Here is a 70592-nt window from a genome sequence, read left to right as displayed (position 1 = left end):
GGTCTCGTTGTTCTTTCTATCCTCTAGCATTAGCTCCAAGATCTTTTGGATGCCAGCCTCATATTTGTCTTCCTTGGTAGGTGGCTCCACTCCTTTCTCTTTGCCTAGATTGAACCCTGCATGAGATTGGACAAAATTATGATTATTAGCATGAGATACATGTGGATGTGGGTGATTTCCATTATAATTATTAAAATTACCACCCCCTGATTAGGGCGATAATTATTATTATAAAGCCTGTTGGGATCACCCCCATTTTGGACATAGTTGACATCTTTGATGACATTCCCCTCTTTGCCTGGAGCTTCTAATTTTTCAAGTCTTGCTCTGATGAATGCCAATTCTTGGGATGTCTCATTCCCACATGGTTTCTTCACTGCATCTAGCCTTTCAGCTCTGTGTTTTTCCTTGGACCAACCTCGACTGTTTGTGGCTAATTCCTCTATTACCTCCATAGCAGCAATTCCTCCTTTCCTCAAGAATCCCCCATTCGCCCCTGAATCCAACAAACTAGAGATTTTTTCGTTAAACCCATTATAAAGGATTCCTACCTGATGGTCTATTCCAAAACCATGGTTCGGGCATTTGCGGAGAAGAGCTTTGAAACGTGCGAGAGCTTCATATAGAGGCTCATCGGATCCTTGCATGAATTGAAAGATCTCACACTTAAGCTTTAGGATGGTGCCAGGCGGGTAGTACTTGTCGAGGAAGAGGACCACTAGATCCTTCCAATTTGTGGTTTTATCTGCAGGCAGACAATCATACCATTCTTTAGCAGCATCAGTTAAGGAAAAGGGAAAAAGTCTTACCCTCACAATATCATCATCAACACCATTGATCTTGATTGTATTAGCTATTTCCACGAACTTAGTGAGATGTCGATTTGCGTCCTCGGTGTCTCTTCCTGCGAAGGCATTTTGTTCAACCCTATTGATTAAGGGTATCCCCAACTTGAAGTTGTTGGCCTCTATCTGCGGACCTGCAGGAATGTCCACAATGTTACCATGACTAAACATATTCAAGACTGGAACTACCTCCCTTGCTCGTTTTTCTTTTTCAGCTTTTGCCCGAGCTCTCTCTTCTCGCATCTCTTCCACCTCCTTTCGGAGAGCGACGATAAGATCGTGGTTGGTAGGCTCCGCCATCTTATTTTCTCCACAACACAAAGTGTCTATCCTCTACTAAGACTCAATTACTATCTGGAGAAACATTTGGGTTTTGAAAACTTTTGAAAAACTAAAAGCAATAAAAAGCATAGATCAACTAAAAGCAAATAAATCAGGAGAAAGACAATAGAGATAAGGGAATTCCAGGGATGTGTGTTCACAGTTATGGTTATACAAAATTCCAACTACAATACCCTAGTACAGTTATTACTTTGATAGAACGAGTCACCTAGCTTATGCTCATGCGATACAAACGTTGATTACAATATTAGGGTTGTCAATCCTAACACGTAACTCCAAAAAGCTCCTAAGACCCTTGAAAAGTCTTCACTCTCAATTAACAGTGCCGTTTTAAGGGAAGCTAACTGTAGTGTCTACTAAGTGGATCTAACTCGCTAGAACTCTCTGTCACAGTTATGAAGCAAATTATATTAAATCATACACGATTGTGTCACTCAATCATGAAGCATCAAGATTAACTTAGGGAAGAAACAAAGTAAAAACAAAACGGATATCAAATAGAAAACGGAACTTGTATAACCAAAGTCGTTACTAACACATCCGGACGAGACTTCTCTTCCAAGCACATTTTTCCGAGGCGGACCGCTGCGTTGATCTGCCCACCGGGCGCCGGCGGTCGCTGCACACATCCGCGGCGGTCGCCGGTCGCCGTCTTACTCCAGATTTCCAAACTTGGCATCTTGGCTCCCTTTTTCGGCTCAATTGTGCACATTTCTCACAAAACACGTCAAAATACCAAAATAGACAAAATATGCAAATAATGGACGTGTAGAGTGACTTTGACATAAAAAAACGGACCAAATAATGGCTTTAAAACAGTGCAAAATCCGAGCGTATCAGTGTTCCACCTCGACCGGGATATGACACATCTTTCCAAACACGATTCTGAAGGGAGACATACCGATGGGTGTCATGTACGCAGTCCTATAAGCCCATAGAGCATCGTCTAAGCGCTTGCTCCAATCTTTCCTCGAGGGATTTACTGTCTTTTCTAGAATTGTTTTTATCTCCCTGTTTGAGATTTCTGCCTGCCCATTTGCCTGGGGTGGTAAGGAGTAGAAATTCGATGGTGTACCTCGTACTTTCTCATCAAGGCCTCTATCGTCCTGTTACATAAATGTGTTCCTTGATCTGAGATAACGGCTCTAGGAACTTCATACCGGTTAAATATGTTGGCCTTCAGAAATTTGGCTACCTCCTTTGAGTCACAGGTGTTAGTAGCCTTGGCCTCAATCCACTTTGAAACATAGTCAACGGCAACCAATATATACGCATTCCCATAAGAAGATGGGAATGAGCCCATGAAGTCCATCCCCCACACATCGAAAATTTCACACACAATAATAGGTACCTGTGGCATTTCGTCCCTCATAGATATTCCCCCGGTCTGTTGACATCTGACGCAATTCTGGCAGAATTCATATGCATCTTTGTTCAGTGTGGGCCAGTAGAATCCGCTATCTAGAACCTTCCTTGTTGTCTTTCTGGCACCAAAATGACCTCCACATGCCAAAGAGTGGCACCAAAATGACCTCCACATGACCTTCCTTTGTCTTTCCTTGTGTTAACTTGCACTTGATATTTCAACTCGAAAATTACATATCAAGTTTTGGCGCCGTTGCCGGGGAAGGCAATAGGTTGTTTAACTTCTAGTTTGTTTATTTGTGTTTTATTTTATTTGATCTTTCTTTTTATTTTGTAGGTACGTACTTCGTATTCTTGGGGGTGATAGCCATCTACCACGTCTGGACTTGAAGACGAAGGAGTGTTTATATTAGGTGATATCTTTTTAATTCTTAGTTTAGTGATTAGGATTTTTTAGTTTTCACTAAAGCACACATGTTTTATAGGAACTTACCCCGAAGTTGTCGAGAGGTCTCGCTTTCGGTAGTAATGAAATATATTTTGTGTATGTGCTTAGTTTCTTTTGTGTTGTGCAGGTTTAGGTAATAATAATAAATAAAAAAAAATTTGTGAATGCACACAAGCTCACATGGTACACCACCGTTTGGATTACTCTGTTATCAAAGTAAGAGAGGGCCGAGAGGTTCAGAGATTGAGATTTATCCGGACTATCAGAGTCCAGTTAGAAGTAACCCATTCTTTGGGTGAAGTTCAGAAAGTAGTTGTGGGACAGAGTCAGATGCCGAATCAATGGCTGACAACAATAACAATCCACCACCCATGGGAAGGTTTGGCGACAACCTTAGATCGGGAGTTGATCACCCGGGGGAGTTTTCCTATGCACATGACAATGTCAACATCCCACCTCACTACATTAGTTTGGTGAATGGTGGAAATCCTTTCCATGGTTGAGATGAAGAAGATCTGATGAGTCATTTGAATGTCTTTTATGAATTGACGAACTCTCATAGACCTCCAAATGTAGAGCATCATCGGATTAAGAGAGCCTTATTTCCTTTCTCATTGAGAGAGAAAGCAAGAGAATGGTACGACTCACTACCGGGCTACAACATAGCAACATTTGAGGAGTTGAAGTCGAAGTTTCTCTTAGAGTACAATTCTCCAATGAAGATAGAGAAGTTGAGAGATGAGATCACTTCATTCCGGCAAAAGTATGATGAGTCATTTGCCGAAGCTTGGAAGAGATTCACAGACTTGCTAAGGAAATGCCGAAGTCATGGTCTAGCTCCGGGGCATGATCTTTTGAAGTTCTACAAGGGACTCAATCATGAAGGCACATGCTTGGTTACTGCAGGTTCAAGTGGGAACTTGGACGATTTGACCCATGATGAGGTGAGGGCACTATTTTAGAGATTGGCAAACAATCAAAGGAACTGGCATAATCCAAGAAAGGGGGGCGCAGGAGATACATTTGGTGCTACTAAGGAGTCGGAAAGAGTATCAGCTATAGAGGCTCAAATGGCTGATTTTAGTACTCAAATATCTTCAATGAAGAAAGCTGTCAAATCCTTGCAATTGACTCCCCAACCTCAAGCTGCGCCTGTGATGAAGTGTGGAGTGTGCCAAGGAGGACATAATACGGACCAATGTCCTAGTTTGCAATGAGCACCAGTGGAGGATGTAAATTATATTGGTAACCGTTAAGGTTTCAACCAAGGTAATCAGTATGGGAATCAACAAAACTGGAGGCTTCAACAAGGAAATTGGAATCAAGCTGGTTCTAGCAACACTGCAGGAAATCAATGGAGGAGCAATGCCCAACCTCCGGGTTTTGAGAAGAAGTTATCACATGAAGATCAATTGGGACAGATTTTCTCTTTTATGACTAAGAGTCAAAAGGAGAATGAGAATTTCAGAGATAAAACTGTGGAGAAGTTTGGACAGCTCGAGGCTACTATGAGGACTCTTGAGACTCAAATTGGGCAGCTTGCTACAGCATCTCATACAAGAATTCCTGCAACCATTCCAAGTGATATTATGCCCAATCCCAAAGGCAACGAACAATGCAAGGTAGTTACATTGAGAAATGGTCGTGAGTTGGGTTCGACACCATTAATGGACGGCCAAGGTACTTCTGGCATCTCACACGCAGGGGCGGATGAGATGTTAGGCTTGCATTCCTCGCATGCATGGGCAGACGAGGCATGTAAGGGAAGTCCTGAGTTGGTGCATGGGGCCCAACATGGTCAAGAGCAGGCTGCATTCGGCAGCAAAGAACATGGTGAGGAATCCGATTCTAGTGGAAAGTTTTCAGCAGAAGAGAAAGGAAAGAAGATAGTAGAAATGGAATCAAAGAGAAAGATGATGACAAGTCCGGCACAAGATCCTAAGAGCAAGTTTAACTTCTCAGATCATATTCCTCCTCCACCATATCCGCCCAAGAGGAAGAAAAGAGTCCCAAAAGAGAAAAGTTTTGAGTGGATGATGAATGTAATCCGAAAAGTGAATGTGGATGTTTCATTAGTGGACCTCTTCACTAATTTTCCCAAGTTCTCCAAGTTTTTCAAGGATATGATGGCAAACAAAGAGAAACTACAAGATGAGGGGATAGTGGCTTTGAGCATGAATTGCTCACAATTGATATCAGGAATGATGCCAATGAAGAAGAGGGACCCTGGAAGTTGTGTGATTCCTTATGAGATCGGCAATACAATCTTCACAAAATGCTTATTGGATCAAGGCTCGGGGATCTCACTTATGGCATTGAAAACTGCACGTGCCATTGGACGAGAGGATAGGATTGAGCCTATAGACATTGCTCTACAATTGGCCGATCACTCGATAGTGAAGCCCACTGGAATAGTAGAGGATGTCTTGGTCAAAGTTGATAAATTCATCATCCTTGTTGACTTCATAGTCTTGGATATGCCCGAGGACAAAGAGGTACCAATTCTATTTGGTAGACCATTTCTTGCCACAGGAGATGTGTTGCTTGGAGCAAAACACAACTCTGTCACATTCAGAATTAATGGTGAGCAAGTGACCATTAATGTAGAGAAGGCAATGAAGCACCCTAGTGATGCCAATGCGTGTTTTAGAGTTGATATCCTCGATAAATGCATATTTGACAAGATGTGTTGCTCATCAAGAATTGAAGGAAGTGTATATGAGAAAGGGAGCTTGGAGAGAGATTTTGGTTCGACAATAAAAGTAAATTTTGATAAAACAGAAGATTATTAAGTCGATCAACCAAATCTGGAAAATGAATGTGTGATGGATACTTTTGTGGCAGATGTGAAACCTTCAGTTGAAGTACCACCAAAGCTAGAACAGAAGCCCCTCCTGAAAAATTTGAAATATGCCTTCCTTGGTGATGACGAAACTTTACCGGCTGTGGTATTGGCTGACTTGAATAATGAAGAGGAATCCAAGTTAATAGAGCTACTTAAGTTGCACAAGCAAGCTCTAGGATGGTCTATAACTGATATCAAAGGAATTAGCCCGGCAATATGCATGCATAAAATTTTGATGGAAGATGGAGCTAAACCGGTAAGAGAAAGACAAAGAAGGTTGAACCCACTTATGCAAGAAGAGGTGGAAAAAGAAGTGAAGAAATTGTTGAAATTTGGGATGATTTATCCCATATCCGATAGTGAATGGGTTAGCGTGCAATGTGTACCCAAGAAATGAGGAATAACCGTGACAGTAAATGAAAAGAATGAGGTCTTAGCAACTCGATTGGTGAACTCATGGAGAATTTGTATGGACTACAGAAGATTGAATAAGGCGACAAGAAAAGATCATTTTCCGTTGCCATTTTTGGATCAGTTGCTTGATAGGATTGCGGGTTATTCTCATTATTGTCTCTTGGATGGATGTTCGGGGTATAATCAGATTGCAACTGCCTGGGAAGATCAAGAAAAGATGACATTCACTTACCCTTTTGGTACTTATGCCTTCCGCCGGATGCCATTTGGTTTGTGCAATGCCTCGGCTACATTTCAAAGTTGTATGATGGCAATATTCTCCGACGTGAATGACGACATTATGGAGATCTTCATGGATGATTTCTCCATGTTTGGCTCATCTTTTGACTGTTGATTACACAACTTGGGTCGTGTGCTACAAAGATGTGAAGAGTCGAACCTAGTGCTTAATTGGGAGAAATGTCAATTTATGGTGAAGGAAGGTATTGTTTTCGGACACAAGGTGTCGGAGTTGGGGTTGGAGATGGTGAAGGAAGGTATTATTTTGGGACAAGGTGTCGGAGTTGGGGTTGGAGATGGATAAAGCTAAGATAGAAGTGATCTCTAAGTTACCTCCTCCAATAAATGTGAAGGGCATCTGTAGTTTCCTTGGTCATGCGGGATTCTGCCGAAGATTCATAAAAGATTTTTCAGAAATTGCAAAACCTCTTTGCAATCTACTTGAGAAGGATGTCAAGTTCGTCTTTGATGATAAATGCCTTGAGGCATTTGATTTGCTCAAGAAAAAGCTAGTCGAAGCTCCTATTATTATCACACCTGATTGGTCGAAACCATTTGAGTTGATGTGTGATGCTTCGGAATACGCCGTGGGAGCCGTTTTAGGCCAAAGAAGAGAGAAAGTCCTACATGCCATCTACTATGCTAGCAAAATACTCAATGATGCCCAATTGAACTACACCACGATGGAGAAGGAAATGCTAGCAGTTGTATATGCTTTTGAGAAGTTTCATGCATATTTACTTGGCACCAAGGTGGTAGTGTTCACGTACCATTCAGCTATCAAATATTTGATGAACATGAAAGATGCAAAACCTTGTTTGGTGAGATGGGTCCTATTATTACAAGAATTTGATGTGGAAATCAAAGATAAAAAGGGGATCGAGAATTTGGTAGCTGATCATCTTTCTAGATTAGAAGGCGTGGAAGAGACGGAAGATGAGAAAAAGAAAAGGATCAATGAAAAATTTCCCGATGAGCAAGTGTTGCAAGTGGAAGCTTGGGAAACATATGTGCCGTGGTTTGCTAACTTGGCAAACTACCTTGTCACGGGAATTATACCTGAAGGGTTGTCTTCTAACCAAAAGAAGAAATTTTTTAGTGACACCCGTATGTATGTTTGGGAAGATCCATTTCTCTTTCGTATTTGTAGTGATGGAGTCATTCGAAGGTGTGTTGGAGAGCATGAGCACTTTCAGATTTTGTCTGCTTGCCATGATTCTGAGTATGGCGGCCATTTTGGAGCACGTCGAACTGGATTTAAAGTGCTTCAGTCCGGATTCTTTTGGCCATCTATCTTCAAGGATGAAAAAGCCTATGTAGAGAGATGTGACAGTTGCCAAAGAACCGGCAATATCTTGTGGAGAAATGAAATGCCAATGAATTATATTCACGAGGTAGAACTCTTTGATGTTTGGGGAATAGACTTCATGGGACCGTTTCCCAAGTCTAATGGGTAGCAATACATACTTGTCGCTGTTGATTATGTCTCTAAGTGGGTAGAGGCAGTGGCCTCGGCAACCAATGATGCCAAAGTTGTGTTGAAGTTCATCAAGAATCATATCTTTAACCGCTTTGGGACACCACGAGCTATAATCAGTGATGGAGGAACTCATTTTTGCAACAAGCTGTTCGAAAACCTCCAAGGAAAATATGGTGTCCAACACAAGGTTGCTACCCCTTATCATCCCCAAACTAGTGGCCAAATTGAAGTCTCCAATCGAGAGATAAAGCGGGTGCTTGAGAAAGTTGTAAAGCCGTCTCGGAAGGATTGGGCTCAAAAGCTAGATGATGCTTTGTGGGCATATCGAACGGCATATAAGACCCCAATTGGAACTTCGCCATACAAGTTGGTGTTTGGAAAAGCTTGTCATTTGCCGGTGGAACTTGAGCATAAAGCTTATTGGGCATTGCAAAAGCTTAATTTGGACTATGATGCTGCAGCAGAGAAGAGAATGTTTGACATGAATGAAATGGATGAGTTTAGGCTTCGTGCATATGAGAGTGTTGATCTCTACAAGGAGCGCGCTAAAAAGATACATGACGCAGCCGTTAAGCCTCGTCATTTCCATGAAGGACAGTTGGTCCTATTGTACAACTCTCGGCTGAAACTCTTTCCGGGCAAGCTTAAGTCAAGATGGTGGGGCCCTTATGTGGTGCACAAGGTGTACCCCTATGATGTTGTTGATATTCGAGATCAGAAAAATGACAATTTATGGAAGGTGAATGGCCAACGCTTGAAGGCGTATGTTGGAGGTGAAAGTGGTATGGAAGCAAAAGAAGTGGTTGTACTAGTTGAACCAAAAGTGTAGATCAAGGATGAAGAAAGTCGAGTCAACGACTATAAACAAAGGCGTTGATTGGGAGGCAACCCAAGGTTTTTATTTATCTTTTATTTTTATTTTCATATGTTGGAGGTTTTGGTTGCTCAATTCTTTCCTCTAACATTTATTTTGAATTGAGTGTTTCTTTATGTGTGTTTTATTTTTTTTGTTTCTTGTGTGTAGGAGCAACATGGAGATAGAACTCACATTGGAGCTTGTTAGGAAGCACACCTGCAAAGGAATATACATCCACCCTCCCACCCGAATGCACTATGGACATCATGCCAAGTTTGGGGGAGTCTTCTTTTCCCTTTACTTTTTATGTTCTTTTTAATTGCATTGAGGACAATGAAGCATTCAAGTTTGGGGGGGTTGAATAATGAGTTTCAATGAGTTTCTATGCATGAAGCATGTTTGTGGGGTGTAATCTTTGCCAAATGTGTTTTTGAATCAATGTAATTGACGGGTGTATGCTTTATATTCGGCTTTCTGGTTGGGAAATCTTGCTTGATTTTACTTGATCTTTGAAGCTTAGGTTGGATGGAATTTGTGCATTGATTTATTTGAAAGAGCATTTTGTGACTACAACCGATTTCTTGAGTTGAGGAGAGTATGAAAGTCACATGTCTTGTGGAAATTATCTTGGATCGATTTGCTTTATTGAGTTGCGTGCTTGCATTCATGTGTGTCAATGATAGGGGAAGATAAGGCACTAGGATGAACTCCATGGACAAATGATCTCATGCCTAGTCCCACAAATGATCCCCTAGAAGCCACTTTGAGCTTAATCCCTATTGTTTTGTGCAAACACTTAGCCAATCACTTAGCTACTAAAATAAGCCTCATTTTATCCTCGTCATTGATCCTTGTGACTTTTTGAGTGCTAAATACAAATCTTGAGCTTTGTTGTTTGAGTTATGATTGTTGGGTGGTGTTCTATAAAAGTGTAAAGATTTTGAGACTTGATGAAATGTATAATTGTTGACAATGACGTTCGTAGTAGAAATGAAAAAGACGGCCTCCAAAATTACAAAAGTCGAGGTCTTTTGGCAAAAAAAAGAGAAAAAAATAAAAAAAGAAGAAAAAAAAAGTTTGATGAAATAAAGATTGAGCTTCTATTTTTAAGATGTAATCTTGTCTTGAATGATCTCAAGTTTGGGGGAGTGAATTTTGGTTGTAAAGTCTTGTTGTTTGATTCTTTGGAAGGAAGTTGTAGGAGGAAAGAATTTGGCACTCAAATGTATAGTTTTTGAGCTCACTATCTATATTTATCCTACCTCATCCTTAGCCCCATTACAACCTATAATTAAGACCTTGGACCTTATTGTTGACACATTTTGGATGTTTTGTAAATAGCTTGGTAGAGTTTTAAATAAGTTTGATTTGAAATCTGCAAGTCTATGTGATAAGTAATGATTGACGAGTCAACGACGACGGTTTGAGTTGTAAGATCTTATGCTTGAACTTACTTTGAAGTGCACATTGACTTGAAGTTCTAGGTGTATGGGTGATAGTTCTTAACAGCGGGAAATCTTGATTGGAAAATATTGGGGGTTTAGTATTTGTCATTCATGTCTTTACTTGATTCGTTGTGATGAAAAATTATGAATTTTGGTTGCAAGTTGTGTGTAGGTGTTGATTTGAAAAGTAAAACTATCGTGCTTATAGTATATCTTGCTCGAGACGAGCAATAACTTAAGTTTGGGGGTATTTGATGCAAATCAAATATTCAATGTTTATATCCTCAAATTTTGTGTGGTTTTACTTAGTTCATCATAAGAAAACTCCTTTGAAGCACTTTATCAAACACTTTGTGAGCATAAGTTGTCTTTCAATGGTTATAACTCTCAAAGCTTCACTTTCACTGCACTTTACTTCATGTTGGTAATGTAGAAGCACGGAGAGCAGCTCGAGTTGGCAGGATGAAAGGTTACTTCTTATGTTCGTGTTTCAAGTGTGTTCAAAAGGAAATAACAGGTTCCCTAGGTCCAGCAAATCCACTAGATCACGCGGTCTAGGAAATCGTTGGTCGCAGAAAATCCCGGTCGTCGGACACACAGAGCACTTCTTTCAAAAACCTTCAACCACTTTACTAAACCTAGTATAGGGAAGTAGGGATCGATCCCACATAGAAGGATGCGTAATACTCATGTTCAAGGATTTGGGTGTGTTTTTGGTGTTGGCTGCTGCCACGCATTTTTTGGGTTGAGGAAAACAAATTAAACTTGACTTGGGAATCTTTTTAAACTCCTAAGCTAACAGCTAGACCTAGGCGAAATTATAAGAGAACGTTGCAAAGGAAATTAACTGCTCAACACTTGATCTAAGAAAACTACTTTACTTACTAGACCTAGGAAACAAACTGACTGTGGGGACCATGACTGAAAAAGCAAAGTACGAACGAAAAGCTGGCAAAATAACTAACTCTCGTACCAACTAACAGCGACATCATCTTCTACAACCAAATTGCGTAAAACTCATAAGAAAATCAACATGAACGAAATCAAAACAGAGCAACTAATTCTAAGTCAAATCAATGCATAATCAACGAAGAACTGAACAGATCTGCAGACGCTAGACGAAGCAAAACAGAAAACAAGAAGAAAACTCAAATCCATCTAACAACTTTCTTTTCTCACTTCGAATCCAACCTCAGACGCTAAATCCACTCCGGATCCAAGCGTCCAACACGAACTCCAACCAACAGAAACACTTCATCACTTCAGATTCGAACAACAACCGCTAAACAGTCAATAAACCACAGATCTATCACCAAATTCCCATATCAAACACCACAATATCAAAATAAAACAGAGATCGACATAATACTTGTAAAAATAAACTACCAGCAGTGAGATCTACGTAAATCAACTTGAAATTCAACTACTAAACGCAAATCAACCAAAGCGAAAAGAAAATAAGTATCATCAACAACCAAGTTGACTCCCAAAAGTGAAGTTCGACAGCAAAACGAGCAAACAACTGAAATTAAGAGAAATTGTATCTTCATCCACACTCGGACGGTGTTGCGAACGCGGAACTTCTAAAGAAAAGTAACCCTTCGTACTCGACTACCCCAGATCTCCCATTCCCAAGTGTGTGTAATGTGTGTGAGCTAAGAAGAGAGTGAAAAAGTGATATGATGTGCGTTGCATGCTCTTCTATATATAGGCGTTGGAGTGGGGCCCAGCGAGGTATAGATAAGACTTTGTTGCCCTCAACTATTGACTCCCTCTGTCACGCCTTCTTTTCTTTTAAATCCTGCTCACTTCGTTCCTTTCCTTCGCTAGACCATCTCCTTCAACACTTCCTCGATCTAGCGATTTTCTTCACACACCTGGCTTAGGAAACGTGTTAGACCCAGCAAATTATAACGTTTTTCACATATAACCGAACAGGACCAGAGACATGGATGCAAAATCAGCACAGCAGCAGCTTAGAGGCAGAATCTCGCCGGAGACTCGCCGGAAGTGCACGCCCAATGCTCCGAACAGCTGCCGTTTCACGCCACAGCAGCAAACACCCGCCCGGGTGATTTTTACACTAAAAAACATTACACCCGCCCAGGTTGCTTCGTCAAGGCATGGAGACTCCATAATGGGTAGAATTTCCGTCACCCGGCCGGGTGATTTTTTAGCTTCAAAATACCCGGCCAGGCAGAGCAATTGTAACTGCAACTTTGCAGTTTTCTTTCGGCAATTTCATATCTGAGAGGAGGGGTTGGCTGGAGGAGGGGGGCGAAATTGGGCAGAGAATTGAGAGAGGGAGACGGATCTGGAGGGAATTCAAGTTTATCAAAATTGAGAGGAGTGATCGGTAGGAGTAATTTTGGAGAATTGGAGAAGATAAGTGAAGGGGAAAGTGACGTGTACTTTGGGTCAAGAGTTTGGGATAAGAAATTGAGAAAATATTCCAAGTCAAAGCTTCATTCTCTTCCAAGCTTTATGGTTCAAAGGGTTTTCTTTCCATTTGTAATTGCTCCTAGTATGATTATGATTGGCTAAAAATCTTAGTGTTGCTCCAAACATGTAGACGGATAAATTGTTCGTGTGATATATTCAATGTTCTTCTTTATCTTATGATCGTCTTTACCACAATTTAATTGCTTGAATCTCTATTACTTTTAGTGCATCATTAGTAGTAGTTCCATAGTCTTATTCAAATGTCTCTTTAACTTTGAATAAGATGGATTTTTGTGGTAATTAATTGTCAATTAGAATTGTTTAGATGATAATTTGATAATGGATTTCATGTGCTAATAGTAATTGATCTTTCAGTCTCGCGCATCCGTAGGATTCGCAGATTAATGAAAGTTAGTTTATAGAATGTGTGTTCAGCTATTCTTAAACTATTATATGTGAAGCATGTTCAATGCTAGCATCGTGAATTGATTTGTATAGTCTCATAATTCATAAGATAGAATTGAATATTAGAATAAATCACTATTTTATCCATGGATGTTTGGAGTAACAATATCTTCTCTTGATTCGTCTTGCTCGTTTTATTTCTTTTAATTATTTTTGCATGATCTTGAAATCAAAATCTTCAAACCAAAATATTTTTATTATGTGTTTTATTTGCTTTAGAGTTAAATAATCTTTACCTTCCATGTGGATCGACACTCGAAGTACTGCAATCGACGCTATACTCTTGTAGTATCGTTGTAATATTAGAGTTATTTTAATTAAACTTGTGTGAACTTGCACTTGATATTTGAACTCGAAAATTACACATCAACGTCTCTATGTTCCCATTCAGGAATGCATCTCCTTATCACCTGATCTGAGCCCATCCTCCAGAGGTAAGGATCGTCCCAAAAATAGTACTTGGCTAAACTTTTAATCTTCATTCTCTGGGCTCGAGTGATTTCGGAGGTAGTGGGTAACTCTCCTGTGACCAGATAATTTGTCATGTCTGTGAACCACGATTCTTCATTTATCTTGCATTTTCCCTTATCTAATTCCCCGGGGCCGGTTATCGCTAACACTGCTGCCTAGCTGATTGGTTTAGCATGTTTCAACACAAGATACAAGTGCTCTTCTGGGAATTCATATGGTACCTCCTCATCATTTCTCTCTTGGTGAATTCTACTGAGGTGATCTGTCACCCTATTCTCAGTTTCCTTCTTGTCTCTGACTTCCCAATCAAATTCTTGAAGAAGCAAAACCCAGCGGATGAGCCTTGGTTTGGATTCTTTCTTAGCCAACAGGTATTTGATTGCCGCGTGATCTGTGAACACTATGGCCCTCGACCCCAACAAATATGGTCGGAATTTCTCAAATGAGTACACCACCGCCAGCATCTCTTTCTCCGTGGTGTCGTATTTTTTCTGGGCCTGGTTCAAGGTCTTGGATGCGTAGAAAATTACGTAGCACTTCCCCTTAATTTTCTGGCCCAAAACAGCTCCTACCGCGAAGTCACTTGCGTCGCACATCACTTCAAACGGATAATCCCAATCTGGTGCACGAATGATCGGTGTTGATACAAGTTTGTCTTTCAGTAATTGGAATGCCTCTTGACATGCGTCATCAAAAGAAAACTCGACCTCATTTTGTAGTAAACGGGTCAGGGGTTGTGCAATTCTTGCAAAATCTTTAATGAACCTCCTATAGAAACCTGCATGACCCAGGAATCCTCTTACCTCCTTCTGATTAGTCGGGTGCGGTAGCTTTGAGATAATCTCCACCTTTGATTTGTCCACGTGAATTCCTCTTTCAGACACTACGCGACCCAGGACAATCCCTTCGGGTACCATGAAGTGGCACTTTTTGAAATTAAGGACGAGACTCTTTTCTTCACATCTTCTCAATATGACATCTAAGTGCCTTGAGCATGATTCAAACGAGTCCCCATACACTGTGAAGTCGTTCATGAATATCTCGATGCACTCTTCCAACAAGTCTGAGAAGATACTCATCATGCATTGCTGAGACGTCCCCGGGGCGTTGCAGAGCCCAAAGGGCATTCTCCGGTAGGCATATGTACCAAAGGGGCACGTAAAAGTGGTCTTATCTTGGTCCTTAGGGTTGACATATATCTGAAAGTAGCCACCATACCCGTCAAGGAAACAAAAGTACTACTTTCCTGGTAGCCTCTCCGGCATATGGTCAATAAATGGTAAAGGGAAATGATCTTTTCTTGTGGCTGCATTTAACTTCCTATAGTCGATGCACATACGCCATCCTGTAATGAGTCTCGTGGGCACCAACTCATTCTTCTCGTTCTGCATCACTTGTATCCCTATCTTCTTTGGCACCATATGTACCGGGCTAACCCATTCGCTATCCGGGACCGAATATATGATTCCTAGGGCCACCAATTTCAACACCTCCTTTAAGACTTCCTCTCTCATGTTTGGATTCAACTTCCTTTGTGGGTCTTGATGAGACTTTGCACCTTCTTCTAACCGGATGTGATGCATGCATAGATCCGGACTGATCCCCACTAGGTCGGATAAGGTCCAGCCTATAGCTTTCTTGTTCTTCCTTAGCACTTCCAACAATTCTTCTTCCTGCTTCTCAGTCAGCTGACTATTGATTATAACTGGAAAGGTTTCATCTTCCCCAAGGTAAGCGTACTTCAGACTATCAGGTAATTTCTTCAATTCCTTCTTCGGTGTGATGGCTTCCTAGGGCAGGGGATTTTTCTCCATGATTTTGGTTGCCATTTCCCCGAAGTCAGTTGCCTTCTCCGATCCTTTTACTTGAGTAGAGCATGCCGATGCGGTTGATATTGGTTTGTGGCAGAATATCATGATCGCTTCATTTATCTGCTCATCCGTCATATCCCAAGTTAGTAGAGTCTCACACCACCCTGCAACTTCTCTCTCCACAACTTGACTCATTTCTAAATTCTCAATCTGCTCCTACATTAATTCAGTCTCAAGATATTCCTGGACCATGGGGTTAATAACATCCACTGCATGCAAATTTTCCATATCCAATGGCTGTTTCATAGCATTATTGAATGTGTATTTCTCCCCATTATAATCCAGACATATGGTTCCATCAAACACATCAATTATTGTTTTAACGGTGAGCAGGAATGGCCTTCCTAAAAGCACACCACTAGACCCAGTAGACTCATATTCATTCATCTTGATTACATAGAAATCAGCTGGGTAAAGAAAATCATGCACCTTCACTATTTTTTATAACACCCTCAGGATGAATGCAAGATCTATTAGCCAGTAGGATCACAACTTTTGTCTCAGCTAATTTTACCCCCATAAAGTTTTTATAAAGCGAAAGAGGTAAAACATTTATAGAGGCACCAAGGTCACACATAGCATATTCCACCTTCAAATTACCTATCTCAACAGGCAGTGCGAACATACCTGGATCGGTCTTCTTCGATGGTAGCCTCCTCTTTTGGATTACTGCTGAAACATTTTCGCCGATCACAATTTTTCCTTCTAGCTTGGTTTTCGCTGCAATAAACTCCTTGATAAATTTGCTGGAGGTGGGTAGCTTCAATGCTTGGAGAAAAGGTAAGTTTATCTCCAGCCTCCCGAAGATTTCCATGAATCCATAGGATCATCTTTCTTCTTCTTCGTCTCCCCTCGGTGAGTGAATGGCTTCACAGCTTTACTCGGTTCTCCTTGGAGGTTGTCTCCAGTCTCCTTGATGGCTCCTTCATTGCTTTTTTCAACCCCTAGGTTGAGGAAAAACGGGGTAGTGTCCTGAGGCAATGGTTTCTCTAAATCACTTTCCTGGAGATCATCCTCTCTTTCCCCTGTTTCCTCTGTTCTGGCCCTTTTCTTTTGATGGTTCAAATCACCAGCTATCACTGGCACTCCTTCATCAACTTCCATGGTAGGTCTCTTATATTCCCGTCTTGATCTCAAAGTAACTTGACTAACATTTGCCCGATCAGGTGGTTTTATCGAGGCTGGTATCCTTCCTTCATTCCTCGCATCTCACTCAACGAAGTAGCGATCTGGGACATCTGTTTAGTCAACATGTCCATTGCAACCTTCTGTTCCTGCTGTGCATCTTGCAACTTGTGAACTAACTCATTATTGGCTTGGATATTGTTCTGAAAATGTTGTTGAGATGTTATCATATCTCCAATCATGTCATCAGTGGTCCTACGTTGTTTCGAGTATGGCTGACTGGATTGAGCCCCTTGGTTCTGATTTCCCAGACCTGGTTGCAGTCTTTGGTTCCCCTGATTCCTCTGGTGAAGTGGAACATAGTTGTGATGGGGTTTGGTGCCCCTTGCACAGCGGAAAACTTGTACAAAACAAATAAATCAGATACGGATCTATTTGACCGATTATGCGATTAATCAATTCACATGTTAAACAGATAATTGCATGCTAGAACGCAAATAATTCGTGCTCAAAGAAAGTAAATCCTAAAATATGAATTCTACGATTTAGTGTTACCGATATTGATTCTCCAAAGAATCTTCGATTGCTCGCGCCTTCTCCACGTGATGATCTTCAATACTAGACCACGGATCTTCTCTCTGGTTCCCGAACTGTATCTCGATATCAGGGTGGGCTGATCTTATCAAAATACTAGGACTCGAATAAAAGAGACAGAAAAAATCTTTCTCCAATTAGGAGAGAAATTCAAACTCCTCTAGGTAGAGGGGGACGAAAATTATGAGTAATAATAATTATGATTTATGTCTCCTTTATTCTCCTATTTATATTAAGTTCCTTTTGGGCCCAGACAGGGATCTATGGAAGGTTTTGGATATGGGCTCCCCCAATTAGCTTTTTACTAATTAAATTGAACCCACAATTTAATACAAGCTTATATTGGAATATTACGAGCAGCCACTACAGAAGTAATATTGAACTCTCCCCATCCAAATCCGAAATTACAAGTAATCCGGGTTTCCGTTATTTATATTATTTATTTCCCGCGCTTAAGATATAAATGTCCATTAATTAATTAATGTCTACTATGTACTTAATTAATTAATATCTTATTAATTCCAAGAGTGGACTTAGCAAGAAACATTTATTTATTATTCATAGAGTAATAAAACTCCAACTGGCCAGTTTTCTGAATAATAAAACTTTGTTCGAGCTCCTCTTGAGGATATTATCAAACGAGACTCACCTTGCGCACGATTCAACATAATAGCAATCCTAGCACCACTAGATATTAATCACCACTACCCAATATATCGGGATTATTGGGTTGCGAAAAACCCGCACCATTTGATAAGTCAAAGTAGTGCATAATCAATACCGTATGCTCAATGCTAACATATGTAGATTAAGAAATAGTGTTTTATCAAGACCTAGTCTTTCAGTAGATAGCATAAAGACACGTCTTGCTGTTAGATCCGTTCAGTGTTATACCACACCAATGTCATCTTATTTCAGTAAGGCTTAGAAATATGCGGACTGACATTGCAACCTTTCACGATAGGTAGTTTAAGCCTATCTAGGTTGTGAAATTCTTCTTTTTCTTTTGCAAAGCATTGCATAGATCTGACCGTGTTACCTTAAAGTGGACGCCGCCCACAACCGGTCTACTAAGCAAAAGACTTAGACTTTGTTTGCTTCTCATTTAAATGTTTATAAAACATCTTATAAATGCACAAGCAAACACAATGTAATAATAATAGTGATTCTATTCGTGCGGAGACTGCTCGAATAATACTGAATCGGGTTAAAAGTGGATTGTAGAGTTTTACGTATACAAGCAAGATTCTATTCTGCGCGAAACTGCTCGAAACATGCTTTTCAGTATACCAAACCTAACAATCTCCCACTTATACTCAAAACATGCTTTCGAGTATACCCACTGCCAAAAACTCTCCCACTTATACTCAAAGCAGGTCTTGGTACTAGATATATCGAACTACAATTCATTTCACTAAGTGAAAGAAAAATCTGCTTGGTTGTTCTCTGATTATATCTTTGTCACCATAATGTCTTTGCTACGTACTTGATCTTTAATTAATTTCATCCTCATATGTGATTGCTTAGCTTAATAAACTCGTGTGTCCTTTGAGTTAGCCTTCACTAGAGTAATTAAATATAATACTTATAGTGTAACAGCCCGCCCTCCTAGGGTACAATAAATGTGGCGGCTGCTACCCGAAACCGACTCCAAAGAAGTAAACACAGACTAGGGTTTCATTTAAAGAGTACTGACCAAAAGAATTGGAAGAAATATCAGAGTATTTAATGCAACAACTTAACCTAGAAGTTCAAAGGAAGATGGATATCATAAATGAGGGTCAAAACCTTAAGAGTACGACATAGTATCCCAGACAAAATCACGAGAAAAGGGCTAAGGCCACAACCGAAAGTAAGATGCAAATATTCCAAAAGAAATTCTAAAGAGTATCAAAAATTCAGCGGAAAACGACCAAGAGAAAAGTATAGCTATGTATGGTGACACAACTACACTTAGAGTTCCACATATCCATATTAATTAGTTAAGCTGCTCAACACCCGCCACCGCTCGTCATCATTCAACCTGCACATAAGGAAAACACATGCAGGGCTGAGTATTTTGAAATACTCAGTGAGCTCGTTGCCAAAACATTTTATAAGTTATGCCACCCTTACCAAGTGAACTCGAGTTTTAAGCAGTTATAAAAGAATATCACGAGTATCACAAAATATATTTTCATAGACTGGCCAGTCAAAATAACCTCCCATTTTCTCATCAAATTAACAATCACAAACATTCCATGGTGCGACGAAAGTGTGGCCACACTTTTCGCCCACGAGACCGGCCGACTAGCAAGGACGGCTCTCGATCCCATTGTGTACACAGCCTGGTAGGGCTTGCGGCCCATACTCAGACCCGAATTCGTATAAGCATATCCAACAATCACATTTAAACAAACATAGGCATGGCATAACAGTTAAACCACCCTTATAACCCCGAACAACATTTTGATAAAATAAAAGAGAGTTTTTAGAGTAAAGCCCACCTCGATTGCTTAGTTTTCAAGTAGTTTCGCTTTTCCGTTATCCGGCTTCGCAACCAAAGTTTCACCTTTTAATCACATAGGCACATATCACAAATTAGGTTCAATACTACTCTTACTCATGCATGTCTCATTACTTTTCCCCCTTCCCAACGATTCATCTTATCATTACTAATTAACCAAGATCATGCTTATCACACAAGATTATTTAGCCATCAAACACACACTACACAACACAACAACACACACACACACGCCACACACACACACGCCACACACACACTCGGCACACACACACACATACATATGTTCCCACACCCTTTTTATCCTTCTTTCACTCAACCAAGATGCATGAGGGTTCAAGAAGACCGATTAATCGGTTAAAAGAAGAAAAAGAAGAAGTAGAAGAAGAACAAGCATAACTCTTAAGCAAAATACCTTTTTGAGAAAAACGATCGGTAGAAAACAAGTATTAGCCTTGATTCTTCAAAGTTCTTGGATTAAACTTCAATTCTTCTCCAAAATATAGCAAAATTATTGGAGAGTAGAAGAAGAAAATTTGAGAGAGTGTATGGGAGGGTGGGGGCCGAAAATTATGGGGTTTAGGGTTGGGGTGTTCTCCTATTTATAGTGCCCAACAAGATCTTTAGGTAATTAGAAGAGAATATTTGGTAAGATCTCATTCTCCCAATCAAATAAAATAAAATAATACTGTGAAGTAGGGAAGAAGAATTAACAAAAATAGGCTAGGCATCAAGCATGGTATTTTCGAAAATTAGGCCTTCCAAAAAGCCAAGATTTTGTTTTGGTATTTTTCCATATAGAATAAAATATCATGGAGCAAAATAAAATAAGGAAAATCCTCCATGAAGCAAGGTAGGGGGCGATTTCTATGCCTTTTAAATAAGGCATGGATTTTTGAATATTGACTAAAATAAAGTAAGGCAAGATCTCTTGAAGTATGTAAAGATTTGGTAGAATATTTAAATTCTAGGTATGGAAGGAAATCAAGTAGGGAGTCAAATAAAATAAAATAATTCCTTCCTTCCCAAAAATAGTGATTTTCGAAAATCACTAGAAAAATAAGGGGGCTCGATTTTTCCATCTCTAAACAAGGAAATAATTGGCTCTTGGAATTAATTTGGATAAATATCCCAAGGATTAAATAAATTCCGGAAGAAATAGAATTTCTCTTCAAAGGGGTCTAGGGTTCGAAAATCACAAGAATTAGGGTGACAAGTATTTATGGAAATTTTCTCTAATATTCTCACTCACCCTTAAACAATTAATTTACCACATAAATCACACAAATAAATAAATCACATGCCACATCATAAAGTCAATAAGTTTGACTTTTCAAACTTTCAACGCAAACCCTAAACTCAACTCGGCCATAGCATCACATGAAATAAATGCATTCACGACTCCACGTCATCAATAATAAATTCTAGGGCTCTAAAATTAGGGTTCTAAATTCGGGATGTTACATATAGGCATACTCAAACTTACGATTAAAGCTATTAGGAAGATATTCCTAAGGTAAACACATATTCAGAGGATAACTTACTCGATCACTGATTAGTAATAAAACTAAGACAGTGTAACCTCAAGGACATTACATGAATGACTGGTAAACTAGAATATAGTTACTAGTCTTTCTCAAGCACTAGGGTATATTCATTACCTCAATCAAAATCCTTTGCCATGGTTATTATGATATATACTTGCTATGCAAAAGCACAACTAATATCAAACTTAGTACACATTATAGCATACATGAGACAACTATCTCCGAAACTAGTCTCATAATTCTTGATCTCACTAAGCGTCAAACGACACTTGACTAGAGACAAGACAATTCCATCTTGAAAGGTATAAACCTTTTCATGGAATTTCTAATGCTAAAATGTTCCAAGCAATGTGTAGATATATGATTCCTAAGAAAATCTCAACATTCTTTCTAGCAATCGTAAAAGGACTTAGATGCTAAGAATGTAATTAGTTTCTCTTAAATCATTTATCTTAAACTGGGTAGACAACCAGTTTCCTACGCCAGATGCCAATCTTAGTTGTTTGCAACTTTTGTAGATTTCATCATCGTAGAGTACCAATAATACCATATTTAATGCACTTTCAACTTCCTTGTGCTTACAGCACTGTTAAGGACACAAGTCAAATTCCAAATATTTGACAATTTTGATAAAACACATATACTCTGATTTAGATGCTTGCCTAAGACCACGAAGGTCTATATAAGCTTCCAATCATGCGTTTCTTGCCCTTAATTACATATCCCATTAGAATGTTCTAGTAGATGATTTCCTCAAGACTTCTATTTATAGAAGGCTGTCTTGACAATCATAATACATACATTCTAATTTATGTAAGTTCTAATAGACAATATGATCGAATAAATCCTGGCACAACGATAGCGAGAAGATCATTCTCTTTGGGCATAACCCATTGTCATTGTCTAGCCATTTGAGATCCACATTTACACTTGCAAAGATACTTGATCCCACTGACTGACACAGTTTGTAGGTAGTATTGCAAGTCTTGTAAAACATGTTGTCTATCTTAGATTGTAATATGGAATCTATCACCTTTTCAAAGATGATTATCCAAATTAACCAATACTACATTGTAGTTAAAGGGATTATGTTCAAGTTAATCTAAGACCGAGTCTTACGACACTCTTAGACCCATGAACTTGTTGTGTTCCAGTGGAACGCTCCCACTACGATATGGTTCTTACAATCTTAGGTACTGAAGTTGATTTTATTAGTGCAAAAGTTTCTAATGGTATGAGTTCTTGGTAATGTGGAAAATCTGATATCTCTCTCTTTATTTTGAGAGTTATCACGCTGTTAGGCTTGTAGTTCATCTCTTGATCTTCATACAAGAATTATATCTTTGAAGATTACAGAACTTATAACCATACATCATTTGGGACAAACCTTAAAACATGCCTCAGTACTCAACTCCAATTTCTTGGACACTTTTCCAACACGTGTTGGAACAACATTACACCTTGAGATGTGCTAGACTAGAGACGCTCTAGTCCACAACTCGTGTTTTGTAGAAGGTACTGATGTTAGTAGTTTATTTAATGTTTATCCCATCAATGATAAGATTTTAATGAGTACAACTCATCACATAATCAAACTTGTCTTAGAAAGACTTCGATTCCTTCTTACATAACTATCTCATTCATTAGATGAATGCTTGGATTCGTTAATGGAGATTAGACTCCCACTACTGATCATAACCCTTTGCTCGTCTCCTTATGGTGTAAACCATTAAGACTTGCTAGTCTTTCTATGTTGCACTTCTATAAGTATTCTGAATCTCTTGAAAAATCAAATGATTCTAACTCATAGTGCATCAAATAAACTTTCTCAACTCTCAAACTATTTAACGATATGTTAAAATCTTGATAGTCTAGATAAGTTCGAACAATTTCTAAGTATTTTCTTGGCCTTAAGGCTAAGAGCCATAAATACTTTATCATTCAATGATTTAAGAAGTTGATGTGTTGTTGAATACTCAACCTTGTCGCACTTATATTATTTTAATACTATGATGCCTTAAGCATCAACCATAAAACAATAGTTGAGTATTAATAGCTCCCACTGCAACAAAAACCTAACTGGATCAAGATCTCTTACTTAGAAGTTGCATTGTCATGTAAGTCATTGTCCTTCTATAAAATAGGTCAATCCAACTCACAAAGCATCTTTTCTCGCTTTAAACAAACTTCGATGACAATCCAGGCTCTCACATTTCCATATCTAGTCTTTTGTTCAAATGAACTAGGACTTAAAAAAAATGCAGCCTTTATGAATTCGTCATCTATCATGTTACTTTCCTCTAATAGTAACACAACGACTATTATTTTGAAGATTTTCTACTTTTCAGTTAAACCTTCTTATAGTCATTTCTTGTTACTTTAGGCGATGACTTGTGTCAGAAACTATTTGAGTGATCAAAAGATCCTCAAAACATTCTGTCACTCTAGGATATTCCAATCGAATCATCTTGACAGATTCTATTGATATCCATCTTTCATCGTCATTAACCAAGACTTGTCAAGGTACTTAAAGGAAAATAGCTTGACCTTATTCCTCAAAGAACTTGTCAAGTACATGCATAATGCATTCTCGAACATTCTTCGTGTAATTATGCCGAGGAAATGGAGGACATGAATCATTGAGTATAAACTCCAAGCTTTCAGCGATGAGAATTTTCCATTTTCGTTTCCGGTCTACATAATTTAGGCATTCGAGTTTTCTTTCTTTAAGGATCGCAGACAAATATTAAATGACATAATGAAGATTTGGCAAAGAAACTTATTATCACATACTTATGCTCAATACATAATCACAAATAACCACAAAACAATTATGTATCTTACAATTGCAAAATTAATAAATTGTATCCTCCTCTGGAGGTTAATACGCATTAAAATTTTGACAATTTTACTGGTCACAACACCGACGCATCAATTGCTTCCTCCTCTGGAGGTTGATACGCCTAATGCTGCCTAAGCACGGCCATCAGATTTAGAATTATAGAATTTTATTTCTAAAACACACTATCATAACAATGTTCATGTGCTGACAACAAAACCAAGCTATCTCATAAATTCTGATTGAACCCTGAAACTCGCAGTTCCTTAGGATTATTGTCCCCACTCTGCAGGTGGCAATAATATTGGGAACCACTTTCTAGTTCATTCTATTTATTATGTGAGAAGTCCGCCCTTATGAACTTGCTGTTTTCGTAGGATTATTGTCCCTACTCTGTAGGTGGTGATAATATTAGAAAATCAGCTTCACAAAATTTGGCAGTCCAACCGATGGAGACCATATACAACGCACTTGTTGTGATCATCACTTAGATATTTTGTATGGTTTTTGCATAATTATCACATAAGCAGATAAAGCAGATAATCCACTTAAAATAGATAAACACCAAATAAACAGATAAATCCATTTAATGCATGGCATTTAAAAACACATGATAATTATCGACAATTATTTAATCTAGTCAAAGGAGAATCAATTAAATAATTAAGTTTTATATTGGATAATAATTATCCAAATTTATTTAGGATTTATCAAGATAGAGTTAACTTATCTAAATCCACTTAGGATTATTCTAGATTTTATTTTCATAAAATCAAATCCTACAATTCAAGATAGAAACACTTCCATCATAATCCATAAGATAAAAATAAAATCCAATCAATAAAGATTTGTACAGATCTTAATTCTATTTAGAATAGACATTTAGAATATATCAAACATTATTTAGGATTTCTTAGATAAATAAATTTATCTAAATCCAATTAATTAAGGATTTCTTATATATCATCTTTATCCTAATCTATCTAGGATATAAATCCAAAAGATAAGGATAAATTGGATTAATACTAATTTTAATCCATCTAAGATTTGTCTTAATAGAATAAAATCTATTCAAATCCATAGGATAAAATAAATTAATATAAATGCTTATCCTAATTCATCTAGGATTTATCTTAGAGTAAATCCATAGAATAAGATAATATTATATTATAATTATTCAAATCTATCCAAGATTTATCTAGGAACAAATCCATATAAATCTATAAGATAAGAATAAGATATTACATTATCACTATCCAAATCCATCTAGATTTATCTATGAATAAATTCATATAAACTCATAGAATAAGAATAAAATAATATTATCATTATCTAAATCCAACTAGGATTTATCTAGGATATATCCACATTAATCCATAGGATATAAATAAAAATTAAATTGTCATTATCCAAATTTAACTAGGATTCATCTAGGAATTAAATCCCTACAAATCCATAAAATAAGGATAAAATCTATAAATAATCCATGATTTAATACAAAATCAAATCATATATAATATATAAAATCCACAAGATATATTCAAATCTAATTTCCAAAATAATCTTGAATTATTTCCAAAATTAATTCCAAGGGTTAAGAAACCCTAATTTAATTTTGGAAAGTGATGTCACGAGACGAGACAAAACGACGTTACGCATAGGAAAACCCTAATCTTGAGTTGTCGTACTCCCACTGAACCGCAGCCGCTGCTGGGCTCCCACTCGTCTCGCGAGCTCGACGAGCCTGACGCCTCCGACGCTGATGCATCGTCGTCGCTCTGCCGGTGCTGCACTGCACGATGCCGACGCTGCGTCGTCGCACCCGCTGCACACCGCTGCTGCTTCCTCTCCGGCGCTACTGCGTTTCTGCTCGTCGCTGCTGCGACGTCGCCTTCGCAGCTGCTGTGACAACAGCTTCCTCCAAGCCCGGAAACTGCCCATGAAGGGCTCCCACTCGTAAAACTGTCGCCGCCGGAAACCTGTTGTCTAGCAATTCACATAACATGAAATTAATCCACATAATCAGAGCCAAAAATTGGCTCTGATACCAATTGATGGGGTTTGGTGCCCCTTGCACAGCGGAAGACTTGTACAAAACAAATAAATCAGATACGGATCTATTTGACCGATTATGCGATTAATCAATTCACATGTTAAACAGATAATTGCATGCTAGAACGCAAATAATTCATGCTCAAAGAAAGTAAATCCTAAAACATGAATTCTACGGTTTAGTGTTACCGATATTGATTCTCCAAAGAATCGTCGATTGCTCGCGCCTTCTCCACGTGATGATCTTCAATACTAGACCACGGATCTTCTCTCTGGTTCCCGAACTATATCTCGATATCAAGGTGGGCTGATCTTATCAAAATACTAGGACTCGAATAAAAGAGACAGAAAAAATCTTTCTCCAATTAGGAGAGAAATTCGAACTCCTCTAGGTAGAGGGGGACGAAAATTATGAGTAATAATAATTATGATTTATGTCTCCTTTATTCTCCTATTTATATTAAGTTCCTTTTGGGCCCAGACAGGGATCTATGGAAGGTTTTGGATATGGGCTCCCCCAATTAGCTTTTTACTAATTAAATTGAACCCACAATTTAATACAAGCTTATATTGGAATATTACGAGCAGCCACTACAGAAGTAATATTGAACTCTCCCCATCCAAATCCGAAATTACAAGTAATCCGGGTTTCCGTTATTTATATTATTTATTTCCCGCGCTTAAGATATAAATGTCCATTAATTAATTAATGTCTACTATGTACTTAATTAATTAATATCTTATTAATTCCAAGAGTGGACTTAGCAAGAAACATTTATTTATTATTCATAGAGTAATAAAACTCCAACTGGCCAGTTTTCCGAATAATAAAACCTTGTTCGAGCTCCTCTTGAGGACATTATCAAACGAGACTCACCTCGCGCACGATTCAACATAATAGCAATCCTAGCACCACTAAATATTAATCACCACTACCTAATATATCAGGATTATTGGGTTGCGAAAAACCCGCACCATTTGATAAGTCAAAGTAGTGCATAATCAATACCGTATGCTCAATGCTAACATATATAGATTAAGAAATAGTGTTTTATCAAGACCTAGTCTTTCAGTAGATAGCATAAAGACATGTCTTGCTGTTAGATCCGTTCAGTGCTATACCACACCAATGTCATCTTATTTCAGTAAGGCTTAGAAATATGCGGACCGACATTGCAACCTTTCACGATAGGTAGTCTAAGCCTATATAGGTTGTGAAATTCTCCTTTTTCTTTTGCAAAGCATTGCATAGATCTGACCGTGTTACCTTAAAGTGGACGCCGCCCACAACCGGTCTACTAAGCAAAAGACTTAGACTTTGTTTGCTTCTTATACATTTAAATGTTTATAAAACATCTTATAAATGCACAAGCAAACACAATGTAATAATAATAGTGATTCTATTCGTGCGAGAACTGCTCGAATAATACTGAATCGGGTTAAAAGTGGATTGTAGAGTTTTACGTATACAAGCAAGATTCTATTCGCGCGAAACTGCTCGAAACATGCTTTTCAGTATACCAAACCTAACAAGTTGTTCGGTGGTTGACTCTGATTCCTATTGACCCAGTTTCCTTGGTATCTATTCCCCCAGTTGTTCGGTCCTTCCTGATTTCTGCTAGGCCAGTTCTGCTGGAAGCTTGATCCTTCTTGATTCCTTCCGATCTAGTGAGGGTGGTTGTTTGGCCCTTCCTGATTTCTGTCGGGCCAATTCTGTTGATTTTCCACTGGATTAGGATGCTGGGGTGGAGGTTGCTGATTTCCATCACTCCATCTGAAGCAGGGGTTGTCCTTCCATGGTGCATCCTTGTTCCTCCATTGGTTCCAACTCGGGTTATGATTATTTTGAATCCAATTTTCCATAGCGTTCACCTGGGCTTGGTATTTTCCATCCCCTGACGGACCATAATAGAGTTGGAGCTGATTTTCTTCTTGACCTGGCGACTTCTCCTTTTCCTATGGTACAGGGGAATTTTTCTTTTCGATTGTGCTGAGAAGTGCCCTTTCCAGTCGATCTATTATGTCACTCACTCATTCTCCTTCCTGCTCTTGCACTGCATTCGCTGATCCCCATCTCAGAATAGCTCGCGGCTGATCGTATGCCTTTTTTGCGTCAATTAGTCGTTCTAGGATCTCTCTGGCCTCACTTACCTTTTTCTTAGTGAAATTCCCTCCACTTGAGGTGTTCATCAAATCTTTACAATCAGGATTCGCTCCCTCATAGGTAGCAAATTTCGGCTTCTATCATCCGATGGTTGGGGCAAGCGTCAAGCAGTGCCTTAAAACGCCCCCAGTATTGACTCATAGATTCATCGTAATCTTGTTTACACTCCAGGATCTCCTTCTTTAGGGCTTTGGTTTTGTTGGAAGGGAAGAAGTAGTTCAAGCAGACTAACTTAAAATCCCCCCATGTGCGGATAGAATCAGGTGGTAGCCTCAATAGCACGTAAAAGGTATTGCACGTAGGCGAAAGTCCTCCTTTGTTGCGTCGTTTGGTCTCTTCTAGATGCTACACAACTTGTTGAATTCCTTCAGGAACTCGTATGGGCACTCATTCCTTCGCCTAGAGAAATTTGGCAGGACACTGAGCACATTGGTTTTGATATCAATCGCCTTCTGATGCTGGGTCGTGACGATAGCCTAGAGATGCCCAAGGTTTTCGGTTCCGGCGGTTAACCGCAGAACCGTAACCGGCGGTTCTGAACCGGAACCGTGACTTTTTTCTTGAACCGGAACCGCCATATTTTGAACCGTGGGCCGGTTCCGGTTTCAAATTTTATGAACCGAAACCGTGCCGGAACCGTCGGTTCCAAACCGAAACCGTGAAAAACCGTCAAAAAACCGTGAAACGGAGCCGGAACCGCGAAAAACCGCCGGAAACCGGCGGTTCGGAACCGTGAAAACCCGTAAAAAATTACCGGAAAACCGCCGCCAATTTTCGAACCGAAATCGGAACCGTGAAATAGCCTCACGGTTTGGTTTTGGTTCCACATTTCCCGAAACCGAAACCGAAACCGAAATCGGCGGTTCCGAACTGGAACCGCCGGTTTATGAACCGTGGGCATGTCTACGATAGCCTGGACAGGTTCACCATTTAAGTGAGCCGTTAGTGAACCGATCTCCGGATCGTCATCTACTGCGTTGGCTATGTCTCCAACAGTTCCTTCCTCTGCTTCTACGGTCTGCTCGGGTTCTTTCTTGTCTATCGAGGTTGAGTCCTCGTCACTGTCTAAAGTCAAATTAGATGGGCCTCCTGTTGTTAGGCCTGATCTGGTGGTCACAGGGGCGAGAGTTTCCTTCGGCTGCCAGATGAGTTTTGATTCTTTCCACTCGGGCTCTTGATTCCAGCTGCCAAACTTAAAACTCCTGCTCATAAACTGAAAAGAAAAAGGAAAAAACAAACAATCAAAAATTATATACGCCAAATCACTCTAAACTCGAATGAAAAATACACCATTCCTCCCCGGCAACAGCGCCATTTGATGGTCAGGCTGAGAGCACAGTACATATCAATTAATTCATAATCCTCAGGTCAAGGGAATTCTCTAGATTGCAAAGTCTAGGAACTCAATAACCAAGATGACTACAGTCGTCGGACTAACCTTCAGCCTGCTGTCAAAGAAAATAATACCTCAACCCACTGCACTGTAACTAGCATAGAGAAGCATAGGTTGAACCCACATAGAGGAATAGGACGCGAGTGAGAGTTAAGATGACTTGGAACAGTTTGGCTGCTGCCACGCAAACTTGGGTTGAAAACTTAACTACTAGATTGGGGAAATGCAAATGATCTACTCTAACAGCTAGACCTAGGAAAAGAAAACATAATGAAAACATGCATAATGAAAACAGAGATCAAAACAGAGTAACACTTGAATAACGAAATTTACCAGACCTAGTGAACCATTTTTCTAAAAATAGCTAGACCGACGAAGAACAGACTGTGGAGACCATTATCCTAAAACAGAAATAGTACGAAATAAAGCTGCAAATCAGGTTCTAACTAACAACTAACTTCATCCTCTCCAACGATCCATGATCACATATGCAGAAAACAGAGTAAAACATCAAATCGGAACAGAGCATGTTGAATCAAACGATCAAATTACGATTAAACTATCTACTATCACTAGACGAGGTAAATGAGAAAACAGTAACTAAACTTCAAAATCCATGCAAATTTTCAACAGATCTAAAAATCGGATGCTTCATCCGCTCCGGATCCAAGCAATCCCCAACAAACTACAGAAAATTCCATCTTCAATCACTCCGATCTAACCAAATTCCTCTGATCAACTACAATTCCAGCCCAATTCAACTTCAACACAATAGATCAAGTGCGAAAAGCATCCTAAGTAAACATAAAATAGAGATCAACATGAATCAGAAACAAAACATAAACTTCCATAGCAAAATAATCCAGAATTCAACGGTGAAACGATCGTCGAGCTTCGAACAGCGAAGACTCGACTCAAGAGTAGCAAAAACAGAAATTAAAAGCAATTGTTTCTTCGCCTCGCATAGAGACGGTGGTACACAGACTAACTATCGATCAAGATTCGAACCTCCCCGAATTATCCCATGTGCAGTGTGTGTGTAGAGAAAATTGAAGCAGTGAGCTAAGAACTACAAGCTCGAGCGTGAAAAAAATCCTCCTTCATTTTGTATGCGCCTCCAGTATTTATAGACAGACGGCTTCTAGATCCTTCTTTGTATTCTCCATTTTGCCCCTTTGTCTTCGAAGCTCCCTTCGTCTTGTAAATTGTTGCTCTTTTGCTCCTTTTTCGCCCTTTCCTTCGCCCGGCAAATTTCTTCTCTTGTCCCTCGGGCTGGCGATTTTCTCTACACATCCTGACTTAAAACATTTATTAGACCCAGGAAATCATTGAATTTACCCTCATAACCAATGCATGAAATTGGCCTTATCAAGTACTTCCTCCGTTCCATAATAGTGGAGTCATTTTACTATTATAGTACGTTTTAAAGTAGTGGAGTCAATTTAATGGTATTAAAACATGCCATGTAATATATAAATAGCAGCAAGTATACAGAGTAGGAATAGTATAGCTAAAGGTCAGTACTGGATATCGATTACAGGAAAAACATTCACAAATTGGCTATCCTCTACTAAAACTCAATTACTATTTAGAAAACCGAAAGATTTTTGGATTTTAGAAAACAAAGAACAATTTGAAAGAAATAAACAACTGATTGCAAACAAATCACGGAGATAAAAGTATAGAGATAAGGGAATTCTAGGGATGTTCGTTCACAGTTATGGTTATACAAGTTCCAACTACAATACCCTAACACAGTGATTACTTTGATAGGACGAGTCACATAATGTTACATATTTAGGATTGACAACCCTAATGTTAGTAATCAACGTTTGTTTCGCATGAGCATAAACTAGGTGACTCGTCCTATCAAAGTAAGAACTGTGCTAGGGTATTGTAGTTGGAACTTGTATAACCATAACTGTGAACGCACATCCCTGGAATTCCTTTATCTCTATACTCTTATCTCCGTGATTTATTTGCAATCAGTTGTTTATTGCTTTCAAATTGTTCTTTGTTTTCTAAAATCCAAAAATCTTTCGGTTTTCCAAATAGTAATTGAGTTTTAGTAGAGGATAGTCAATTTGTGATTGTTTTCCCCGTGATCGATATCCGGTACTGACCTTTAGCTATACTATTCCTACTTTGTATACTTGCAGGTATTTATAGTGCTAATAAAAAGTGCATCACCTGTGAATTTAATTACACATGATAGAATAATCTAAAAATATAGTTTGTAGCCTTGTAGGGAAGTCATAAAGAACATAAGAACTAAAGCAAATAAAACTCAAATGTTGAATCCTTGTAGCCTTGATCTTCTCTTAATTTCTTCTTCAAAGCCTTGCACTATGAAGAACTCTCAAATTTATGCTTCGGAATTATGCAGCAAAAAGAAGATCCTTGTTGAAGAGGTTTGAGGGGGTATTTATAGCTGTTAAATCGCCCCTCAGTAATTAAGGAAAAAAGTGGCTAAGTTTGGTAAATCTTGGGAAGAAAGTAGGTAAAATATGTGCGCCGCGTTTTCCCAGCGGGCCGCTGCGGGTTGATCTGTAGCCTCTGTCTCTTGGATAGCGGTCACTACACTATGTTGCAGCAGTCGCTGTGAATAATCTCGTAGCTTCTGGATCTGTTGGAGCAGTCGCTGCGTACACCCCAGCGGTCGCTGGGCGTATTCTTTATTTCAGCACAACTTTCTCCGGAGCGGACCGCTACTGGCTCAGCAGTCGGTGGTCGCCAGCGGCCGTTGTATGGGTTGCAGCGGACCGCTGAGCGTCTCGAATGCTCCAAATTTTCAACTTCGACTTTTAGCTATCTTTTTAGGCTCAAATATGCACATTTCTCACAAAACACGTAAAAATACTAAAACAGATAAAATATGCAAATAATGGACGTGTAATGCAACTTTGACACTCAAAACGAATCAAATAATGGCATTTAAACAGTGCAAAATCCGAGCGTATCAGTGATAAGGGCAGAACATAGCAGGCTGAAAGAGAATCACCAGCAATGCTTGAAATCTTTGAAACGCCCTTCTAGTCATAAATTAAATAGTAAAATATATTAAAATTTCAAATGATAGTACTAGAAAATACTTCATCCATCTAAGGAGTGTCGAAACGGGTACCCGTGGATACCCGCACCCAACTTGCCGGGTACCCGTACCCAATATAACCCAAAAACGTAGTCCCGATACCCGACCCGCTACATATTGATTAATCCCGATACCCAAGTCGGGTATCCCGCACCCGAAGTTGCGGGTACCCGACCCCGACATGCCTATTTGTTTTTTATTTGTATGGAGTATTTTTAATGTTTATTTAATTGACACACTTCGAAAATCTAAATTGCAATGCAATGTTTATTTGTATATGTATAAGATATATGTGAGTACAGTGTACTACTGGCAGTATACAAATAATGGGTGTGTACTACTGCTGTATGCATAGTAATAGTATGCATTAACTATGAAAAACGCAAGAAATAGAATGGATAAAGGAAAATATACACTCATGACTCATTTGAACTCCGGCGCCGGCAGGTGAAGGGCGTTGCGGCGGCAGGTGGAAGGAGGAGGCGGGTAGAAATAGAATAAAAGAGAGGAGAGGAGTTTTAGAAAATAAACCATACCTAAACTAAAATGCTGAAATTAATTAATTAAAAACTAAAAACCCTTCATCCTATAATAATCGGGTGTAGCGGCTATTTAGGGTATACCCATGCGGGTATCGGGTATACCCGCACCACCAAAAATCTTGATACCCAACCCCGCCCCATTTCCCGCTATCACCCACTACCCGTTTCGATACCCCTAATCCATATAATTAAAAACAGACTACTAATTTTTCCTTCTATTGAGAATTTGAGATTAATCTCATTCTCTATTAACAATATTTTAATCACTTTTTATTTGTATCTCTCTTCTATTTTTTTCAATTATTCATTAAATTTCATATCATTTCAAAATGTGCTATTTTTATAAGAGAAAACAAGTATACATTTATCCTATATTTTAAATAATGACATGAAAATAAACACTCTATGTTTCCATAATCAAATGTGTATAGTCATGAAATTACCTTTAATGGGAAAAATACAATTTAAATTTTAAAAAAAAAGTCATTTAAAATTCAATGTTTTTAGATAATAATTTAGGAGAGACAAAGTGGTTAAGTAATTACTGAAATAAATTTCGTTTCATTTATTAGCCCTATGTTGACATATGGTCTGTCCGTTTCTAGACACACTATACAAAACAAGAGATTTTATTAAGAATGGAAATAATCAGGTGATGGAGGATGGATCCACTCATTCAAGTACGTATGATTTTAAGTTGACCAAATCTTGATCAAACTCTTGATGTATGTTATGAGTAGAATATCACATCACATGGAGTATTATTTAATGAAATGCGTGCTTTATTCCACCAAAACCAACTAATCATGCTAATGACAAAACGATTGAAAATAGAATTGGAAAAAGATTGTATAGTAAATAAAGTGTTGAACGTCATAAAAAAGGGTAGTACAATTTGCAAGAAGGTGTTGGCTAGCGACCGGCTAGCCGATTCGTCGCGTTGGCCGATCGGCTAGCCGAACCATTGGAGTCGGCGAGAGCGAAATCGGCGAGCGCTTCGGCGTAGGCTGGCCGATCGCTCAGCGCTGGCCGAAGCGCTGGCCGATTGGCTAGCCGCCATTGTGGCGGCCCGATCGGCCAGCGCCGATTTTAGTTTCATTTTCATTTGCACCACTTGTTTTAACGAGTTTTCATTAAACGTGATTTTCGTTTCATTTTCATTTGCACCACTTGTTTTAACGAGTTTTCTCTCTCTCTAACTTTCTGTACAAGAGCATCATCGAGCGATGGATCACAACAACGAGTCCAGTCCAGCGACGAGTGGATCTCAGACTCCCACGGTACTGTGGGATCTGGATGGGGGCGAATGGGCCGGGGTTTAACATCCCTTGGAATCAGATGATGGGGATGATGGCCGGTGCTTTGTCGAAGCGAAAAGTTATGCCGGGGGGATGCCAGGCGTGAAAGCGAGGAGCGCAGACGATCAGCGCCCGGGTGGGGAGTATACCCGGAATACGGCCAGCGGCGGGAATGATGGGGATGATGTGGCGAGAGAGGGCGGGATGCGAGGGGGGGATGCGGCCACGGGTATGTACATCCCCGGAGATGCGCGAGGGTGCGGGAAGTCCGCACCGGGAGGGGGACCCACGGTATGCTCAGCCACTCGCTTGATTTTGGCGGCTTCGTCTCACACGTCGACCCAGGTGGAAGCCGCCGAGTTCAACTTAGCCGATGACCTTCTTTGTCATTGCATGATATGGGGATCGATCCTCGGGGATCCGGGGATGCACACTGGATTCCGGCGTGGCGGGCAGCCGCCGAAGAAAGAAGCCGAGGGGAAGGTGTGCGAGGAGTTTCCATCCCCTCCTTCATTTGCTTGGTCGCCCCCGCGGTTGGACAGAAAGCGGGCGCAGCGGGGCTGCGAGGCGGATCCCCTATCGCCCCGCGAGGCTCCAGGTCCTCCGCCCTCCCACCCGCCCCCACTCGAGTACACTCTCCATTCGCGTAACCATACGCGGGATCAGATGTACAAGGTCTTGCAAAAGTGGAAGAACCGCCACTGACCCCACGGAGAAGATGTTTCTTCACGAGATGCTCGAGAGCATGCGGGCTGATTTGAAAATCGCGAGGGCACGGCTAGCGGGTTCCGACGTGGGCTCGAGAGACCACAGCGGCGGCGGCAGCGGCGGTGGCGGCGACGGCGACGGCGAGGACGACGGCGACGGCGACGGTGATGAGGAGTAGAGAGTGGCGGGGCTCGTGTGTTGAAGCCCTTTTTTTAAAAAAAAAAAATCATGTACTCCCTCCGTCCCATAAAAGTTGAGTCGTATTCCTTTTTAGTCCGTCCCAACAAAGTTGAGTCATTTCCTTTTTTAACTAAAGACAAAACATCTAATCACTCTTATTTCATTCCATCATTTACTTTACTCTCTCTTATCTTTCCTACTTTTTTCATCTCTCCTATTTATTTAATATAAATTCTTAATCTCCGTGCCCAAAAGTTTTGTCTCAACTTTTATGGGACGGAGGGAGTACTTTTTTTTTAAAATCTTTGTACTTTTTTTTAATGGAATGGATTATTTTTCCCGTATATGTCTCGTAAATTTAATTCTGTATTTTAATCGTAATTTTAATTCCGTAAATGTAGTATATTTTGAATTATTTTTATTGCGGCTGGCCTATGGCTGGCCTAAATCTGATGTGGCAGGTGGATTTTTTAGTGTTGCTGACGTGGCAGGAGAGAGAATGGCTGGCCTATTGCTGGCCTATGCACCATTGGAGATGCTCTAAGAGTGACCTGATTTGGATCAGGGCTGGGGCACAAAGGCGGCTCTTGTTGTTGTTGTAATCCCTAATGAGAGGCATCATCACGGATAACAAAGTTAGACAAGATGCAATTGCCACCGTACATATATCATATGTAGCCGTCAACTCAAACAGTAGCAATACTCCAAGCTCAAACTGTTGAAGTTGTTTTTCTAAGAGAATAGAGAAAGAGGAAAAGTCGACAGTTGAGAATTAGTTAAGTGTGATATTTTTACTTAGTTTAACTAGAGTGTGAATAAGGATCAACGCTTGTCGGTGATATTCAATCAATTAAAAGTTCCTTTCTCTTTTTCCTTCAAGTTTGTGTGGTTTATTGTTTGGTGATTGTATCATATAGTTTCAACACAAACTGCAGGGGAAATCCGTGTATCAGAAAATTGATTAAATAACCCCATGGTGTTGAATACCAGAAATAGGTCGTACGACACATATCTGTCGATCCCCATCACCGCTTGTTTGGCCAGACGCCCCCGCATGGTACGTTGCTGTCACAATCAGCACAGCAACGATACTCTTGCCTTGCTTGTAGTTGTATATTCCTTTGTCTTGTCGTACTTGAAGTAGTCCTGCAGCTTCTGAGAGGCATATCTTGAACGGGCACCGGAGACTGGTTTGTAGAATCTCCTCTATGTCGCTGGGAGTATGTACCAAATGCTTTGTTCTAGCCTATTTTTTGTTAACTTGCCTAATCATAATCATCAAACACCTGCAACCTAACTTCTTTGTTATCTTCCTTTAATGAAATAACACCATTCTTGACAATTATACATCCACTATATTGTGAGTTATATAGGAAAAGATAAAGGTGAGAATTGAGATAATATTTAAACAATTGTGATTGGCCGGATCATTTTATAAATTAAATTATATTTCTGACGTTCACCACCAACAATTAGTAGCCAGCTATACAAGTTTTTAATATAAAATTGATAAATCTAAGATGACTACTGTATTGGACCATCGAAAACACCCATAAATTTTCCAAGTTAAATAAATTAAACTCCATCGGTTGTTAAAAGAAATTACTCTTTATTAGGGTTGGCACATAAAAGGGCCCCCAAATTTTGAAATTTGGAAGTGGAGAGAAAAAATTCAAAGGAAGAAAACCCCACGCGGCGAGGCCTGTGGTAGCGCGCACGATAACACCTGCCCATCCACCACCGAAATGGCGCACGATAGCATGCCCCTCCCTAAGCCGTGGCCTCTCATCTCATCTCAATCTCATCTTTCTAGATCCTCCAAGTCAGCCCCCCCCCGTCTGCCGCCCCCTTTAACAACCCTACCCCACCGCCCTCCTCTCCCTTTCATTATGCTACAACCACCACTCCCTCCCCTCCTCCTCCTCCTCCTCTCAGATCTCCCTCCGCATCATGGCCGACGACTCCCACACCCGCACGCCCTCCGCCTCCCGCCGCCTTCCCCCTCCCTGCTGGTCCCCCGATGAGACCGTCGCCCTAATCGAAGCCTACAGAGACAAGTGGTACTCCCTCCGCCGCGGCAACCTCAAGGCCACCCACTGGCAAGAAGTCGCCGATGACGTCGCCGCCAGGTGCCCCGCAGGCCTCCCCAAGACCCCCGTCCAGTGCCGCCATAAGATGGAGAAGCTCCGGAAGAGGTACCGCTCCGAGATCCAGCGCGCCGCCGCGCACCGATTCAATTCCTCGTGGGCCCACTTCCAGAGCATGTGTTCCATGGAGAAAGGCCCCAATCCCGCCCCTTCCTCCTCCGACGACGATTACAATAACAATAGCATCAGAAGGGTGAACGATTTGTATAATTCCAATCAGAAAGGAGCCTACGGTGGCCAATTGAATGAGAATAATGGTGCGGGGAGCGGTTTCCGGATCAAGATCCCGGGCCGGGCTACACAGGGACCTACTGTGGCCAAGGTTTATTCGAAATTCGATGAGATGGGTGGTTCAAACCCTATTTACCATAACCCTAGGTTTACGAATTATGCTGCGGGTGTGAATGGGGCTGCCTCGACCAAGATTTCTAGGGATGGCTTTGTTGGTGCGGGGCAAATTAGGAAGAGGGCTGATGAAATGCCAAAAAAGAGGGATGGTTTGAGTGAGCTAGTTGCTGCAATTCATGGTTTGGGGGAGGGTTTTATGAGGATGGAGAAGGCTAAGATGGATATGGTGAAGCAAATTGAGGAGATGCGGATGGAGATGGAGTTGAAGAGGACGGAGATGTTGCTTGACTCAGAGCAGAGGATTGTCGAGGCGTTTGCTCAGGCGAAATCCGAGAGAAGTGCAAAACGGGCCAAAAGGAATTCGACTACACCTGATTGACATCAAGAATTGGAGTATTGGAATTTCTGTGTAATGTGGGTTTGGAACCAACACAATCTGCTACTTTAGTGCTAGCTTGCTCTCCATGTAGCTTGATTTGCATTTTGGTAAATTTATTCTTGAAAAAACTCTATGCTCCTCATTGAACTTGTAAATTTGAATTTTTCACTGTTTTGTTTGGATAAATTCATCATGCAATAGTTTCCATTTTTCTCAAACTTTACTTCTAATTTCTCTGTATGAGTATTTGCTGATATAAGGAATGATCTTAGAGTGAAGATGAGTCATGGATTCAATCTTGCTCCAAGCTTTTGTCTATCTGGATGAATGAGCACTGTAGTTCTTCCTGTTTCAATTGTGATTGTTTCAAATGGTTTTTTTCAATGTTGGAACTTTTCTTGAATTGCATTCTTGAGTTGATTTGGTGTTTTTAGTTTTCTGTTGGTAGGTTTTGTATTGGTAAAAGGAAGTGGTTGGTTATAGCCCTGTTTGGTCTGGTAAGAAGGGCTTTGTATATTGTGTATGCCCTGTATAATTGGAAATAAGATTTTCATCTTTGATGCTCAGTTTAGAGTTTTTCTTGGACATCAACTCTTGCTTGAGCTGAGGCATTTTGAATGTTGGTTGCTGTGGTGCACTGCTGGTTTCAGGTTTATCAAATTATTTTGCTGAGTATATCAAGGTTTCTTATTGAGTTTGTGAAGAATGTGATTGCAAATTTACAACTGCCTATTTGCAAAATTGCAGACACAGAGATACAAGAAGGGGAGCAGTTTTGTCAATACAAAAATGGACAGGAATGATTGAAATTGTATGAAATATCACTAGATTTGATTAATTTCTAGTGCAATTTACAAAATTCGTTAACTAAGCATTTGGGCTTTGTTTTTATTAGTTTAGTTGGGCTTTCTTACATTAGCCACTTGAGCCCACTTTAGACAAACTTAATTAGGGTTTATAAGTTATAATCAAATGCCTCAAATTATTGTTTCTATATATAAATTATGAAATAGATGTTTCTAGAGATGTCAATCTAGTCCGAAACTCGCGGGTCGACCCGAATAATCCGGTAAAATCATAGGGTTAGGGCCAGAAAATCTCAACCCAAATACAAAATAGGGCTACACGGGCTGACCCGTTCGGGTCAGCGGATTATGCGGGCTAGCCCGGGTGGGTTGCGGGTTAGCCCATGGGTTGAGCATTTAAAATAAAAATATAATTAAAATTTTGGGTTATATACTTATATGAAGTATATATGGTAATTACAATATTAAAAAAACAGCGTTAATATGAAGTATATGTGGTAATTACAATATTAAAAGCAAAATTGTTATGAAGTATATATGTTAATTATGTATTCTCTCTCAAATTGAAAGTTAGGGTCATATGGAATATAGATGTTATTGATATTTACTCATATTAAATGCCGCATTACGTCTTTCCTCTCAAAGAGAATGATCCGGTCGAAGCTTCAAAAGTTATTTGATGTAGAAGAATGTCATTCAATTTCATAGAAGTTATTTTCTACACTCTACTATCTATACTATCTTTTTTAACTACTTAGAATTTATTTTCTGGGTATATAATTAAGAAAGCCATTCAACTCCTTTTAAATGCATGATTTCCATTTAATTGTAGTCAGATTCACGTGTTCTACTAATTAGCAATATGTTTATGAATATTGTTTCAATTTTCAATTGTTATTATTTTATTTATCTTGATCATTTTGATAATACTTTACTATTTGTGATAATTTGTAGATTTTTTTTATAAGTTAGAATATTGAATCGAATAGAAAGTAACACATAAAATCACGTTTGGTCCGAATAGCCCGTGGGTTAGCTCGAAACCCGAAAATTTAGGGTTAGGGCCGAAAATTTATAGCCCGAAAAATTCACAACCCGAATAACCCGCACCCAAATAGCCCGACAACCCGAGTGGATTGGCCCGAACCCGAGCGGGTTAGCCCAATTGACATCCCTAGATGTTTCTACAAACACGAAAATATGGATCCTTATATTTCAGCTTTCCTATTTCAAATCATGGATTAAATATTTTAAACTACACATATTTATGAACATGTAAAATGGAAGACTAAATAATTTTTCCCAATAATATATACTCCCTCCGTTCCATAGTAATGGAGGAGTTTCTTTTCGGCACGGAGATTAAAAAAAATTGTATTAAGTGAGTTAAATAAAGGGAGAGTAAAGTGGAAAATGAAAAAGGTAGAGAGATGAAGGTAAGAGAGTATAAAGTAGGTGTGAAAAAATTGGTTGACTTTTTTCTAAAAAGGAAAATGACTATATTATTATGGAACGTACCAAAATGGTAAAATGACTCTATTATTATGGAACGGAAGGAGTATGTACTAATAATTTAATCTTCAATGGAACTTATTAAGGATGAATTTTGAAATCTATCTATACATATATAAAAGGCGAGTTTTGGCCTTTTTTTGAAATATTTATATGTTTTGTCCTTATTTTGAAATATTTATTAGTTATGAACCAATTTAAATATTTAAATTAACTCTCATGAATATTTATTTAGATATTTTAATGAGCATTTGACTAATTCTTAAAGCACTACAATGACTCATTGGTGGTTACAAATATTTAAATAGAATAATGAGCGTTTAACAAATTTTGTAACCTATATTGTCTTGATCTTATGATTTATGATGTTTTAATTCCATGATCTCTCATGTAGTACTAATTTTGTACCTATAAAAGGTATAGAGTTGTGGATGAAATACACACTAACAAAATATTCTCCATTCTCTCTCGAGCTCTCAACATTTTATTGCACATTTTAGGATCATTGTTTTGCTCGATTTTGGAGCCCCATCAAGTTTATAGGTGTCTAGCAGGTTTGAGATGTTATATATATTAGGAGGAAGTCGTTTCATATTTGGGGAAAATATGTCAATTCGAGAGCACTAAACGTGATGTAATTTGTCTTGCGGAAAGAGGATTTTTCTTGACTGATTTTCATTGTAATTTCCATTTCATTTTTTTTTCTTTGATCGTGTAAATGATTCTAGAATTTTATCCCAATATTTCTTACAGTTCTTAGAGATGGAAGAATTGTCACATCCTTAACTCAAACATACATAGTATTTATCTTCATCTTTACACAATTTATTATTTTTAGTAGAGAAATATAAAGGACAGTTTTAAACATATTTTTAAAAAATGTCAACACTTAATATAGTCTCTTTAGCATTGTCCAAATAATTATGTTTGTCTTAATTCCAGTTTAAATATGTTTAATTTAATGTCTTTAGGTATAAAATGAATTGAGGAGTATATATTTATTGAATTTTTATTATATGGTAGTATATTTTTCTATTTTAAATCTTATATAATTACATTGTTTCTTATTTTAATTAATCAATTAATAATTTAAAATTGTATGACAAAAAATTATTCTGTCGTACATTCGCACGTGGGTTAACACTAGTAAGTATAATGGAAGACAAATGGAGAAATGATGTCTTAGATGTATTTAATGAGAATTTTTTAGAAAACGATAACGAGACTATTTTTCGACAATTTGAAGATCCATCATCGGAAACAATTACTACCATCTAATTTCTCGTAAAGATTGCAAAAACGCCATATATACAATTAAATATATGAATACTATTATCATTTTAAAATTTAGCATCAACTTATTTAAATTTTCTTGTTCCACCTGTATACCATACTAATAAATTTAGACACGTACTCTCTCCGTCTCACATTTGGAGTCACTTATTGTTATGGCTCGGATTTTAAGAAAGAGTTGAAGTGTGTAATAAATGGAGTGAAATGGTGGAGTGTGTAATAAATGAAGTGAGGTGGTAGAGTGTGTAATAAATGAAGTGAAATGGTGGAGTTGGTTGAAGGTGGGTCCCTTTTGACTTTTGATTTTTGTTTTGATTTATTTTAATGTAGATAATGGCATTTTTATGTAATTTTGATGAAGAATTGAGTAAAATTGTATGACCAAATATGAAAAATTTTAAAAGTGACTCTTAAACTGAGATAGATTTTTATGACAAAAAGTGACTCTTAATCTGAGACGGAGGGATCAGCAAATTTGGTAATGTTTTCCAACAATTTACCTTTATAATAACTTAAAAGTTTTTGGGCTAGTGACACTTTGTATCCGCTCCATCTGTCGCGGTGAGTGTTGGTATCAAATTCAATAGATTGTAATTTGTCCCCAGTCAAAAAACAACTTTTCATTCTTGAAATGCAATTTTGGCCACTAGATGAAAAAGTAATGGCTTTTGTGGAAAATGTTGATTGAAAGACTTTCCACTTAATTCCATATGCGTATTTCATGGTAGTTGCATTGAAAAGAAAATACATCCCCATGGCCCATATTCAATAACCATATAATTTTTCCATTTTCCATTTTCCATTTTCCATTTTTCATCATCTATATTCTATTTGGTACCGAAGTCCAGAATTGTTGTGTCCACTCATAAACTAATCCCAAATCTTATTTACTGATATTCTATTACACAAAATCTAAGAATCCAACAAGTACTAGTAGTATTTTATGTCATGTCGTAATTCAGTAAATTCCTTTTTTTAGATACAAATTGTTACTCTGTTCATCCCTTAAAATTCGTTACACTTCTATTCTGCACTCATTTTGCAATTATAATAATAAATTGTTAGAGTGGAAGGAAAGGTAAAGTAAAAGGGAGAATAATATGGAAAAAAGTCTTAACTAAATTATTCTCTCACTTGCTTTATATTATCTCCACTCTAACTATTATTTTTATAAAACAAGTGCATAAAAAACAAACTTTCATGGAGGGAGTACTAAGAATTGCTACTTTTCAGCAATACGTGACTTTTATTTTATTGAATGCTTCTAATTTAATTAGTTGACAGAAATTACACATTAATTGTTTCATATAAAAGCTATACAGTGCATTTTACTCATAAAAGGGACAGGTTTCTTTTATGCACAAAATTCAACGTCAATAAAATTGAGATCTTAAAACTAACGTAGTGTATTTTAATTAGTCCAATCTAGTAGCTAGGCCCCCCACATAAAAACTCTTCAAGTACATCCTCAATCTGATTAATTGTATTCAATTAAATCTAACCCTCTATTACATTACAGTACATTACGTTTATTTATATGATCATGTGATAATACTAATGAAACATAATTCGACATTCACATAGAAACAAAAAGGAGCAATTAAAGCATTATCTCTCCCAAGAATTTGCACAAGCTGCATGTGGTGACCATTTAAAGTCGCTGCTACTATTACCCGCATTGAACCTCTTCCAATCCATTAAAACGGCCTTCAAATCCACGATTTTGGCTTTAATAGTGCGACAACAATTTGCATGAATAGTGATCACGGATCCAATACTTTGGCTATCGTTGCAAAATCCACTGAAATATTGCGTTTCGAGAAATCTTGCACTTATGTTGAACTCTCTTAGTGCACCCATGTCTTTAATTAGCATCTGCAGCACGTCTTGCTCTTTCATCCCCGTCGAATTCGACTTCATACCGTACCATTTTTTAAAAAGCGACGTCGTTTTGTTGCTCGATCGGATCGTGTAGAATCCCGTGTTGATTGGATTTTCTTCTGAGAACGGATTGCCGTTGAACATATCGGTGCTTATTTGCAAGTCAAACTTCCCGTTCTTTTTTAGTCTCGCCAAAGGATCCCTAACCCATATAACATCAACATCCTGCAATAAATAAAGGTAAAATTACCAAAAATATCATGAAATTTAGTCAAACTCTGCCTGTTTTTTAATTTTGAAAATCAACCAAAAAGTTCAGAAATTTTGAAATACTAGTTCTCAACCATCCCCATGGTGGAAAATTCTAATCGTCCATGTATAATATATTGTTCATATGAGTAGTAATTTTTAACCAAATTAACGATACCATTTTCTTTATGTATAGAAGATATTAATTCACCGGCGACATCCACATACGACTTTTCGGCTGCTATATACGATGCAGTTTCAAAAAAAAAATCATCATGCGATAATTGATAACAAAGCCAAACTTCATGGTTTTTCTGACTCATTTTCAAACTTCATGATTTTTTAACAATTCGTCCATAAATAAACGCGCCCATTAAATATTTTTCATAATTAGAGGGATTAGGAAAAATTGTGAGACAAAGGATCCGAAATAAGTGTGACTTATAAGAAAATTTTAGAATTTGTAGATTTGTTTTTAGATAATAACTAGATTAAGACATACAAAGGTGAAATATTAAGGAAGGAAAACGTACGGTGAATATGAAGTTGTAACCTCTATGGAGAACTTCAAGGAGAAATGCAGTCCTCCTCCACATCATCTCTATAAACTCTCCCGACATGTATAACTTCTCACTGGAGAAACCACCGCCGCCGGCCACCAGCAAGTAACAGTTCAAGCGGCGGAAGAGACACCTCTCATGTGCAGCCTTATCCATGGAAACCACCACGAGGTGGCGGAGGAGCGGCCGCGTCCTCTCTCCCACCCAAAAACCCTCAAGAAATAGATCGAACATCGAGGGGTAATCGCTCTCCACGTAGGCCTCGTTGATCACGGCCACGATCACCGTCTTGTCCGCCGTTGAAGCCCTCGCCAGAGCTATTCCGAGCTCATCTCGTGGCAACCATGATGACTATGTAAAATGCATCGAAATTAATTAATGAATATAATTGCATTAGCTAGAAAAAAACTCACCCAGTTGGAATCGGTAGAAGAGTATTTGTCTGTATAAAATAAGAGGGAGTTGTTGGTTAGCTCTTCACGATAATAGAAAAGTGTGATTGTTGCTACAAATATTGAAAGGATCATTGCCAAATTTTTGTTACTAAGGTGGCACTCCATATTTCCAGAATTTTTCACCAGTTATTTTGATTTTTATTTTGGATGAAATGGCTAGAGTGAAGTCACAAAATAGTTTGGTAAGGAAGTACGATTTTTTTTTTCTTAATGAATTCAACTTCTCTATATTTCGGATCTCATTCCTCATTTAGAACTACTAGTTGACCTTACATATACATAAATAAATATAGTAGTACTAATAAATAATGGTCGTTGCGATACTTATAATATCTGTCAGGCAAATCAAATAAAATTAAAAAAGGCTATATAGGCATAGTAAACAGGTATTGATTCAAGTTACAATATTTAAATAAGTAGTTATTCGAGAAAAAAACACTAATCTATCTCATGAAAAGGGAGTATCGCCAAAACTTAAAGTTGTTTGTTAAATTATTTTATTGGATAAGCTAAAACCTAAGACAAACATAGACCACTCTATTCATCAATTGCGCCCAAGGAAATTAATAGATGGGGGGCTGGCATTAACTAAGACAAACATATAGACTACTCAAAACACATCTCATGATCCAAACTTATGAATAAAAAAAAATTACTCCATCTGGTCCCCTTTTAATTATCTCAATTTGCCATTTTTCGCCCGGTCCCCTTTTAATTATCTCAATTTGCGATTTTTCGCCCGATCCCCATTAATTGTCTCACAAAATAATACTCCCTCCGTCCCTGAAGATGACTCACTTTCCTTTTTAGTTTGTCCCAACTTAGATGACCCATTACTTAAAATGGAAACATCTTTATCTCTACTTTATTCTCTCTCTTACTTTACTCTCTCTTCTCAACACACAAAATAAAGTTGCATAAAATCTCGTGCCACCCAAGAAAGGGGTCATCTTCCTGGGACGGATGGAGTACTACATAAAATCTCGCGCCGAAAAAGAAATATTTCGCTTCATGCGGACAGAGGGAGTAAAAATTGGACAGTATACATATCTAGATGTCATGTCACCCCATGATATTCTCCTTTTCTGTTTTCCTTAGTTCGAAAAATAAAATAAAAAAATCTTAAGAGGCTCCTTGGTGCCATGAATTGTAACAATATGTATGTCTAGACCATGTAAAGCTATTAGTAGTATTTGAAGGAACACCATTGCTTTCCACTTGTCTAAACCCCTTCCAATCCCTCAAAACAGCCTTCAAATCGAGGACCTTTGCTCGGATGCTCCGGCAGCAGTTGGCATGGACAGTCGCGACAGATCTGACGTCGCGACTGTCACTGCAAAACCCACTGAAATAGAGGGTGTCGAGGAATCTTGTTTTAATGGCGAGTCGTGTGAGGATGCCATGCCTTATTAGCATCTCCAGCGCGTCTTGCTCTTTCACCTCACTCAAGTTCTTCCTCGTGTCGTACCATCTCTGAAACAATGATGTCGTTTTGTTGTTGGATTTGATGAAGTAAAACCCTGTGTTGACAAGGTTTCTGGTTGAGGATGCATCGCCGTTGAACCTGTCTGTGCTTATTTGTAAGTCCATGGATTCGTTCATCACCAGCCTTGTCAATGGATTCCTTAGCCATAATACATCTGTGTCCTGCTCGTTTTTAAATGTATACTATCAAATTACCAGATAAATTTTGGTGTTTTTTAAATATGCGTGTTTCAACGATTTTTCAAAACACTTCCTTTCCTTCTAAATAGTTCGTCCGACCCTTTGTAGTATAAATCATATTTTCAAGGCCAATATCTTAAATGAATTTTATTCATCACAAAAACGTGTAGATCTTCTTTGTATAAATTTGACTATTCTAAATAAAAATTCAATATTGTTAACTTCACTATAAAGACGACATCATTTTCTTGTAGCTTAACATATATAGTATTTGAAAAGTAAAAGTAACCCTATAAAATATCAAGATTTTCAAGTAATACACATGCATGTGTCATGCGGTCCTACGTTTTATCACTCTATACTTCATTTATTATATCTAGTCTAATGTACTATTAAATGGCCACTCCTAATTAATTTAGGGTGGTCCACAGCAGGTTAGCTACGACTATGTAAACATGTTCGAAATTTTCTAGTAGTGATTCCAAGTTTCCAACCCAACATATAAGTTCCAATTTAATCATTAAAAAATGATATTTTCCGATCCGTTCTATAATCCGAATCATGCTTTTCCATTCATATTTGTTTTAATTTCCACCCAACATATAAGTTCCAATTTAATCATTAAAAAAATGACTTACCAAGTAGCCATGTCGTGTGTAACATCTAAAACTAAAAATATTCCAATTTAATTACAATATTCACAATAAAGAATGCACTTAAATAAACACTCTTCAAATCTTTCATCGCATGACCAATTCTAATTTAATAGTGATAGGTACGTGGTATGCCATATGATTTGATATATTTGACGTCCTTTAACGCCGATATTAAATATTGATTTTTCTTTTTATTTATCAACAGTAATGAAATTTAAAAATAGAAAAATAAAAATAAAAATAAAAGAAGATACCGTGAAGATGAAATTATATCCTCTGCTTAGAAGTTGGAGGAGAAAAGACGTCCGCCTCCACATCATCTCTATAAACCCAGCCGACATGTAGAGTTTCTCTCCGGCGAGACCATCGCCTTCCGCCGCCATCATGTAACAGTTGAGGCGGCGGAAGAGGCACCTTTGGTGGGCGGTGGTGTCCATGGAGACCACCACCAGATGGCTAAGGAGGCGCCGGGTATCTTCTCCCACCCAAAAACCCTCGACAAAGAGATCGAACATGGAGGGATATTGGCCGTCGTTGGGCTCCACGTACGCTTCGTTGATGAAGGCGATGATCACCGTCTTATTCGCCATAGACGCCTTCTCCAACGCAACCTCCAACTCGTCTTTTTCAGAGGTTGAATTTATCTTCTCTGAGAGAAATGAGTTTCGTTTGTAGGTTAAAGGCTCCCATGAAGAAACAAGAATTAGGGTTGCTACCATTAAAGAGAGGATTGCAAGAATCTGTTTGGGATTGATTTTGGAGTAATCCATGATTTATTTCCCACTGGTTTTGTGTTTTACAATGACAATATATATAAGGAAGGAAGGAGGCATGAGTTGGAGAGTCATGAAAACTACCTGAAATTTGGAAATTTATTTATATATTAATTAAATACTTTCTTACCTTGTCATGTTTCAATATGGGGAATAGAGATAGATGATTAAAATAATTAGTAATATATAATAGATTAATCTAGATTTTACCTCCAAAAAATTGTAGTATATTCGACCATCAGTCGCGCATCCATGTAAGTACAATGGGATACAATTGTATCCCCAAAATTGGGAATAGCCTAGTGGTAAAATACCCATCTGTCAAAGCGTAATCATTTATCTATGTTTCTAACCAATATATACAATTTATTATTTCTGTTTTCATTAAATGGGAGAGTGGATATAATCTTTATTTTTATGATTTTTAATCATACTTATATTTTGTTTATTTATAGAAAATATGATACATTATGTTTTATTTAAAATTTTTAAAAACTCTTTCTTAAATATTAATATTTCAAGTAACAATAATCTCTATTTTAAAAATATTGAAAAAATTTCAAGTATTAGCACACAAAAAAAATTATCAATTTTTTATATATAATCATTTGTCTCACTGAAAAATAAATTATAGAAAATACAAAAAAAATGATGAAATATTAAATATCTAATTGGTGTAATTATTTATCACACCTCCAATCTAAAATTTCTAGATCCGCCACCGTCGACCATATATTATACTCCCTCCGTTCCACAGTAATAGGGGCGTTTTTCCATTTCTGTCCGTTCCATAGTAATAGAGTCATTTCCCTTTTTAGTAAAAGTCAACACATTTTTCCACACCTACTTTACTCTCTCTTACTTTTTTCTATCTTCATCTCTCTACCTTTTTCATTTTTCACTTTATTCTCTTTTTACTTAACTCACCTAACACAATTTTTCTTAATCTCCGTGCCAAAAAGTTTTGTCTCCATTACTATGGAACGGAGGGAGTATAGTACTACTATGCAACATTTTACTTAATAGCTAGGATGAAAAAGTATTTAAATATTTACATTAAAAATATTTTTATAAAATTAGACTAATACAGTATTACGTCTTTAAGATTAAACTGTTTCACTTTAATTTGACACGGAATTAAGAAAATGTTGATCCTAAAGAGCCAGTATATATGGTATTTAATTAAGTAGGAAATATGAGTCGAGAATAATCCTAAAATCAATAGGAACTGTTTTTAGTATTCGAGCTACATACTAAAAGTGAGAAAAAAAAAAAAAAAAAAAAAAAAAAAAAAAAAAAAAAAAAAAAAAAAAAAAAAAAAAAAAAAAAAAACCATAAATGTATTGCTCTTTCACTCCATCCCACTCCTTCCTCTTCCTTGCGTCGTACCATCTCTGAATCAACGACGTCGTTTGTTGTTGGATTTGATGAAATAAAACCCTGTGTTGACCCTGATTTTAGTTGAGGATGGATCGTCGTGGAACTCATCTGTGCTTATTTGCAAGACCGTTGATTCTTCGCCGTTTCTCACCAACCTTGTTAATGGATTTGTAAAGTGTTGAAATAATTACGTATATAAGTTGAATTGGAAAGAAAGCATGAATTCCTAAGGAGAGTTGAGCCAATTTCAGATATTTGCGATGATTTCTTTGAAATTGTCGATACTATTAATTCATAAGTTGGTCATTATTTATATATAACTAAATACTAGTACTAGGGGGAGTATTATATTGCTAACTCAATGCTTAATTGCTAACTACAACTCCATAATAGCCATTAGATATTCAAATTAAAGGCCTAGATCATTAACCACAAAATGTCAATACGATAAAAAAAAACGTTAATAAGACTATAGGATTAATTCCAATAAAAATTAATAGGGGTATTAATGTCAAGTTAGTTATAACTAACGTTTAAAAGAAAATCCCAAAACTTTAAATTCATATAACATATATCAAATTAAAGATAATTTTATAAGGATTCCAACGATATACTACATGCATATGTTCCGACGCCAAAATTTGAAAAAAAAAAATCTAGAATTTTCAGTATTTTTCGTACACAGGCTAATGTCAATACAGCTAAGATAATATGTCAATATAAAGCATATACAATGTCAATCCTAAATTTGTGTTGACATTCTCAAAGCATTGTGTTGATATTTTCGAAATACTATATTGACATTTTCATCCAAAACCCTAATTTGGCGTTTTTTTTTGTTGATTTAATTAATAAAAATGGAAATTACACGTGGCAAATTGTAGAACACACATTTTTTAAAATCATGTGACCTTAAATTAATTATAGTTAGCAATTAAATGATGAGTTAGCAATTAATCACTCCCCCTAGTATTAGAATATAAATGAAGTATTAGAAGTAGCATGTGAATTAAGTAGCTAGACTGAGAAGATAGCAAAGGAAAATTGAAAATAGTAGTGCGATACGTGCATGGTATATATTTGATATCCAAGAAATGAGATTGGATCTTAGTTTTCATTTTAGATGTAATTATCAACTTAATACACGGTATATTTGTGCTTCGATTAAGATTTCTTTTAGCTTAGTGGTAGCATATTATGTCTATATATACCTAGCAGGGGAGTGATCAATTGTTAACTCATCATTTAATTGCTAACTACAACTAATTTAAGGTCATAGGATTTTAGAAAACGTGTGGTCTACAATTTGTCACGTGTAATTTTCGTTTTTATTAATAAAATCAAAAAAGATTATAAAAAAACGTCAAATTAGGGTTTTAGATGAAAATGTCAATATAGTGTTTCGAAAATATCAACACAATGCTTTGAGAATGTCAACACGATGCTTTAAGAATGCTAACTCATTGCTTATATTGACATTCTACATGTATTATATTGACATATTTTATATAGTATGTTGACATTTCTGCTTTACGAAAAAATTGAAAAATTTTCGATTTTTTTTTCAAATTTTGACGTCGGAACATATGCATATATGATATCGTTGGAATCCTTATAAAATTATCTTTAATTTGATATATGTTATATGAATTTAAAGTTTTGGAATTTCTTTTAAAAGTTAGTTATAACTAAACATGTAGTTAATTGACATTAATACCCATATTGATATTTTATGGAATTAAATTCTATGGCTTTATTGACGTTTTTTGTTGATCGTATTGATATTTCTTGATTGATGATCTAGGCCCTTAATTTGAATATCTAATGGCTATTATTTAATTGTAATTAGCAATTAAGTATTAAGTTAGTAATATAACATTCCCCAAACTAATTAAACTATATATACTACTGAAAATATAAAATAAACTATTGAATCTTGTAAAACTGATCTAGATGATTAAAAGAATGACTAATAGTAAGAGATCAATCTAAATTTTACACTCAGAAAATGGCTATTCGACTATTGTGCAACATTTTATAGAATAGGATGAAAATTATTTAAATATTTACACTCAAAATATTTTTATAAAGTTAGACAAGTTTGTTGCACTTGGCTTTATGATTAATAAATTAGTTTTAGTAACTAGTAAATCCTAATTTGGAGATTAATAAATCTTAATATTAATTATTAATACATGGGTGGAAGCGCATTATTTACAAATGCATAGTACGTTTTTTAATTATTCAATAATCTAATATAAAATGAAAGTCTGAAAGCCCACTTAGTTAAACTTCTGATTCCAAAACCTATTTAAGTCAAAATCCAAACGCATATCCTAGGTCTTTTCTTTTCTTCTTTAACCGTTATATTGTCAAATAAATGAACAAAATCTGGTTCTCCCAACTCCCACGTATCAATACGAAGAACAAAAATATCAATGCATAGGTATTGATATCAACTACCAATTCATAAGAAATACTACCTATGTTCCATAATAACGAGGCGTTTCTTTTCGACATGGAGATTAAGAAAAATTGTGTTAAGTGAGTTAAGTGAAGGGAGTGTAAAGTGGAAAATGAAAAAGGTAGAGTGATGAAGAGAGAAAAAAGTAAGAGAGAGTAAAGTAGGTGTGGAAAAATGCGTTGACTTTTACTAAAAAGGAAAATGACTCTATTACTATGGAACGTACTAAAATGGCAAAATGAATCTATTACTCCCTCCGTCCACGATTAAAAGTCCCATTTCTAAATGACACGGATTTTAAGAAATGTTAAGAAAAGTGGGTGGAAGAAAGTTAGTGGAATAGGGGTCCCACTTGTATATATTAATTTTAAATGATATGTGGGTGGAATGAGTTAGTGGAATGTGGGGTCTCTTTACCATTTATGGTAATTATGAACCGGGACTCTTATTCGTGGACGGACAAAAATGAAAAAACGGACTCTTATTCGTGAACGGAGGGAGTACTATGGAACGGATGGAGTAAGTAACTAGTACAGTAGTATTTATTTTTTCTCTTAAAAAATATTTCAAAATTTTAAATAAGGAAAGTTTTATTTTAAGGAAACGGATAAAAATAATTGTTTCTACTTTTAGGAGGTATTATAAGTTTTGTCGATACTCGTATTCAATAAGTATGGTTTAATTAATTGGTCCAAACATGGAGCCCAAGTAGTTAATAAGCTAAAGCCCAAGCTAACGAGTACTCCTACTAATATATACGAAGCCCATATCATAATGAACAGAAAAGTAAAAGAAGAAACATCATCGGAGAAAATAATTTGTTGAAGATGACGTCGCCGGCGTATCCTAGCGCTGCTCGTATCTCCGACTCTGATTGCTTCCCTGCTTACACCGCCTCCCTTAAATGTAATCGTCCTTCATTTAATATCACCCTTTTCACTCTCTCTTCTAGTTTAGGGTTTATGAACAGGATTTAATTGATCTGATGTTCCCCAATTTTGAATAATCTCTGTCGTTCCTTTGGAAAGTGTGAATTTTAGAGAAATCCTCGTAGAATTCTCACTTAGGATCTCGAAGATCAATGGTTTCGCGTGGTTTGGATTTTTTTAGGGCTTTGAGTTCAGCTGAATTGATTGTATAAAAATATTATACTCCTATGTGTTTTGTGCATTAGCTAGATTACAATTTGGAGCTCAATAGGTGAGTTGGTATTAGCAAGGGCTCTCAGCTAGAGAGAGGTTTGAAAGAGAAAACAATGTTATTTTTACATATCCTTCTGGATTTTGCATTTGAATAGTTTATTAAGTGGGAATAATTTCACTAGTAATGTCCAAGGCAAAAGCATTCTGTTATTTTCTTTGTTGCCTCCAAATTGCCATATCTTTCTGTTTTAGCTTTACTTCAATTTATTTAGATTTGTGTGATGGCTTTCAAAGTTAACATATTCTGCATTCTAATATTTCAGGTTTAGAAGAATACAGCAATGAGAAGAGTAAATGCCAACAACATTTTGACGTTTACAAGGAATGCAGAAAAAAGGAGGTGAGGATTATACTAGTATATGGAAAATGCTTAATTATTTTCGTGTGTTAATTATTGAATTTGGAGAAGAGATTGGTTATCTCCTTTCTTTAACCTGACAGAGGGAAGCACGGCTGGAACGGAATAGGAGTCGATCTCTCTTTTCATGAACATATTGGTACATGATTGACTGTAACATTTTGGGCTTGAATGCTCAGTTATATGTATCCCACCGATATTTCGTCTTCTTACACTTGTATGTAGCATTGCTCTCGAGTTTTTTACTCAAATAACAAATATCTTCTGATTGTGTTTTCCTATATAAGTTTGTGAGGAAACCATTTATGCAATGCTATGCTCTGTTTCAAGATTCGATAATGTGTGAAATTTTTCAAAGGGGCCTTTTGTGTATACACTTGGATTTTTGTGATCTTTCTTTTCTCTCTTTTTTGTGAACTAGTCAACTACTAGCTTATAACTAATTCCTTTGCAGATGTTTATCGCTTTCGATAAGTTCCGGCCTTTCTAAAAGGTGGATAGACAGAGTTCACTATATGGAAAGAGGAGAATATGATACATTGTGTTTGGTTTCACTTTGATTAGGTTACTACTATTTGCTTTTGTTTCTATGAAGATTGTTCATCATAACATGTTATGATCTCTTTTATGTTGTATGTGCCATGTGGTACGAGATAAACAGTAGGTATATATATTCACATTAGTAACATCTGTTTGTGTGTTTCTAGGATTGTGGAACTATTTAATATGAAAATATTTGCCTATGGTTTCTTCTTATAATTATTGTCTTAAAGCAATATTTTTTACCATGGCTTTCACAGTAAGATGAGGGTGCACACAATACACATTTGGAAGATGACTCATTAAATATGATTATTTGTTGTTTTCATCTCCTTGGGATAATAGAGTGCTTTTAGTTTGATAATAATATGAATATGGTTTTATATCTATTTTATAATGTAGTACAAATTCTAATTTGCTATGAATTTCTTAATAGACCAAATTAGCTCTGATACTCATAATTAAGTACGTAGTTACAATTTATAGAATGTGATTATTATTGCGCCTTGCATGGGATGGGCGTATTAGGTATATATATTAATTTGGCTACTTAAATGTGGAATCTTAATATCTTTTTCTTTGCGTTTGGTATCATATTTTAGCCTCAATTTTCATCCAAACTTGCAAAATGTATGCTTTTTTGTTATGTCATACTAATTAAATACTGTAGGTTATATGGGCATCGATTGACAGATTTTTGTTGTTGAAAATGTGAAGAAATTCAAAGATTTTCTTCAATGACGCAGCAGGAAGATTTAAGTCAATACTCAATAGGGGAGATTTAATAAAATTGATAATGACACAGAGTCTCACAATAAAGAAAATCAAAGAGTAAATCCAATCTTCACATTATTCAGTATTCGCATCAAAAAAAGCAACTGCAAATTTTATAATAGTAGTTATATTATATGGAGTATGAAACATAATTAAATATGAAACATAATTAAATACGAGCTAATCAAAATGGTATGTCCACACTCGATTCGGACACAATTAATCAAAATTGTTGATTATTTTCTTGGTGGCTAGGGGTGGGAATATGGATATCAACAGATATCCGACCCGAAAAAACCGGGTATCTAAACCCGAAAATCACCAAAATGTCTATCCAAAACCCGCCCCGATATATTTTCGGGTACTTCAATACCCGTTCCGGGTATCCATACCCGACGTATCGGGTACCCAAATACCCGACTCTTTACAAATGTTAATAACTAATAAAAAAATTGAATTTTATATATTAATGGAAATATAGAAATATCTAAATTGAATGTCTTTAATGTTTCATTTATTTTGTAGTATAAAACAAAAAAAAAATGGATCACTTTTATTTTAAAGTATAAGATTATTTAATGCAAAATGACTAAACCTAATTTAAAATATGGTTAAAATAATAAATTTGATATTCGGGTAATACCCAATATCCATTCGGGTTATCCAATACCAGATTTATCTTATATTTCAATACTCAATCCCAAATCCAATCCCATAAAATTGGATATTGGGTATCCAAAATCCAACGGATATCGGATCGGGTACGAGTAAATTCAATACCCGATATCCGTATTCCCACCCCTATTGGTAGCCATTATCTTGACATGAGTATCAAACACGCAATGGTACTACTAGACATATTGGTAAGGAAGAGAAAACGAAAAAGAACGGATTATTGAATTAATTAAAAGGAAATTAGAAGAATGAAAAGGGAAAAGGGAAAAGGGAAAAGGGAAAAGGGAAAAGGAAAATAGAAAAATATCTGAAAAATGAATCAACAGAGACGTAACGAAGAAAATCGAAAATGAAAAATAAAGAGCAGCATCGCCAGCTGCGTCTCTCTCTCGGTGTACCATAGAAACAAACCCTAGTTCTCTCCAAATTCTCACCCTTTTCCCCTTCAATCTTGGAATTATGATTCCCAATCCCATACGCCTCTCCTAATTTTGGTCAATTTGATTTTCCCCTGTTGGCTAACATGTACAGAGATCGAGGGGAGATGTTGGATCGGAAGCGAATCGACGACGCCTTGGACAAACATTTGGAAAAGTCTTCGCCTTCCACCTCCAGAAACAAGGGTTCCGTCGACCCTAGAACCAATCGCTCTTCCTCCACCCTCCCTACTGACAGAAACCAGTGTTCGGATGGTAGGTTGTTTGCCTACTTTGCTTGTGCTTTTGTGAACAATAGGACCGCCGCCGTGTTGTCTATTGCAAGCCGCGGCGGTCAAAATCGAATTTTTTTTTTTCCTTCAATTTTTATCTATATACTCCCTCCTCCAATCCCTTTTACTTTAACCTCACATGCTCCTACTCCTGCATCTTGGACTTAAAAGGGAGTCTTTGCATGCAGTTAACATCTACTAGTATTTATGCTTGTATCATAGCTGATTTTGGATTCCGTCTGTACTTTATTTGTATTTGCCTGCCTGTTTACGTTATCAGCATGAACATTTACTTGTCCTTCTACATACAGTCCAAATATGTATTCTTTGAACAAGAAAATAATTTTGCGTTATATGTGACTCTTGTAGATGAATCTGACACAGGCAGCGAAGAGGAATCTGATGTCAGTGGTTCTGATGGGGATGATGCATCCTGGATTTCATGGTTTTGCGACTTGCGTGGAAATGAATTCTTCTGTGAAGTCGACGATGAATACATCCAAGATGATTTTAATCTTTGTGGGTTGAGCAGTCAAGTACCATATTATGATTCTGCACTTGACCTTATTCTGGATGTTGAATCTTCTCATGGTAGGCATTTTATAATGTTTGCTTACTTGTTCTTTGCAAGCCTTGATTGTGATCGACCAGTAAAGGATCGAAGAAATCCATCTAAAATGTTGTGGCTCGCATGAATTTCAATAGCCATATTCATTTGTTACTTCTGGTGCAATTATGTTTTTGGTTACTTATAAAGTCATCATGTTTTTCCAGATAGCTGCTTGAATGTTTGTATAGTGGCGTGAACTCTGCTTCCTCGTAGTTTCATGAATAGCTGCATGCTATTTATTGGTGCACAGTTCTCCCAAAGCTTGGGCTACTTTTTCTGTGTTCCTTGGTTTGGATTTTTTTATTTTTAGTGATTGGCATCTGGTGTTCACTTGTGATGCCTTTTGACAGTGGACTGGTTTCAGTGCTAACAGTCTCCATTTGGAACATATGTAGGTGATATGTTCACTGAGGAACAAAATGAATTGGTTGAGTCGGCTGCTGAAATGCTCTACGGCCTTATCCATGTCCGGTACATCTTGACCTCCAAGGGAATGGCAGCAATGGTATCATCATTACTCCCTCAGCTTCTATTTTTCTAACTTCCTCGTCCTTCAGTTACGGTATCTAACTTGTCAAGCTGCTACCTAAAACAGTTAGAGAAGTACAAGAATTATGACTTTGGAAGATGTCCAAGAGTTTATTGCTGTGGACAGCCTTGTCTTCCCGTTGGACAATCAGACATTCCACACTCCAGTACCGTAAAAATATACTGTCCCAAATGTGAAGATATTTTCTATCCACGATCCAAATATCAAGGCAGTATCCTTCTATGCTTTTTATCTTAAGATTTTCATATTGTAGTAAATTCATGCACAATTTTCAACTGAGTGTATTGAGCTCAGGAACAGTAAGTGAGATATCCTCAAGATCCTCTTGGCATAGTATGTTTCATTTTGTGATGCTTTCCTTAACTAGCATAGATATGGATGGAGCATATTTTGGTACCACTTTCCCTCATCTATATTTGATGACCTATGGGCACCTCAAGCCACAGAAGCCTGTGCAGAGCTATGTCCCCAGAGTTTTTGGGTTCAAACTCCACAAGCCTTGACGAATGTTTCGTCATCACATGCAGTTGAAATTATTGCTTGGGTAAACGTTTTGTATCTGGTGTAATGTGGTGTACCAAGTGGCCTCGCGACAGAGCAGGAGAAGGCTGAGGACAACATTGAATTGCAAAAATATTGAAGGAAGAAAAAGAGCCTCTAAGTAAGCTAATATCTTTTCCATGCTGAGAGATGCTTGAAGCACTTACTCCTGTAGTTTTTCCCGTGTGCATACTTGTCACCACTATATTGAAATTTAAATTGCACCAAGAAATTAACAAATATTGTACGCTAGAGTCATCAAATTTTTGCTACAAAAACGTTGACGAATGTAACTACTACTGTTTTCTCCATCTTCCACAAAATGGCACTCCCATCATTCTACAGACGCCATGCATATGGCCAAACAATGTCATTTTGCAGCAGCGTACGCTGAAGAAATCGTTCAAAGCTATGAAGGTTCAATTGTTCTTAATTGTACTTGATTGATTAAGGATTTAGGTATTCTTTTTTACTCAAATCTTATTCAAGAGGGTGTGTCATTTCTCCACAACCAAATATTGGTAATAAAGGGTGTCTGATAACTTTAGTTCAATAGCTTAACTACGTAGTTGAAAATCTACTAGTTCTCTGCTACAAATTGTTGTCAATAGAAAAAAATCCCAAGTGTTGAGTAAAATGAGGTTGAGCAGCAAACAAAAAAATTTAACCAACTATAACAATCCATGGACTAAAATAGAAACTCCTGAGATTGTGAATAAAAAGGCAAACAGGTACAACATCAATGAAACAAATACGTATAATAGTAAACATCATTCAAAATCAAGTTACAGCTGCACTTTCGACCGATATAAGCCTCAGTTTTGATGAGAAAGCATAAACACCCAAGTCTAACGAAAATGAGAAAGGATAACAATAGAGAAATCAAAATTCACACCGTCTTTCCTAAAATTTAACTCTCAGTAGCCTCCCTCAACCTTCTGATAGTGCTCCTGACGGTCACAGCACTGGCAGTGCTGTTACACAAGAATCAGAGTCAGGATATGAGAATTAGGCACACATAGATGACCATTGGCACAAGTAAAGGGTAATTACTTCATTGTGTAGGCACCACCGGCCTTCACTTTGCCGCAGTCCTTGCAACCCCAAATGCCAACAGCCTGTCTCTTCACAGCATACTGCACACGGAAGATTGAATTTACAGAACTAGGAAACAGTGGTAAAATGCAAGTTTAAGCATTTACTAAAAAGTACACACCTTGCCGCAAAACTCGCAGAAGTACTTGCTGTGTTGACTGACTTCCATCTTTTTGATTTGCTTCCTCAAACTAGCACCATAACGAGTGCCTGCAGTTTCATGGAATATCCAAGATTTAGGGAAAATACATAAAGAACAAACAAATGTGTGTAAACCCTATGTGTGAGATTAAAATCGGTAAGAAATAGTAGTCGATTAGTAAAAATGAAACAAATCAAAATTGAACCTACCATATTTACCAACAATGCCAACCTTCTTGGTTCTCTTGGCCTGTATATAGGAATTAAATGAAGAAGTGTTAAAAGACTGACAAAATCTACACCTTTATCTATAGCTCAACAAAGATGAAATAGGCAATCAAATGATCATTAAAGCAAATAACTTAATATTTGGAGTGCTATATAAAATCTTAAAAATTGTGAAAGAAATCAAATAACTCTGCCTCCAACAATTAAAGTATATGAACAACCAAGATATATGTGACTCGAATCTACAGTGCAAACCAAACAACAATAGCGTTAACAACCGATAACCAAAGCGAGGGCCCAAGTAACGCATAATGACAAAGTTAATCAATCAAATTACACGTGAAAATACATAATCAGATTAACACCGAACCTCACAGGGGAAGCAAATGAAAAACAGAGCTGGAGAGATTAGCTTGCTCAGCAATGATGAGATGACCAGTAAACTGCTAATTAAAGTAATTAACTTCGAATACATTAAAAATCTTGAAAATTTTGAAAGAAGATATATTCACAACGGAACCAAAAATCAAATAACTCCGTCTTAAACAATTAAAGTTTATTTAGCTGCCGATCAATACATGACTCAAATCTACAGTGCAAAGCAAGCAGCAGAAGTAATGATATTCGATAACCAAAGCGAGTCACGCAAGCACCGCATAATAACTATGTAAATCAATCAAATTACTCGTGTAAATGCATAATCAGACTATCACCGAACCAATTAAACTTCCCCTAAATTGCCCAAATCAAGGGGTAAAGCAAATGAGATACAGAGTTATAAGCAGCAGTTGTTGATGCAATTCGGTTAACAACGAAAGACGCAGAGCAAAATGCAGAATCGCATCGGAAAGGTAGAAGCTTACCATCGCAAACGAGCTAGAGAGACGACTGTGAGGCTGCAGCGACGAAAAACCCTAGATTCAACCCTAGATGCAATTCTGTGATTATATATAACCGAAACCTATCGAGGACTTTTGCAATCAAATTAATGTAGCCCAATTTAATTCGGCCCATTCACAAATATATGGGCATTTGCATTAGTTTGGCCCAACGTATTTGGGCCCTTTTGTCTACTTAATAATCCAATATGTTAATCAACTAAGTAGATTTAAATAATTTTATTTTATGCGGTTAAATTTATTTGTCCCCTAAGAAATAGGATTATTTGGTAAATCAAATAAAATGAATATTTAGAAAGAACAAATATACTCTCACATTAAACAACAAAGGCTTGTGCAACTACTGCAAGTCTACAAAATTAATAAGTAAAGCTAAATAAATACTCCCTCTGACTATAAAGATTTGTCACTTATTTCTATTTTCTATTTTCGTTTGTCCCTAAAAATTTATTACCTTTCACTTTTACCAATTTGGGGTAGTGGACCCCACATTCATCTAACTCATTCCCACTCACATTTTATTGCTCCCTCCGATCCGTCACAAAAAAGATACACTTTAGGTTCAGCACGAGTTTTAATTCAAAATTGATAAAGTAAAAGAGAGAGGTAGAGAGACAAAAGTAGTAATCAAAGTATTGTTAGTGGAATGGGTCTCACCTTATTAGAGATAAAAAGAATTTCCAAAATTGAAAAGTGCATATTCTTGTGGAAACTCGTTTTTTCAACCCACTTTCAATTATATTTCTTAAACTCGTTTCGGATTAAATGTTGACAAATTATTAGGGATGAGTGAGTATATTTGATGTGTTTGTCCAAAATGTAGAAATTTTTAAAGTTGTAACCATCCTAAGCATGTCTAACAAGGGCAGAGCTGGGAATTTGTGGGAGAGTGGCAAATTTATCTACGGAGAATTTGAAGAGGGTTTTTTAGTGAATTTTTTTTAAAAAATTATAATAGGCAATATATACATTGAGTAGAAAATTTGAGTGGGGCAAATGCCTCTCTGATGCTCTTACTAGATCCGTCCACGGCGTCTAACATCTTCTGATAGCAAAAAAAATTAATTGTAAAGATGGTGAGAGAGAATTTTTTCTAGGATAATAACTTAAAGCTTTATTTTTCAGAAATGTCTATGCACGAGAACAAAAAATGGTAAATTATCGGAATAGCACATGAAGTTTAGTCAAATTCGTATTAATCATGCTGAAGAGGTTTTTCCACGTAAAATTCAGATGTTACAGTTTTTTGTTCTTGCTTCTCATTATTAGCTCATTGATTCGTCCACATTAAGTGTTAGTACTCCTTCCTCGCCGCCCTCACGTCAACGTGTGGCGCCTCGTCCGACAATGTCACGATCGCATTTTCTAAAGACAGAGAACACGGTTGATCGCGACTAATGGGGGATTAAAGAAGCGGTGAAGAAAGGGGACAACAATACAAGCTCAAAATAAATGGGAATAGCTCGAATAAAATCAGTATCATTTCAACAATCAACAACTTGAAATGAATATTATCACAATAAATACATGAAATCAAAAGAAATTCTGTTTTGCGGAAGCATTCGAGAGTTGAATAATATTATGTATGGAGACATAATATATTCAAAATACGTTATTTGCTATATTCTTCACTTTTATGCTCAACATCCTCTACGTTCGTCACAGCTCAACCTGCACATAGGGAAAACACATGCAGAGCTGAGTACTTGATACACTCAGTGAACTTATGCCAAAATATTTTCATAAAATAAAGTCATGTCATGCCATCTTTAAGTGCACTCGGGTTTTACTTTAAAATCTGCCGAGAAACACTAAAATACTTTCAACTTCAATTGTTAATTAAATGATATGAAGAAGCTGTTTGGAATTGGAAGACAAGATGGTGGAGAAATATTATATTCGAAAGAGGTAAGCAAATTTCGGGACGAAATTTTTGTTAAGGTGGATAGAATGTAACACCCCGACTTTTTGTATCCTTTTGTTGTTCTCGAAAGGATGACAATTTTTAAGCCAAACTTTTTTTTTCATTTAATCTTTTGTTCTTTTTGAGCTTGAAAGAGTTTTGGACTTTTACAGTTGATCATGAAGGATCCATTTTATTCTATTCGAATCCCACTTAGTTTTTGAGAAGCCTTTTCACCAATTATTTTACTTCTTTTCTTTGCTGTATTTATTACAAGAGTTGGGGCATCCTAAATTATTTATGCAAAAGTATATTGAGTCCAATACATCAATTAATTTATGCTAGTCCAAATCTTTATTCCTTCACAAAGAAGTGGTGTCTCTTCGTCCATTCTGTCACGACCGCATTTTCTAAGGATAGAAAACACGGTTGATCGCGAATAGGGGATAGTTAAAGAAAAGGGGAAGAAAAGGGGAACAACGAAATATACTCGACCAAAGCTCGATGTCATAGGAAATAAGTCAAATAAAAATCAGAGTATCACTTCAATAATCAACAACTCGAAATCAATATTATTTCAACAATACTTGAACTCAAAGAAATACTCCCTCCGTCCCGCTTTAGCAGTCCCATTGACTTTTATGCACTCGTTTTGTAAAAATGATAATAAATAGTTAAAGTGGAGAAATAATAAAGTAAAAAAGAGAATAATGTAGATAAGACTCTTCTCTATATTATTCTCTTTTTTACTTTATTATTTCTCCACTTTAACTATTTATTATCATTTTTACAAAACGAGTGCAGAAAAGTCAATGGGACTGCTAAAGCGGGACGGAGGGAGTACTGTTTAGCGGAAGCACTCGAGAGTAGAATAATATCATGTATGAAGACACAACATTTACACATCCCAAAGCAAAACACTTTCGCACTTCACCTCTACATTCACAACAAACATTTTCTTTCGAGCTCACATTTTTTCTCAAAATTTCAACATCTCAGTTTAAATTTTAAAATAAAAGTTTTTGACTCAAAACTCAAAACATACTTTAACATCAACTTTCATCTTTCGTGTCAAATACTCCATCATTCCTCTTCAAAATCTTTCTTTCTCGAAAATTTTCTCATCCTCCTTTCGCCAAAACTTTCTCATAGAAATTTTTCATAAAAAGTATATTACCTCTTTCTCGGTTGAGCGTGGCGAAGCGGAATGTTGAGCCTTCAATTCAATTTTTTTTTGTCTAGCGAAACGAGTCTAGACTAAGACTGAAAAGGACTCTTGGGTCCAGAGCGGAAAGAAAAATTGCTCTGATACCATTTTGTCACGACCGCATTTTCTAAGGGTAGAGAACACGGTTGATCGCGACTAATGGGGGATTAAAGAAGCGGTGAAGAAAGGGGACAACAATACAAGCTCAAAATAAATGGGAATAGCTCGAATAAAATCAGTATCATTTCAACAATCAACAACTTGAAATGAATATTATCACAATAAATACATGAAATCAAAAGAAATTCTGTTTTGCGGAAGCATTCGAGAGTTGAATAATATTATGTATGGAGACATAATATATTCAAAATACGTTATTTGCTATATTCTTCACTTTTATGCTCAACATCCTCTACGTTCGTCACAGCTCAACCTGCACATAGGGAAAACACATGCAGAGCTGAGTACTTGATACACTCAGTGAACTTATGCCAAAATATTTTCATAAAATAAAGTCATGTCATGCCATCTTTAAGTGCACTCGGGTTTTACTTTAAAATCTGCCGAGAAACACTAAAATACTTTCAACTTTAAAATGGCAAGTGACACAACCCCCAATCTTTGCCGCAGCTTCACGAAGGATTGTTGACTCAATGGCTTTGTGAAGATGTCTGCTATCTGGTCCAGAGTTGGGACATGTCTCAGTTCTATTTCCTTAGCAAGAACTTTGTCTCTCACAAAATGCACATCAAGTTCTATGTGTTTTGTTCGTGCGTGCAACACCGGATTTGAGGCCAGTGCAATGGCACTTAGATTGTCCACCCAAACAACCGGATTGCACTTCTTCTGCACCTTCATCTCTTTAAGTAGTGAATTCAACCAAGTCACTTCACAAGCTGCTTGTGCCAAACTTCTATACTCTGCCTCAGTGCTTGAACGTGCTACAACATTTTGTTTCTTTACACACCATGATATCAAATTTCTGCCATAGAAAGCACAGAGCCCACTTGTTGATCTTCTATCATCAAGATCAACAGCCCAATCTGAGTCAGAGAATGCTGATATTTCACCATTGGACTTGTGAATCTGAATGCCAAAATCTACAGTTCCAGAGAGATACCTAAGTATCCTCTTCATAGCTCTCCAGTGTGTGTCCAATGGTGAAGACATGTATTGGCTCACTTTATTCACTGCATAATTTATATCTGGTCTTGTTATGGCTGCATATTGAAGTGCTCCCACAACACTTCTAAACATTTTTGGATCAGAAATTGGTTCTCCTACACTCTTGCTCAGTTCACAACTAGAGGACATAGGAGTAGGACAGCCTTTAGCACCCACCATATTGGCTTTCTTTAAGAGATCTTTGATGTACTTGGATTGGCATAAATGAAGACCATTTTCAGCAGTTCTTACTACTTCAACTCCAAGAAATAGACTCACCTCCCTAAGATCTTTTAAAGAAAAGTGAGAATGCAATTGAGAAATCACCTGTTGGATAGCAACTGAGGAATTGCCCGTAATGAGCATATCATCTACATAGATAAGTAGATATATGACTTCATTTCCTCTGTGCCTGAAGAACATAGAAGCATCAGCTCGAGACTGGGTGAAACCAAGAGTAAGCAGCAGTGAGTGAACTGTAAAGAACCAGGCTCTTGAAGCCTGTTTAAGCCCATATATTGCTTTGTTGAGTTTGCATACTAGATGTGGCCCCCCTTGCTCAAAACCAGGTGGTTGTTTCATGTAGATATCCTCTTTCAAATCTCCATTTAGAAAGGCATTATTCACATCAAGATGTGTGACAGACCACTCAAGAGAAAAAGCCAAACTAAGAATAATTCTGATGGTTGTAGGCTTAACAACCGGACTGAAGGTTTCATTAAAATCAAAGCCTGGTTGCTGTGAAAAACCCTGAGCAACAAGTCTTGCTTTGTGCCTTGCTATCTCTCCAGAAATGTGGAACTTAATCTTGAAGATCCAGGTACAGCCAATGAGATTTTTCCCAGGTGGAAGAGTGGTCAAGATCCAAGTGCGGTTCTTGAGAAGAGCAAGAAATTCAGATAGCATTGCAGCCTTCCAAATTGGGATAAGCAAAGCTTCCAAAATAGACCTTGGAGTGAGGTATGGTGATAGCTGTACAGTGAACACTCTTGGCTTAAATATGCCATCTTTGGATCTGGTGATCATGGAGTGAGTAGGCTGCTTTGGATCAGAAATGGGAATTGAAGTAGAATCATCATGGCTGGATGGGATAGGAGAGGAGTTATGAGGAGTAGGAGAGGAATTGTGAGGGATCTGTGAAGAAGAGTGTGAAGCTGGAGTGGCTGAACTTGAGTTTGAAGATGAAGAGGAATGAGAGTGAGGCTGTAGTGTATCTTAAGGATCTGAAGCATTTGCAGGTTGTGAAAGATTTGTGGATGAAGAGTAAGATGGAAAAGGATTTTGTGGAGGAAAAAAGGAGTTTTCTCTGTTTTTCTCAGAAGAAGTGGACTTGAATGGAAAGTTGGATTCATCAAAGAGTATATCTCTTGTGATGATCACCTTTCCATTAGGTTGGAGTGCTTTATATCCCTTATGATGAGGACTATATCCCAAAAAGGTGGCTCGGACTGATCTAAAATGCAATTTGTGTTTGTTATAAGGCCGAGTGAGGGGATAACACAAGCACCCAAAAACTCTTAGATGGCTATAATCTGGTTTCTTGGAATGCAGTCTTTCATAGGGAGAGAGATTCATGATGACCTTAGATGGCATTAGATTTATCAGATGAACAGCAGTAATGAAGGCATCATCCCAAAATTTTTGAGGCAAAGATGCTTGAGCTAACAAGGCCAATCCTGTCTCCACTATATGCCTATGCTTTCTCTCAGCTAAGCCATTTTGTTGTGGTGTATAGGGACATGAAACTCTATGGAAAATACCACTGTCTTTCAGAAAAGAAGTCAATCCTTGAAACTCACCTCCCCAATCTGACTGGAGAGTTTTGATCTTGCAATTATAGAGATTCTCAATCATTGATTTAAATTCCTTAAAGGCTGAATGCACATAATTTTTGTGTTTCAGTAGATAGATCCAAGTGTATCTTGAGAAGTGATCAACAAATGAAACATAATAGGAAAAGCCATTTCTGGAAATAATAGGGGATGGTCCCCACAAGTCACTGTGGATCAACTCAAGAGGAGAACCAATGACAGAATCAGATTGAGTATAGGGAAGTCTGTGTGCTTTTGAAATGCAGCATGGATCACAAAGTGAGGAGTTTTCATTGACACAAAAGGAATGTTACAACTATTTAAAGCAATTTTAACAACATCTAGAGCAGGATGGCCTAGTCTATTGTGCCACAAAGCAACATCTAGGCCAGAAGAACTACTTGAACTGCTGCTAGAGTTGGTAATGTCCATGCTGCTGCTGGGGTTGGAAGGGTCCAGGCTGACAGAATGAATAACAGGAGTGTCTTGATTGGAAGGAAAATTGGAGCTACAGCTTCTCTTGATTGGGGAATGGTCAACTAAGAAGTGATACAACCCTTTCTCAAGAGTTCCCTTGAGCACGATTTGCTTGGTGCCCAGATCCTTGACAAAACAAAAGTCAGGGTGAAATTCAAAGAACACTGAGTTATCCCTAGCAAATTTAGACACACTAAGAAGATTCTTTGTAATGCTAGGAACATGCAAAAGATTCTTGAGATGAAGTTTTCTGGAACTAGTAGATGAATGGGTACTAAAGGCAGATTCACCAATATTAGAGATAGAAACAGCAGATCCATTTCCAAGAACTAAATTCTTACCTCCTGTATATTCTGTACTAATGTTCAGATTGCTCAGATCATTGGAGATATGATGGGTTGCCCCTGAATCCGATACCAGCTTGTGGAGGGTCCAGCTTCATAATTGAACTCTGACTGATTTCCAACAGAAAAAGATGCTGAAGGTGATCTCGGCACAGATTGCACCAAGTGAGCTGAGGGATTGAGATAGCCTTGCAGCTGTTGCTGGGGTGGATTTGATCTGAATTGAACCTGAGGAGGGGTGAAGTTTTGTTCAAACCTGTGCCAACACTTTACTGCAGAATGACCAGGTTTCTCACAGAGCTGGCACACAATTTTGTTGCCTCCTCTTCCAAATCCTCTGCCACCTCGACCTCCTCGTTGGTTTCTTGATCCTCCTCTACATCTTCCATTATCAAATTTGCTAGAGTAAGAGAGTGGGAAATCCCTCTTTTGTCCAGCTTGTTGCACCAGATTCAAAGTGGGCTGTGAACCTTAAATGCTGGTGGAACTTCCTCTGGTATTTTCCATCCTTGCTTCAAAGCTCAGCAAGAAGGAGCTCACATCACCTAGGCTCCATGGGATGGGTCTGTTCTGGAAGTTACAGCACAAACAGCTGGGTCATAGTCTTGATTCAGACCTCCCAAGATATATAACACTTGTTCTCCATCTGAAATCCTGCAACCAACAGAAGCCAGGAGATCAAAATAAGTCCTCATCTTGTTCAGATATTCACTCATCTTGAGCGAATCCTTCTTCAAATTTTGCAACTGTTGTCTGTACTGCATCACTTTGGCAGTTGAGTGGCTGGCAAAATTTGTTTCAAGGGCACACCATATGTCCCTTGCAGATCTGAGTCCCACCACAAGTGTGAGGGCTCCTTCAGACAGAGATGAGAGCAGCCATCCTGCAACCCTTCTATCCTGTCTTTGCCATGCCACATAGGCTGGATTCATCACCAACGTTTCTTCTGCTGCATCTGGAATCATCTGAGGTGGAGCAGTAGCTTCTCCGGTAAGAAAACCTTCAAGGCCGTAGCCATACACAGCAACATCTACTTGTTGCTGCCACATGAGGAAGTTCCCATCAGTTAGTTTCACTGATATGGGTGGTAATTGTGGAAGGAGAGGAATAGCACCGTAGGGAGCTGGGTTGTTGTTAGGATCTCCCATTCCACAATGAAAATCAAGCTAAGGCAAAGAAAAAAAAAATGGAAGTGAGGTAGGAGAGACAGGATCATGAAGATCCTGCTCTGATACCATGAAAGAAGTGACCATGGATGACAACAAACATAGAAATACAGAACAAGAGAGCTTTAGCCATTGTGTGAATTTTTACTATTTCATTTCATGACCAAAATGGTTCAACATTACAGCATTTATACTACAACTCGGAAGTATCTAGAATTCTATGACTAATGATTTACTTAACACAATAAGCTCTGATAATGACAATGCTAATCATAACAGAATTCTGCTAAAGCTTTCTTTTTGTCATCCCTTTGGCCACAATGTCTCTCCAAGTACATTTGTGGCCATTGCTTGGTTGTTTGCATATCTCCAACCTCCATCAGTGGTCCAGCTTGTACATCTTGAGTTTTGACTTTGTCAGGTGCTCCACACAATCTCAACGGATCATTTGCTCCATCCATTTCATGCAATTCAACATTGCATGCTTTCTTGACATGAACTTCAGCTTGCTCTTCACAAGGCTCTCTAACACAGAGCCGGCACCGCCTTCCTCCAGCACGTCGTTCAGCAGCCTCACCGCCGCTGCATTCGGTTGAACGGGATCCATCACGCTCCTAACGTCGAAATTCTCTTTCTCATACGCCGCTGCCTCACTCTTTTCTCTCTAACTCTCTAACTCTTCGCTCTCTGAAATTGATTTTGATTGTGAGAGGAATACAAATGACCTTGGATTACAAAGTAGCAAAACTCCATTTCTCTTCTTCGTTGCTCTCTTTCTTTTCTAGATACTCACTGTGAATTTTGGTGAGGAGTATGTAATAACGTGGATCACTTTGGAATATGAAAGAATAACACTTATTGAGGTGTTAAATGGTCACTTTTGATTTCAAATTGAGGGGGAGTAGAAGAGTCATGCTAGAGATGAAGAGACGTCACTTATTTGTGAAGGAATAAAGATTTGGACTAGCATAAATTAATTGATGTATTGGGCTCAATATACTTTTGCATAGACAATTTAGGATGCCCCAACTCTTGTAATAACTACAAGCAAAGAAAAGAAGTAAAATAATTGGTGAAAAGGCTTCTCAAAAATTAAGTTGGATTCGAATAGAATAAAATGGATTCTTCATGATTGATTGTAAAAGTCCAAAACTATTTCAAGCTCAAAAAGAACACTCAGATTAAATGAAAAAAAAGGTTTTCCTTAATAATTGTCATCCTTTCGAGAACAACAAAAGGATACAAAAAGTCGGGGTGTTACAGATAATGTCTTCATGAACTTGATTTGCTCCACCAGCTAATTTAATTTAGAATGCCTAAGATGCATGACGCTCGTCATCATGTAAGATGGAAGGTACCACTAATTGAAACTATCCAACAAAAACTCAAAGAGTTAACAATGACAAATCAAAATTTGTGAATCAAATAATGCATATCTACATCAAAGGGTGAACTTGCAGCTTTGAAGACAAGAGGAGTTGACGGCATAAGTGTCGCCGTATGACCCTCAAACCAAGGTGACGAAGATTAGCAAGATAAGATAACGCACCTTGTCCCTGCGATGCAATATTTGGAAAGGCCGAGACAGGTTGTGAGATTACTGGACTATCATACTAGTCCAATTATCTTTCGTATCTTGACATTATTAGTTATCAAATGATCTCTATGTTGAACTTATAAATCATGTTATCGTGTTCGTATCTTTATCAAGTTGACTTAAAGATAGCAAAAATTATCATCTCTACATAAGAATGTGGCAGTGAAGCTACTACTCCCTTCGTCTGCGAATAGGAGTCCATTTTTCCATTTTAGTCCGTCCGCGAATAAGAGTCCCGGTTCACTTTTACCATAAATGATAATAGGGTCCCATCTTTACCTAACTCATTCCACTCCCATTTTATTTAAAAATTAATATATATACAAGTGAAACTCCTATTCCACTAACTTTTTTTAATATTTTTTAAAACTCGTGCCGCCAAGGAATGAGACATTAGTCTAATGGCAGACGAATGAAGTATATTCCT

At 37.7% G+C, this 70592-nt stretch overlaps 7 protein-coding genes and 1 non-coding gene across 19 annotated transcripts; 3 read left to right on the top strand and 5 right to left on the bottom strand.

Annotated features, from left to right (window-relative positions):
• Positions 1 to 3728: 3728 nt before the first annotated feature.
• Positions 3729 to 3835, bottom strand: LOC125185758. Its single transcript, XR_007170259.1, has one exon. It is a non-coding gene; the product is annotated as a small nucleolar RNA R71 (small nucleolar RNA).
• Positions 3836 to 14935: 11100 nt separating this feature from the next.
• Positions 14936 to 15955, bottom strand: LOC125220908. The gene is made up of 2 exons (XM_048123041.1): positions 15758 to 15955; positions 14936 to 15487 (listed from the first exon to the last, which is right to left on the bottom strand). The coding sequence occupies exons 1-2, from the start codon at positions 15953 to 15955 to the stop codon at positions 14936 to 14938; spliced, it is 750 nt and encodes a 249-aa protein (XP_047978998.1).
• A 21311-nt stretch (positions 15956 to 37266) lies between these two features.
• On the top strand, positions 37267 to 39342 carry LOC125185132 (trihelix transcription factor ASIL1-like). 10 transcript variants are annotated; one of them, XR_007170067.1, is made up of 4 exons: positions 37267 to 38516; positions 38916 to 38978; positions 39049 to 39131; positions 39229 to 39342. XR_007170067.1 is itself a non-coding variant. In XM_048081625.1 (2 exons), exon 1 carries the CDS (start codon positions 37558 to 37560, stop codon positions 38479 to 38481), a length of 924 nt encoding a protein of 307 aa, XP_047937582.1. In that variant the 5' UTR covers positions 37267 to 37557; the 3' UTR covers positions 38482 to 38516; positions 39229 to 39342. The 10 variants fall into 10 exon arrangements, 1 of the variants encoding a protein (XP_047937582.1); XR_007170062.1 differs by having other exon boundaries at positions 37268 to 38588; positions 39054 to 39131; XR_007170060.1 differs by having other exon boundaries at positions 37268 to 38588.
• Positions 39343 to 43574: 4232 nt separating this feature from the next.
• On the bottom strand, positions 43575 to 45419 carry LOC125185386 (uncharacterized protein At1g28695-like). Its single transcript, XM_048081911.1, has 3 exons — positions 45196 to 45419; positions 44756 to 45133; positions 43575 to 44198 (listed from the first exon to the last, which is right to left on the bottom strand). Exons 1-3 carry the CDS (start codon positions 45340 to 45342, stop codon positions 43701 to 43703), a joined length of 1023 nt encoding a protein of 340 aa, XP_047937868.1. The 5' UTR covers positions 45343 to 45419; the 3' UTR covers positions 43575 to 43700.
• Positions 45420 to 46218: 799 nt separating this feature from the next.
• On the bottom strand, positions 46219 to 48330 carry LOC125185182 (uncharacterized protein At1g28695-like). Its single transcript, XM_048081680.1, has 2 exons — positions 47813 to 48330; positions 46219 to 46884 (listed from the first exon to the last, which is right to left on the bottom strand). Exons 1-2 carry the CDS (start codon positions 48326 to 48328, stop codon positions 46360 to 46362), a joined length of 1041 nt encoding a protein of 346 aa, XP_047937637.1. The 5' UTR covers positions 48329 to 48330; the 3' UTR covers positions 46219 to 46359.
• Positions 48331 to 52937: 4607 nt separating this feature from the next.
• Positions 52938 to 54478, top strand: LOC125223500 (cytochrome c oxidase-assembly factor COX23, mitochondrial). Of its 2 annotated transcripts, none has more exons than XR_007176723.1 (4): positions 52938 to 53081; positions 53641 to 53717; positions 53819 to 53952; positions 54190 to 54478. XR_007176723.1 is itself a non-coding variant. In XM_048126676.1 (4 exons), exons 1-3 carry the CDS (start codon positions 53003 to 53005, stop codon positions 53864 to 53866), a joined length of 204 nt encoding a protein of 67 aa, XP_047982633.1. In that variant the 5' UTR covers positions 52938 to 53002; the 3' UTR covers positions 53867 to 53874; positions 54190 to 54478. The 2 variants fall into 2 exon arrangements, 1 of the variants encoding a protein (XP_047982633.1); XM_048126676.1 differs by having other exon boundaries at positions 53819 to 53874.
• A 1550-nt stretch (positions 54479 to 56028) lies between these two features.
• LOC125222027 (putative casein kinase II subunit beta-4) lies at positions 56029 to 58571 on the top strand. Of its 2 annotated transcripts, none has more exons than XM_048124413.1 (5): positions 56029 to 56416; positions 56818 to 57024; positions 57439 to 57548; positions 57639 to 57804; positions 57966 to 58571. In XM_048124413.1, exons 1-5 carry the CDS (start codon positions 56248 to 56250, stop codon positions 58094 to 58096), a joined length of 783 nt encoding a protein of 260 aa, XP_047980370.1. In that variant the 5' UTR covers positions 56029 to 56247; the 3' UTR covers positions 58097 to 58571. The 2 variants fall into 2 exon arrangements, with proteins under 2 accessions (XP_047980370.1, XP_047980369.1); XM_048124412.1 differs by having other exon boundaries at positions 56032 to 56416; positions 56803 to 57024.
• Positions 58572 to 58865: 294 nt separating this feature from the next.
• On the bottom strand, positions 58866 to 60551 carry LOC125222028 (60S ribosomal protein L37a-1). The gene is made up of 5 exons (XM_048124414.1): positions 60461 to 60551; positions 59580 to 59619; positions 59350 to 59438; positions 59187 to 59269; positions 58866 to 59107 (listed from the first exon to the last, which is right to left on the bottom strand). Exons 1-5 carry the CDS (start codon positions 60461 to 60463, stop codon positions 59044 to 59046), a joined length of 279 nt encoding a protein of 92 aa, XP_047980371.1. The 5' UTR covers positions 60464 to 60551; the 3' UTR covers positions 58866 to 59043.
• Positions 60552 to 70592: the final 10041 nt, after the last annotated feature.

This window comes from Salvia hispanica, chromosome 4, assembly GCF_023119035.1.
Source record: "Salvia hispanica cultivar TCC Black 2014 chromosome 4, UniMelb_Shisp_WGS_1.0, whole genome shotgun sequence".
Classification (NCBI taxonomy): Eukaryota; Viridiplantae; Streptophyta; class Magnoliopsida; order Lamiales; family Lamiaceae; genus Salvia; species Salvia hispanica.
Note: the sequence above shows the minus strand (reverse complement) of the source record. Positions and strands in the feature narration are given on the sequence as shown.

What these genes read in the sequence shown, in the direction of transcription:
- LOC125220908 (XM_048123041.1), bottom strand. Translation starts at nt 15,955, where the DNA reads ATGAATGAATATGAGTCTACTGGGTCTAGTGGTGTGCTTTTAGGAAGG. An exon ending in TGGATGTTATTAACCCCATG is followed by an intron (nt 15,488 to 15,757) that starts GTCCAGGAATAT and finishes CCCCTGCCCTAG; the next exon opens with GAAGCCATCACACCGAAGAA.
- LOC125185132 (XM_048081625.1), top strand. Translation starts at nt 37,558, where the DNA reads ATGGCCGACGACTCCCACACCCGCACGCCCTCCGCCTCCCGCCGCCTT.
- LOC125185386 (XM_048081911.1), bottom strand. Translation starts at nt 45,342, where the DNA reads ATGGAGTGCCACCTTAGTAACAAAAATTTGGCAATGATCCTTTCAATA. An exon ending in CTTCTACCGATTCCAACTGG is followed by an intron (nt 45,134 to 45,195) that starts GTGAGTTTTTTT and finishes CATTTTACATAG; the next exon opens with TCATCATGGTTGCCACGAGA. An exon ending in GTTACAACTTCATATTCACC is followed by an intron (nt 44,199 to 44,755) that starts GTACGTTTTCCT and finishes TATTTATTGCAG; the next exon opens with GATGTTGATGTTATATGGGT.
- LOC125185182 (XM_048081680.1), bottom strand. Translation starts at nt 48,328, where the DNA reads ATGGATTACTCCAAAATCAATCCCAAACAGATTCTTGCAATCCTCTCT. An exon ending in GATATAATTTCATCTTCACG is followed by an intron (nt 46,885 to 47,812) that starts GTATCTTCTTTT and finishes AAAAACGAGCAG; the next exon opens with GACACAGATGTATTATGGCT.
- LOC125223500 (XM_048126676.1), top strand. Translation starts at nt 53,003, where the DNA reads ATGACGTCGCCGGCGTATCCTAGCGCTGCTCGTATCTCCGACTCTGAT. An exon ending in TTACACCGCCTCCCTTAAAT is followed by an intron (nt 53,082 to 53,640) that starts GTAATCGTCCTT and finishes CTAATATTTCAG; the next exon opens with GTTTAGAAGAATACAGCAAT. An exon ending in AGGAATGCAGAAAAAAGGAG is followed by an intron (nt 53,718 to 53,818) that starts GTGAGGATTATA and finishes TTAACCTGACAG; the next exon opens with AGGGAAGCACGGCTGGAACG.
- LOC125222027 (XM_048124412.1), top strand. Translation starts at nt 56,248, where the DNA reads ATGTACAGAGATCGAGGGGAGATGTTGGATCGGAAGCGAATCGACGAC. An exon ending in CCAAGGGAATGGCAGCAATG is followed by an intron (nt 57,549 to 57,638) that starts GTATCATCATTA and finishes TACCTAAAACAG; the next exon opens with TTAGAGAAGTACAAGAATTA. An exon ending in ACGATCCAAATATCAAGGCA is followed by an intron (nt 57,805 to 57,965) that starts GTATCCTTCTAT and finishes TAACTAGCATAG; the next exon opens with ATATGGATGGAGCATATTTT.
- LOC125222028 (XM_048124414.1), bottom strand. An exon ending in TGGCATTGTTGGTAAATATG is followed by an intron (nt 59,439 to 59,579) that starts GTAGGTTCAATT and finishes ATGAAACTGCAG; the next exon opens with GCACTCGTTATGGTGCTAGT. An exon ending in GGTGGTGCCTACACAATGAA is followed by an intron (nt 59,108 to 59,186) that starts GTAATTACCCTT and finishes CTTGTGTAACAG; the next exon opens with CACTGCCAGTGCTGTGACCG.